The sequence below is a fragment of the Mobula birostris genome, chromosome 4 (assembly GCF_030028105.1).
Source record: "Mobula birostris isolate sMobBir1 chromosome 4, sMobBir1.hap1, whole genome shotgun sequence".
NCBI lineage: Eukaryota > Metazoa > Chordata > Chondrichthyes > Myliobatiformes > Myliobatidae > Mobula > Mobula birostris.
In genome coordinates, this window is record NC_092373.1 from 23663663 (window position 1) to 23735751 (window position 72089).

Genomic DNA, 72089 nt, shown 5'->3' on the forward strand with positions numbered 1-72089 from the left:
TCAGCGTTCAATCACAGGGACCACTGTGAAGGGATAATGGTGGGTAATATAATTTAGTTTAATGTTCTGAGCATATTTCCTTCTTTATGTGTGATCTCCAATAACCGAGTTACATGCTGCTTCCTTTCACATGCATGTGTTTATGGAGTAATTGATGCACAGTCTGCAGTCCAATAATACAAAATCCACACCTTACTCTATGCCATTTTAGCGCTGAACGTGCCTTCCAATTGATTTCTCTTTTACTGGAAGGTGACCCATCTGCTGAATTGCGGTAACTCCGAAATTCGGTGCCCTGTCCCGAGATCTTTGCGCTCTCGCGTTTCCGGGCATTGAAGCCACCTACTTCATTCCGCCCCCCCCCACCCCTCCCACCCCTCCCACCCCTCCCACCCCTCATGCCATTGACGGCGACAGACGTGAAGAAGAATGGAAGTCAGTGGCTTTGATCATGAAAGACGTAATCAAATTCTGACACTCTAACAGATGGAGCATATGTGTTTTCAATATGTTTTATTACATTAGATATGTTGTTTTCGTGTACAGAGTGGGGGGCTAGTCAATTTAAGGCTAACTATGTTTTTAAACCACCTGCTTTAAACTCTATTGTCATCGTCATATTCATTCAGTTAGCTTTCCATGTATGACTGTTTCTTTTGACAAATAATGCTTGAACACTCCAGAAATTATGTGTCTCGGTCCCCTGATGGAGTAATAAATAAGATATCTAGCTCTATTTCTATTGTTTTCATTTACAGGTTTTGGGATTCTTGCAAATCTAAGATTACGTATTGGAAATAATTTATCCTGGTAAACGTCATGCTACAAATACATAGCAGAGGTGGATATATTTGTGAATATATTTCATCACTTCAGCAGGTTCTTAATTATGTCTGCACTTCACTGCATTTGTGTATAGGACATTAAACTGGGCTTGACTCATTGACTTTATAGTGGTAATGCACAAGAAAGATACTGTAAATGGAGAGTGCACATTCTTTCTGTGACTGGTGGAGTAGGGGGTGCCTCCTCCACTTTTCTCCCACATCACAAGCATATGACAGTTTGTGTCATGTTAATTGGCCATTTCCACAGTTGAATCAGACAGGGAAAAGCAGTAGTTGATGGACATTCAGGGGAGGATAGGTTATGGGGTACAGGGATGGATGGGATTGCTTTGAAAGCAGTGAAGACTCAATTCCATTTCAAAAGAAAGTAAGAGAAGGTAAGTGTGTTTATTCATTATGAAGTATTAGTTCAAGAAAGGTCTCTGTTTTGCTATAATGTCCTTGACCTTCAAATCAGAGAGCCCTTTCAAGGGTTCAGCTGAAGCCAAAGAATTTGGTAACACGCAGAGTTGAAATTAGACAGCTCCTCAGAAAGCTGACAAACACTGTTAATGTCTAGATAGATCTGCTCCAATTTATTTCATTTTGATCATTTTCCTTAATGTAATCCAACAGAAACAACAATAATAACCTTTATCTTAATCTTCCTCCAACTGTTGTGTAGAGAAGCAGAAATGTCAAGTCTGCCAGATACTATATGCCAGTTTGCTCTCCTCATGCAAGCTCTGTTTACATAATCTACAGACCTGTGGCAAAGGAAGCATACTTTATGGAATAATATTAGATTAGATTAGATTAGATTCAACTTTATTGTCATTGTGCTGAGTACAGATACAAAGCCAATGAAATGCAGTTAGCATCTGACCAGAAATGCAAAGAGTAGGTTTACTTACAAAATAACTACAAATAAAAAAGTAAGTGCTACAGCACACAAATATAAAGGTACTGAGACAGTACAATATGGGTGCAATACTGCTTAGCACTGTGATGAGAGGTTCAGCAGTGTCACAGCCTCAGGGAAGAAGCTCTTCCTGTGCCTGCTGGTGTGGGAGCGGAGGCTCCTGTAGCGCCTACCGGATGGGAGGAGAGTAAAAAGTCCATGGTTAGGGTGAGATTCATCCTTGATCATGCTTTTTGCCCTGCCCAGGCAGTGTTTATGGTAGATGTTCTCAATGGTGGGCAATTGAGTGCTGATAATCTGCTGGGCAGTTTTCACCACACGCTGGAGTGCTTTGCGGTCCAATACGGAACAATTGCCATACCACACTGAGATACAGTTGGTGAGTATGCTCTGAATGGTACAGCGGTAAAAGTCCATCAGTACCCTGGGACAGAAGTGAACTTTCTTTATGCTCCGCAGGAAATAAAGGCACTGTTGTGCCTTTTTGGTCAGGATGGAGGAGTTCAGGGACCAGGTGAGATCCTCGGAAATGTGGACACCAAGGAATTTGAAGCCCGATACATGCTCCACTACAGCTCTGTTGATGTAGATGGGGACGTGGGTGTGGCTCCTAACATGCCTGAAGTTCACAATGATCTCCTTGGTCTTCTGGGTGTTAAGGGCCAGGTTGTTGTCGGCACACCACGCGGCCAGGTGCTGGACCTCATCTCTGTAGGCCGTCTCGTCACCTCCTCTGATCAGGCCAACCACTGTGGTGTAGTCTGCGAACTTGATTATGGAGTTAGAACCATGTACAGGAATGCAGTCATAGGTGAAAAGGGAGTACAGAAGAGGGCTCAGCACACAGCCTTCAGGCACACCAGTGTTCAGGGTGAGAGTGGAGGAGGAGTGGTTGTCTAATTTAACTGATTGGGGTCTGTCAGTCAGAAAGTCCAAGGTCCAATATTAATAAGCTTGTTTTGTAAATAGTAGATTTCATAAGTAGGCAATATGTTTCAATACTGTGTTCTACCATTATTGTCAAGAACTTAAAAACAAAATTTGGGCATAAGGCATCTGACTTTGAAAAAAGAACACCCAAACTACAATGGTGTCATTGAGGCTTTTCATCATCTCCTCTAAATGTTTATGAGGGGATTTCTCCTCATCTGACCATTGAAGCACCTTCACCCTCTTCGTGAAGCTCCCTAGATTAATTGCTGACAACAATTCTGTACCCCTACCTGTTGGTAACACTGTCGTGTCACAGTAAGAAACTATACCAGTCCCTCAAAAAGAGCCTGTTGTGATATAAATCAAACAAAATGGCCACCTCTCTGCTTACTGTCTTTGGATGTCAATTTCAACATGTGCAAGGCTACCATTTGTTAATTAAGGAAGCTGCATAATTGAAAATTATAAATATAGGCAGTTTTATAATGTTAGATTGATTTTAAATAATCATTGTCAAAATGGGAAAGTGTCTCAAATAATTATCAAAAGGTAAATTTTTCTTTCTATTCAAAAGCGTAATTTAATATTTCTGGTTAAATTTCACATCATTCCTTGTTTTACTCAAACAGTAACACAAAGAGGATACCACTCCTGAATTTTTAATTACTACCAAAGTTTTGACTCCCATTGTGTTAACATTGTTAACACGTACACTTTCTTCAATTCTTACATCTATAACTTAAATAAAATACTTCATAGTGATGCAACCATGGAGAAATAGTTACTTTTGTCCTTAATTCATCTCATTAAAACACTAACTTGAATGCAAAACATTTTGCTACACCTAAAATCAGTAAAGTTCACACAAGGCAGGGATCGCTGAAGTGCCAAACTGGTCAATGGCTTGAAGTATTCTACTGCCATCCAATGGTGAATTTTCAAACAGCATTATACAGAACCCAACACATGCACTAAGGATCTCTGCCTAAGAAACATTTTTGAAAATAACACTTCAAGCCCATTCAAGCTATTATCACAGCAAATGAACAAAAACATCATCGCTTAACATATTTTGTACACATTTGAAATATTTAATTTAGCACATTTTTTCATGTTACATAAATTAGTGTGAAAATAACTGAAGCAGATGCTGCCAACTGAGGTACCATACACAGCGCCCCTTCTCTTTAAGTAGGTCTCACTCTGTTCACATCCTATGAGATCAAATTCAATCAGATGTTACACAACTGTTAATGGCCAGATGTCCAACTCTTCACTCTCTCCAATTCACTCCCTTTGTGCTATATTAGCCTCATATAGCCACTGTTTCAATTCAGACACACAAACACATATAAAATGGTTACCCCTCCAGTTAGTCTACCATCAATATCCTTAATGAATTTTGTGCCACTTCACAATTTTATGTATAATTAGCACCACTGACCTACAAACAGCTGCTGTCTACTGTTTTTTTACATTGGTAAATGGTCTAAACAAAATAGGAATGGGAACCTTTTAGATAAGGGAGGAGAACAATTAAAATGTCAAGTTTTGCAACAAATAATTGATTGCATCTCATAATTAATCCAGTACACAATATTTATAATTATTCCAAGCCTGCTGGGAATAGTATGCAATTACAACTGAGGCACCTCAGCTTCTCTGTAGACTGTATTATATCTCTAAATCCATGCATTGACAATTTACAGCATTACACCAGCTCAATACCTTGGGTATTAATAATCACCACTGCTTTCGTTCTTCAAACCATAATTCCAGTTAGGCCTTTTCAGGGAAATTCTCAGGATCATAGGCTAGGTGTATGAATTAACCCCAGTGGTGAATAAGTTACAAGAGATAGGGGAAATTGTCCTTGCTTTCCAAGCAGAAGATGTTTTCCTTGATGGTTTTTTTCAGTTTATGCTAAGGATTGGGATTTATATTTTCTGGAGTGTTGCCTTTAGGAGATGATTGTGGAGCATCTGTCGGAACAGGCTTTACCTGTGCTTTGCTTTTGATTGATACCTGGAACTTTCTTTGAATAGGTTCCAGCAGGTGATCAGAGCATTGCTCTTATTCATGGTTGAATTTTTGAGGAGAACAAAGCCTTCCTTGAGATGACTGTCCTTCTCATTCAGCACTGTTAGTAAAGTCACTCCTATATCTACATCTTTAGGGAAATGTGTCTTATTTTATATTGACACATATTTAAAATATATAGACGTTTGTCACTTAAGTAAATTTGGAAATCACATGTATAGTTCTTTTGCAACTATGCCTGAGCCTCCTCAACTTGTCATTCCCACAGTAATTGACCCTATGATCTCACCTATTGTAAGACAAGGCACATCAATGTGTCTGAATGCCTAATGCACTCTAGTGAAAAGAATGAATTGCATTTTGTTGTCTCCTGCCCGATGCACGTGAATAAAATGGAACAATATAAACTAAAAATTTCACGCCTTGTTCTGTTATTCACAAATGGTTCTCCAAAGGAACCATTTTCATTGTCTCCTTTGAATCTTGGGAGAAGCCTGCGTGGTTCACTGATAAATATAGAACAACAGCATAAGAAGGGAATCAAATTGATAAATCAACCTTTCATCAAGCATGAATGGCTGATGATGAAATTTGATATAATGTCTTTTGAATCTTGATGAGTTAATGTTTTAACAAGGAAGAAAGGTTGAAATGATTTGTTCAGCTTGATATTTTTTTTCAAGTTCTAGAGAGCAATCATTGTAAAATGGAGATATATACCACCTGTGATTAATTTAGTGATTTTTCTTCACTAGATTTCTGACTCCCAGACCTCTGTGATACTCTGACTGTTTCAGACCCACACCACATATTTGATTAAAATAATTAGTCATACATTTGCTGTCAGCAATGTTTGTTAAAAATATTTACTTGGATTTGTTTTAGTGAGCCTGTGTTTTGAATTGACTGTGATCTGTCTGAGAAAGAAAATAGGTCCAGAATTAAGAGTTGTTTGACTTGTTACATCTTCTGACAGTTGTCATCTGTTGCAGCATTTATCTGTTTAATCTCAACTTGCAGTGCCTGTTTTTTTCAGAGCAATGTGAGAGTATTAGCAAAAGAAACCTTACCAGCAAGGTATGATATTCCCTTTAAGAAACTTTGCAGTCTCTTTGAGAGAGTACCTCATATCCTTAACACCCTAGATAAGCATTTTTCTCGGTAGGTGCTCCCTGATAAATATGTTGTTGCACTATGGATGATGCCCTTCATTCAGAAACATCCTGATATTTATCAGCATCAAAAAAAATATTGTGATTACCATATTGGGAGGGGAGCCCTATTGTTTCCCTAAGTATAGGCATTCATTAGTCTCATGAGACTTTGGAAGGTTTCCAGGACGCAGGCCTGGGTAAGGTTGTATGCAAGACCAGCAATTGCCCATGCTGCAAGTCTCCCCTCTCCACGCCACCGATGTTGTCCAAGGGAAGGGCATTAGGTCCCATACAGCTTGGCACCAGTGTCGTCGCAGAGCAATGTGTGGTTAAGTGCCTTGCTCAAGGACACAACACGCTGCCTCAGCCAGGGCTCAAGCTAGTGACCTTCAGATCACTAGACGAACGCCTTAACCACTTGGCCATGGTACTTGGTTCCCTAAGTACAACTTCACTAACTCATCTTGTTGTCAGATTAGTCAGTACTTGAGTAGAATATTTTATGACTCTGACTTTTCTAGGACGGTCGCATATCCTTTAAGTATTTCTCCAAAAGTGCGTTGTTAGTTCTTCATTAACCAGTATAAACGCGCTCACCCCTCCCAAATGTCTGCACACTGATTCACCCATTCCCAGCAGCCACCATTTTAATTAAGGAGCTGACCCAAACGTTAACATATCCATCAGAATGCGAGGTATGGGATGTGACTCAGGTCCAGAAATGAAATATGGTATCTGAAACAATTAGCTGCTGAGGGTGCTTCCACAGTGGCTACAATATATTGGGAAGAACCTGGAAAAGAATAGCACTTATGACAACTCTGATAAATAGGACAGCTGCAGATCGTATGTATTACCATACAATATAGTCAGGTTAACTAGATGTATTTATCATTTTCATGAAAGAGGCTGGGTAAAAAGTCAATGAACCCCTCTAACACAAGGAGACAAGTAAGGTAATTGCTGTCTAGGCTGCAAAATTAAGAATAGGCAGCCCGCTGCACCGCCAATCCCACCCATCCACTTGTAGATGTTCACTGTGTACCCCTTGCACAGATAAGAGTTAGTAATCATCTCTTTCAGAAGGGACCACATAGGTGTAAGAATTCTACTTGCACTGCAGGTAGTGAGAGGCAGGAAAAACTGGATATAATTTGGATAAAGAGCTGTTGGAACGCAAGTGAGAAACAGAGAATATGTAAACATAAGGAAATCTGCAGATGCTGGAAATTCAAGCAACGCACACAAAATGCTGTGGACAGCAGACCAGGCAGCATCTTCAGGAAAAAGTACAGTCGACGTTTCGGGCCAAGACCCTTCATCAGGACTGCAAATAGAATATGCATTAATTTTATATCTATTATAAATTCAATCCAAAGCTATTTTACATTCTTATATCCTATGTTCAATATATCCAGTAGTGATAAGATGTTTTAAGACATTCATTGTCATTCATGTGGTTCCCTGTGGTGATGGAGGGGCTACCCACCTTACTCAGCCTCTCCATATCCAGTAGCAGGGGGGCCCTGGACGGTGGTCCTTCCCCAACAGAGATCCATTGCACTAGCTGCACTGAGCATCAGTGCGTCCCCTCAGCATGCAGTCCTCCAGCACAGAATATGCCACTCACTTGTGAGCATCTCGCTGTGCTGGAAGACCAAGACGTTTCAGGTAGCCTAATGAGCGTCTTTCACTGAGTTAATTACCTTCCAGCAGCACTTTGTGTCTGTCTTGGTATGTGATCCTAGAAATAACCAAAGGGTCAGAGCGTCCACTAATGCAAAGTTGCTTAGGATAAACAAAGAATGTTACATACTTCTCCAAACCCAGCAAATCTACAATCTGCAAAGAGGTTGGTGAACATCTCCTCCCCACTGAGTGTACTTTGGGGATGATACTTTGACTGTACTGGAAGAATATTACTGGGAGGGCCCCCTCTTTCCACTAGTCTTGATGCTTGTTGGCAAGTTCTGGCAAAGTATAGGGCAAGTAATGATTATGGCAAGGTGACTATGTTGGAACCTCTTCCAACAATTCTGTTAGATCTGCCCTGAGGACGTAAGGCTTTGTTCTTTGCTCATTCTTCCAGGCCCACCCCCAGACAATTTTTCGACACAACCAAGCAGGAAGGAATACAACTTTTCTTTGTCGCACGTCTTTAGTGGAGCCATGGAAATTCAGCAAAGCAGCAGGCATTTTCTTCCTCTCACTTAGCTACAAATCAGATCATCAAACTTAAATGACATGTGCCAAAAAAAATCCTAGGCCTTAAATTTTCTAAAGTGAAGGAATTTTGGCCTTTTCCATAATCTGATGCTTGGTCAAAGTCAACTGCAGTTAGGTACACAGGAAATTCTCTTCATTTCAAAGAGATTTCAAAAGATGATCCTCGCAAAGGAAGTTGTTTTCAAACCAATGCTGATATTTATTCTTAAACTCGACTTTCCAGAATGGATTATTTCTTCATTGGAGTGCATGGTATATGCCATGTTTTCTATAATGCAGCAATGATGGCTCTTCAAAACTTGCTAAGATAATTTTAGGATATTTTGGGCGATCCTGATATTGTGAAAGGTACCATTTTGACTTCTTTTTCTCTTTTTCCTTCACATACTAAAGTCATAATGTTAATGTTATTGTTATGTTCAAGCTGAACTTCCCATGGATGTCCTTGAACATAGTCATCCCAATCATATTCTTGAGTTTGGAAGCCACAGGTAAACATTTACATTATTAACTTGTGATTGCTTATCAGCATAATCTGTAAAGTAATTCTATGTTAATAATAATGAAACAGCACAACACACCTAAATTTAATTTCATAAAAACCGTGTTAAATGTTACATGTTTTAATAGAAATATCACCCTGTTAATATCTTTGCTTTTGTTGTAGGCAATGGGATTGTTTTACCAACATATCAAAGCAACTTCTTGAAAATGTGTTAAGTATTGTTTGTCTTAATGTATCTTGCAGATAAGTGGACATAGAAAGCCAATACATAGTAATGACATGTAGATTAGTTCACTGTATTATTACACCTTTATACACCTATTCAATAAAGATTTTGCCAATATTTTGCTTCATCTTTAGCCACTCTTGTGCTTTATTTGTTTAACTGCAATACAGGTGCAAAACTATATTTTGCATTCTGTTTTCTTTTTATTATCTCAATGAACTGATATATGACATGACATTCTTGGATGGCATACAAACAATTTTTTCACAGTATCTTGGTACGTGTGACAATAACAAACCAATAAAGTATAAGTAGGCTCACATTGGATTGACTTCTACTTACTACTGAAAATCTCAACTCTCAGTTATCGTGTATTTAATTCCTTAGTGAAGAAAAAAAAAGCAATTCCCAAGGAATACAGGTTTTGAACATCTTCAAAGAAAACTCTATGGCATGATTCTACTCTTTCATGTTTATACTTCAAGACCAAATACCAATGTTTCTACAGTGCTGAAGAAATCAGTTTCCTCCTGTATACCATCAGGGTGTTTCTCTGAGAAACAAAACATAAGCCTGTTTTCAGAAATCAGCAGCGAACAGGCTCCCATTGAACAGTAGCAAATCATACCCACTATCAGGAGCAAACCCAAATCATGGTAATATTCACAGAATAAATTACAAAACACAAATTTGGGGCAGAGGCAGTGCATTCATTCTTTGCTCTATTTAATAAAAAACAATATTCTCTAATTCCTTTTGATTACCTGGTACCCTTTGACAGTTAACAGTTATTCTGTGCGAAGTATAACTTCCAAAGAATTACTATGGTAACTATGCAATTTATAAAGAGGCTTTCATCAGTCTTTTACTACCATTGAAAATTCCTTGTTAAATGTAGTCACTGTAGGAAATGCAGTAACCAATTTTCACATGAGGAGGCTCTAGAAACACTAATGGTGTAGATTTTATAGTCAGTGGCAAGCTCACAAGTGACCCATGAAGCGGTTAGTACTTGCCTCATGCAATTTTCCTAAGACCTAGTTGATGGAAGGAATCAGCCCCCTCCTCGGTGGTGAGGTGTTGCATGGCAGGCAAGCTACGTGGGTGTAAGTTTCAACACATTTGGAAGAGAAAAAGAGGAACAAGCCCTACCCTTGAAAATAATGGAAAAAGTCTGTCTAAGGCATACCCTGGGGATAACCTGCTGTCAAAATCACTTTGAACATTTCTGTTTAAAAATTTAAGAATGAGCTATAAAAATATGAATATTTTGAAAAGAAGGAAAATGAATCAATCTAACCAATAATCCACCGTTCTTGGAGTTCTGATTTTCTAGTGGAGATTATTCTGCACACTAAAAATAGCATAATTAAACTAAACTAAACTAAACCACTAAAGAATGTTAAAATCCAAATGTAAAATAATTTTAATCATGTTGCATTGACTGTAGACTGAATTACACAATTTGTCTGCTCTTCTTTAGATAGTGCCTCATTGACCTTCACTAAAGCCCAGCAGGGCCATAGTTGAATTTCTCATGTGAAAGGTGATGTTGAAGGTGAGAAGGCAGGTGAATGTGGTTGAAAGGCATGATAAAATAGCAGAGCAGACTTGATGGGCTGAATGGCCCGATTCTGCTCTTATGGCTTATGCTGACAAATCCAATAGTGTAGCACTGTCCTCCAACTCACTGCAGACTCTGTAATTATCCTTGCAAGTAACTGTTCCTGATCTCTGTTTACTTTTGCAAAATCCTTGAAGCCATTTAATCATTGTTTAATATCTAATGTTCTACAAGGGTTTGCATACTTAAAGGTTTTTACTTCATCTGTTTGACTTTTCCTGTAAGTGGAAAGCTCATAGCTCATAATATTAAATAAAACCTATACAAGACTTATAACCTAAAACTTTCAGTAAGATGGCAGCATGGTCAGATGCAGCATCCTCTCTGGGCCTAACCAAAGGTGAATTTGTCTCTCCTGAAACATTTTTTATGATCGCAAGTCACTGTTGGACATTAAGAACTTCAGGTACTGCAGGCCTACACCATCAGCGAGTTGCTGAATAGCAGAGGAGCTGAAGTTGATGTGAGCTATGTTGCTGCCTGCTACAGAAAGGCATTGGAGTCGGCGTGCGAAGGCAGTTTGCAGTCTGACAGCATGTGATTACCTTGGACATTTTCTTGTGATTGTAAGACCCTGTCGAACATGGTTAATATAGAATACTGAATGTCTGGTTCACAGATTTATTGGTGAGAATGACGAAAGGGGAGCTGCCTGGCCCTGTTTGTAGCACAGTCTAGGCTTCAAGCTGCGGGCTCGCCTGATGTAGTCACCCAGGAGAGGACATGCTGGAGGCACTGTGACACAGTGTCCTTGTTGGATTGGGAGCAGGCCCTCCTATCAGTGCTGCTTTCCAGTGTCTGTTTGGTGGAAGACAAGGGCGATTGCATGCATTTGTTTGCGGACGGCTGAGGGCTTGTTCTTGCAACAATCATCCATGCACCATCAATCTGCAGGACATGTCACTCAAACTTGGTTGGGCTATGCTATATATTTTTTGTGTGACTGTAAGTTTACTGCTATATTTATGTGCTATGTGTGCCTTGTGCTGTGTGTAACTGTTGGTGCTATGTTTTGTGCCTTGGCCCCAGTGGAATGCTGTTTCGTTTGGCTGTATTCATGGATATTCATGTATGATTCAATGATATCTGAACTGGAACTTAACTGAATATGATATACCTAACCCATGATATGGAATAGGGAAAATATATGAGGCTGTGTAGAGTAAATTGTTTAGCTTTAGAATATTTAGTAAGAAGCACATTTGGCTTCTAATTTTATTAGCAAATATATTCCAGTTGCAAGTGGTGGTAATTTGCTCGAACATCTTTTATGTTAAGTAATGATGGAGCTCCTAAATAAGACACAAAGCTCATTACAGCTGAACTGCTATAAATAATTCATAGGCTGATGATGTCATGTGGCATGAGATGAAACTAATCATTTACAGTCGACTATTCCACAACTGGTAGCGTGTTTCTTTAGATACTTGCAGGCCTCACATCACCAGTCAAGTTGAGGAGCTGAGTGCTTAGGATACCTTATATTCACTTGTTCAGAGAGGGCATTGCATGACTCAGTAGCCAGAATCCCAACCTCTCTGCAAAGAGCAAAATGGCATTCGCAAATGACACCATTTGGGAATGGATTGCACTAAAATGATACAGTGTGTGAAGTTTTAATGAAGTTTAAGGGAGCGAAACATCGGTGAATAGTCCCTGGCCGATGACCCTGAAGCTGACCTAAGGGTGCTGTTGGAGGTGTGACGGGCAGCAATGCTGAGCAGGAGACATCTTCCTGTAAATCTCAATGAATGCAAAGTTATACAGCATGAATGCAAGCAGGCATTTCCACTGAGGTTGAGTGAGACTAGAACTAGGGGTCACAGATTAAGGATGAGAGGTGAGATATTTAAGGAAAAGGAAAGGTACTTTGCATCCGGAGTTTCTCCGGTCAGCAGACGATTTCCCTCCACGCCTCTCTGACGTAATGGGGAACCGCGTACGAGGCAAGTACAGCAGCGGTTTGCCATTGCCTTCAGCCGGGTGAGTTTCCAAAGAGATCACCAGCTAGTAACACAGCACGGATGGGAAGCGTGCAGGGGAGCTGGCTGGATTCGAACTCGGGACCTTTCGTCCCGAAGTCTGGCACTGATGTCACTACGCCACCAGTCGGGTCAAAATACTTAAGAGGAGCATGAAACGGAACTTTATCCCCTTGGGGCTATGATAGCATGGCAGTTAGTGTGGCGCTATTACAACTTGGAGCGTTTCAGACTTCAAAAGTCAATTCCAGCATCCTCTGTAAGGAGCTTATTTGCCATCCCTGTGAATGCATAGGTTTCTCCCACAGTCCAAAGACGTACCAGTTAGTAGGTTAATTTGTCATTGTAAATTGTCCTGTGATTAGTCTGGGGTTAAATAGGTGGGTTGCTGGGTCGTCCAGCTCACTGGGCCGGAAGAACCTGTTCTTCGCTGTATCTCTAAATAAAATAAATATGACCTTCTCAGGCAGGTGGAGCTCGTCAGCCTTGGACGGCAGCCTGCCTAGGAGAAGGAAAACTCTGATTTTAAACCTCCGCTGCCTTGTAGCCATACCCACCCAAGGGAAAGGCTTTGGGAGTAAATCCTGAAGAAGAAATCCAGAGCCAGGGCCCCTAAGGCAGTTTAACAGTGTTTACAACTTCACTCTGGCAGCCTCTGTGACGACACTGATGCCAAGCTGTATCGGCACTTGCCCTTCCCTTGGACTACATCAGTGACGTGGAGAGGGGGGGATCCTGCTACATGGGCAACAGATGATTCTAACAATTGTCCCGCCCAGGCTTGCACCCTGGAGAGGACAAAGTCCACCAGAGGCACAAACCCAAGATCCCTGGGATCGACAGCTGCCTGCTACTAAGACTTCTTCACGCAGAGGGTAATGGGAGCATGGAATGATTTGTCAGAAGAAGTGGTGGATGGAGGTTTGATTTCAACGTTTCAGAGTAATTTTGATTGGTGCATGGATGGGTGAGGGGTATGGGGGGGCTATGGTTTGGGTGCAGGACAATGTGACTAGTCAGACTAATAGTTTGGCATTGACCAGATGGGCAAAAGGCCCTGTTTCTGTTCTATGACTGAGGAATGTGATGTTTTATAAATTAATAAGCATATGAAATTATGTCTTGCTTATGTCATCACTGAGTTTCATTGCAACGCCCAAACATTATGTCTCAGCTGAATCACTGCATGTTCCTGTACTCAGGTAGGAAACCAAATCACCTCAACAACTCCTTTGAACACAGGAAGAATGAAAGGAGTAAATAGTTTAAAAGACATTCTTGTTCAGTCTTGCATCTCATGATGAAAAACTTTTGCATGAAAAAGTAGTTTTTGGACTGTTGTAAACAATCATTAAGGCCTGCTATATTCTTTTGTTTTCGAATGCCAAATAAATACTGTCATGAACACTAGGCTCCATTCATCTATTCTCCTGGCATGCAAGGCCTACTTTGCTTCCCAGCCTGACCGATGACTTTTTAAAAGTTCTCACTTTCTGTGAGAATTTTAACGGTGGTTTCCAATGTCCCAAGTTTATTCCTACTCTTGAACAAATGCTCCATCACAAAGTTTCTTAAATTTTGAGCAACCTTGATGTATTTGTTCAATGTCTGGCAGCTGTGCCTTCAGCAATTTGTGTCCTGGGCACTGAATCTCTCTTCCTAAAGTTTTCTATCTCTCCTTTTTTAGTATGTGCTCAAAATGTACCACTTTGATGAAACTCTTCTTAATGATTCGAATATCTCCTCAAGCGTCCCAGTGTCAAATTTTGCTTAATGACGTTACTGTGGAGGACCTTTGCACATTTTGTGAGAGTTCCTGTATAGAGAAAATTGTTAAAGATTAATGTATTTTGCTTCATATGGTGTGGAATATTAATACTATGAGTAAAAGGGTGAATCTGAGATTTCCTTAAAGGGAGAAGCAACCTTCTACGTTAGGGCGTGACAAGTTACAGGAGCAAGGCAGGAGAATGGGGTTGAGGAGGAAATAGATCAACCATGATGATATTGCGGAGCAGACTTGATGCTGAATGACCTAATTTTGCACCTATGTCTTATTATTCAGGAAGTATTGAACCAATGTCATTCCAGAAAGTGGGATCCAGAAACTGGATTGTAGTATTTTCTAGGCAGAAAATACATGTAAACAGTTCAAATTTACAAAATAATCTCCTTTGGTTTCAAACAACTCATTTCAAGATAGGGGTAAAGGTTACCTTTATCTGCCACATGTACTTCAAAACATACAATGGTTAACTGACAATCTTACAATGAATTGGCTGCTGCGTAGAATGTTGGTGAGACAACACCTGGAGCATTGTGTGAAGTTCTGCTTGCAATGCTGTAGAAAGGATGTGATTAAGCAAGAAAAGATTCACAAGGATGTTGCTGAGACTGGAGAATGGATCAAGTGGAATTGTTTTTCTGGAGTGGATGAGGATTCTCAGTGTTACCATCAGGTAGGAGGTAGAGAACCTGAAGAGACACACTCAATGATTCAGGAACAGCTTCTTCCCCTCTGATTCTGAAATTGACATTGAACCTGTGAACACTACCTCACTTTTTAATACATATTATTTCTGTTTTTGCATGATTTTTAAATCTATTCAGTATATATATACTGCAATTGATTGATATAATTATTTTTTATTATTATTTTCTTCTACATTATGTATTGTACTGAACTGCTGCTGCTAAGTTAACAAATTTCATGGCAAATGCCAGTGATAATAATTTTGATTCTGACCTTATAGAGGTTTATAAAATCATGAAGGGCAGAGATAGGGTGGATAGTCTGATTCACACAGTAGGAGAGTCTAAAACTAGAAGACAGAAGGTGCGAATGGAAAGATATGAAGGGGATATGAGAGGAATATTTTTCACAAAGACGATGGTGGGCATATAGAACAAACTACTAAAGGAGATGGTAAGTTTAGAAGACATTTGGACAGGTTCATGGATAGGAAAAGTTTAGATGGATATGGGCTCAATGCAGACTTATAGGATTAGGTCAGGAAGACACTTTTGTTGGCATGGACCATTTAGACCTGAGAACCTGTTTCTATACTGTGTAACCCGATGACTCTGCCAAACAGATGGCCCTTAAAAAGCAGCCATCACAAGATGGTGGAAAATATTCAAAAGTAGAAGCAGGAGTATGCCATTTAATCCTCCTGCCTGCTCTGGTACTCAGTAAGACCATGGTTGATCTTTAATGAGATTCTCTCCTTCCTGTAGCAACCTCAAATCTCTCATTTCTCTTAATATCCAATACATCTATGAATACTAGAACATCTCAGCCCTCTTGGGAAGAGTACTGCCATGAATCATTACTTGCTGGGTGTAGAAATTCCTTCTCATATTATTTATGAATGACTGACCCTTTGTTTTGATCCTTGACTCAGGTTTCCAGATGCCTCTGCATGGGAAGGATTTTCCCTGTCAAAACCTGATAAGAGCATTGTAATTTTTGGAAGAAAAAATGTTTTAGACATAGAGTAAGGAAGACCTTTCTTGTCCTGTTCAGACAATTAAATGTGGGGGCACTGCCTCCCTGTCCTCCTTGACCCTCCCTGAATTACCTTTGGGGAAGTAGTTAATTGTCTCACAGCTCCAGACACTCCTGTTTCCTCCCTCCACGCCAAAGGCATTCAGGTTGTTAGGTTAATTGGCCACGGTAAATTAAACCAGTATGCACATGAGAGTAGTAGTGCCAATAGAATCTGGGGTGGAGGGTGATCATATTGATGGGGTTATGGAAAAAATAAAATGGGTTTAGAGTAGAAACGAGAAAACCTGCAGATGCTGGATTTTATGGAAAAGAGTACAGTCGGTGTTTCAGGCCGAGGCATTTTATATGTGTTGCTTGGGTTTACTTGCAAAGGGAGTCAGTGGACTGAAAGGCTTGTTTTCTGAAACTCCATGTCCCTATGATCTCTGTAAAACATGGTCCTGCTCATGGTATATTTAATTATGTGCAGTGTGTATTGACATCAGAACCAAACCCTTCCTTGAGCATAATCTCGTTATTGCATTTGATGTATGTTGAAATTGTTGCTGAGGCCAAACTTGGAGTACTGTGTGCAGTTCTGGTCACCTATTTACAGGAACAATAACAGTTGTATCATTTTTTAATGCATGCATTTCTAAATGACAATAAACGAGGACTGAGTGTCCTCATAATCTAATAAGATTGAAGGAGACAGAGAAAATTTACAAGGTGTTGTTGGGATTTGAAGACCTGAGTTAGAGAGAAAGGTTACATAAGTTAAGACTTTATTACCTGGAGTGTAGGAGAATGAGTGCGGGGGTGGTGTGAAATTGATAGAGGTATACAGAAGTAGTATAGATAGGGTTAATGCAACAAGGCTTTTCCATTGAGATTGGGTGAGACTAGGACTAGACGTCATAGGTAAGGGTTGCTGTTCCTTTCCACGCCTTGTGGCACATTGGCAGCATTTTTTGCCATTTCTGTACTACTTGTCTGTTTTTTATGAGGCCGAGTTACTAGATTGATGCTCAATCCAGCACGGATTGAAAGCATGCAATGTGTTGGCCAGATTCAAATCCTCAAAATCCAGTGCTGGTGCAACGACACCACCAGCCAGCATAGATAATAGTGCAAGGTGAAATATTTAAGGGAAACAAGGGTGAACTTCATCACTCAGAGGGTGGTGCAAGTGTAGTACAAGCTGCCAGCGAAAGTGGTGGATGCGGGTTCAATTGCAACATTTAAGAAAAGTATATGGATGGGAGAGGTACATTGGGGCTACGGTTCAGGTCCGGGTCCATGGGACTAGGCAGAATAATAGTTCAGTGTGACTAGATGGGCTGAGGGGCCTGTTATTATGCTGTAGTTCATTGCGTCTCCTTGACTCTACACACTTTCTTCCATTTCATTGCTAAACCAGAAGTAAGCCATATATATATTATTTCTTTTGAACCACCCTATGGGCAAAAGACTTCGTGATGAGCTTTCTTTTTAAATCTTTATTCATTTAATAGATTAACAGCATTTCCTGTCAAGCTGCCTTTGGTTAAGTATATTTTAAATTTGCTGGGTTTCAACCTGAAGTGTTTATAATAAAATCTAACAAAATCACTTAAGCAAAAGGTCAATGATTTTGTCGGATTAAATAGTTCAGCCAACCAAAAGCCAATAAGTGATAGAACCAGAAAATGTCATGCACCAGTGTGTAATATATATCATATTCTTTAGCCTGTATGTAACCCTTCCTTCCCCCACACATCTAAATTTATTCTAATAGCCAGAAAATTTCTATTTCAGATCTTATGTCAGGTAATTCCTTCACTAAATGAATATCCCTAAATAAATGCACACCCCTAATTAAATACTTGAATATATTAACTAAATTTAAGCTGTAATTAATTCTGCCTTTGGACCTTGCCAACTGTTGTGTTCATTATTGAGGGAGAGTGCAGAGCACGCCAGGATGCCAGCATTCAGATTACTCAAATGAACTTTATTGATAACCCAGCTTGTACAGTTTGTGAGCTCCTCCCATGTGGGAGTGGCTAACAGAGTGACATAGGAACAACACTATTACCTAACACTACACCAATGTCCTGCCATTCCAAGGGAACAGGACTTAGAAAGGGTAACCTATTAAAGATACATAACTATTATGGTATATAGTCTACTTTAATTCTAGCCCTTTCAGTTATGCCATTATTGTCATTTTAGCATTTCATTTGCACTGTTTGAGAATGCACTACATGCCGGAGGTGTTGCATTCTGGGAAGACAAATGATGGTAGGATTTCATAGTGAATGGTGGAGCCCGGGAGAGCGTCAATGAACAGAGGGACCTGGAGTACAAGTGCTTGAAAGTTGAGTCACAGTTAGACAGGGTGGTGAAGAAGAATGTTGGGATACTGGCCTTCATCTGTCGGGCATGAGTACAGATATTGAATGTTAAATGTGGGATAACTAGTTCTGAATTCATAATTCATTGTGGGTAAAAGTACTAGAACAGCAGAGGTCATGAAGTCACCAGATCATAAGTGCACACCTCACTAAAGTAAGAACAAAATAGACATGCTATTTCCGGACACCCGTGTTTTTCTTTTGATTAGTTTTGGAGTTACAAAACATAACGGTGACAACGAGGAGTTTTAAGTGAAACCCGTGACAACCACCTAACTGTTGAAGCACAGTACATTTTTTTCTCTTAAAGGGAAAAGAAATGTTCGAGTTAAAAAAATAGTGCAGCAACACCCTCGACTTAACAAAAGCAACAGAGCACGTGTTTTTTTTTCACAAAAGATAGAGAGGCGGTTCAGCTAAAAAAGGCAGAAATTGGACAAAATCACAGGTTCATAAACAGTGAATATTTGATGATAGTATTAATGAATAAAAAGCAAAATAAGAAATGGCTCGCTACTTCAGAAAGATAAACGTGTTCGATTGTACAACAGGTAACTCACAGGTAATGCGTACTGATCAAATTGAGCAGTATTTTGAAGTAGATGGAATAGCCAATGAGAAATGAGTGCCAGGTCTGCTGAGTGCTATTGGTGGAAAAAGTACAGTTTGCACAGAAGTTTAGCTGCTCCAATCAAACCAGCCAAAATGAGTTTTGCTGATATCATGAAATTATTGCATTAAGAACCAAAGCTATTGTTGATTGCAGAATGTTTTAGGTTTCATAATTGAAATTATAAGGAATAGAAGTCATTTCAGCTTTTGTGGCTGTATTGAAGAGATTGTCAGAGCACTGCCAGTTCAGTGATGGCACGGAGAGATTATTTAGTTTGTGGAATATTACAAGAAAGCATTCAAAAATGACTCCTAACTGAAACAAGCTGAGAGCAGTTGAAATTTCTGTATCAATGGAAACAACAGTCACAGACTTCAACAGGACCCCACCACTAAGTACATCTTTCCCTCTCCACCCCTCTCCGCTTTCCGCAGGGATTTGTCCCTTCGCGACTCCCTAATCCACACGTCCCTCCCCACGGATCTCCCACCCGGCACTTATCCCTGTAAGCGTAAATGCTACACTTGTTCCTACACCTCCTCTCTTGCCACCATTCAGGGCCCCAAACAGTCCTTCCAGGTGGGGCAACACTTCACTTGTGAGTCTATTGGGGTCATCTATTGCATCCGGTGTGGCCTTCCCTACATCGGTGAAACCCGACGCAGACTGGGGGACCGCTTCGCCAAGCACCTCCGCTCCGTCCGCCACAACAGACAGGATCTCCCAGTAGCCACCCACTTCAGCTCAGCTTCCCATTCCCTTTCAGATATGTCCATACATGGCCTCCTCTACTACCATGATGAGGCTAAACTCAGGTTGGAGGAGCAACACCTCATATACTGTCTAGGTAGTCTCCAGTCTCTTGGTATGAACACAGAATTCTCCAACTTCTGGTAATTCCCTCCCCTTCCCTTCCTCTATCCCTATTTCACTTTGCCCCCTCCCCCAGAAGCCTATCACCTCCCTCATGGTTCCGCCTCCTTCTACTACCCATTGTGTTTTCCCCTATTCCTTCTTCACCTTTCCTGCCTATTCCCTCCCTGCTTCCCCTCCCCCACCCCTTTATCTTTCCCCTTACTGGTTTTTCACCTGGAACCTACCAGCCTTCTCCTTCCCACCCTCACCCCACCTTCTTTATAGGGCCTCTGCCCCTTCCCTCTACAGTCCCGACGAAGGGTTCCAGTCCAAAACGTCGACTGAACATTTCCACGGATGCTGCCCGACCTGCTGAGTTCCTCCAGCGTGTTGTGAGTGTTGCTTTGACCCCAGCACCTGCGGAGTATTTTGTAGTACTCAACAGACATAGCTGAGTTGCAGTCAGGAATGAAAATATGAATGATATATTTTGTTACTGTTGCGGCAGGGGCACAAGTACACCAGACCAATGCAGGTTTAAAGATGATACTTGCAGAAAATGCAACAAATTAGGACATATACAAAGAGTTTGTCTGGCAGACAGAATGAAAGGACTGCACAGAGAAGAGAAAAAATAAAAGATTGCAGTTTCAAAAAGAGCACTAATCTGAAAGCTGTTTATGAAAAATTTGATAATAATGAGAATGACAAAGGACTGAGTAGCCTTGCAATTTACAATGTGAAAACTAGCAGGAGACAAGTGATATGGGTTACACCAGAAGTGAACGGCAAATTAACTAAAATGGAGTAGGACACAAGCTCAGCTATTTTAGTCATTCCACAAAATGAGTTTGAATGGCATTTCAAAGATACTGAGCTGATGTCTGCAGATGCCCAGCCAAGCGCTTATACTGTAGAAAAGATATCTCCTGTGGGAATGACATCTTTAACAGTAAAATACAACAACTGACAAGTCACATTGAGCTTGTATGTGGTAAAAACAGCATTGTGGGGACATAATTGCCTGAGGCCACTACAAATTCATTGGAGATCCATCTTCTATTTGCATGCCACATCCCTTGCAATACAGTCAACTGAAAATGATTTAAGGAACTTACTGGATCATGCCGCAGCACTGTTAAGGATGGCATTGGTAAACTCAAACACATCAAGAGTAAAATAGTGTTAAGTGGAAATATCACACCCAACTTTTACAAAGCCCATCCAGTTCCTTATACCATCCATGATAAAGTAGCCAGTGAGTTAGATCACATTCTTCGCAAGATTGAGTGGAGCCCATGGGCAATGCCAGTTGTTCAAGTAGCCAGAAAGAATGGGTCCTTCAGGATCTATAGTGATCTTAAGGTCACCATCCACCTAATACTGAAAGTAGATCACTACCCTTTGCCCAGGATAGAGGATATCTTTGCAAACCTTTCTGGAGGGAAACATTTCAGCAAAGTGGACTTGGCTGAGGCCTACAAACAGATGGAAATGGAAGAAGAGACCAAAATGTTTCTCTCCATAGGCACTCTCAAAGGGTTTTATCACTACAAAAGACCTATTTTGGAGTGGCATTTGCACCTGCACTCTGGCTGGAAGCTATGGGCCAGCTGCTGCAAAGCTGCCCAGGCACTCAGTATTACCTGGATGATAACATTGTTACCAGCAAGGATGACAAGGAACATCTCCAAAATCTCAAGACATTGTTAAAAAGATGAGAAAATTATGAGCTCAGAGCACAAAGCAACAAGTGTGAATTCTTTAAACCAAGCAACACTTACTCTAGTCACACCATTGATGCAGAAGAAAATGTGCTGAGAAAAGTCAAGCAGTGGTGAATGCCCCAAGGCCAAAGGACATGTCACAGTTCAGAATCAGGTTTATTATCACCGGCATGTGTCATGAAATTTGTGTATGTATGTACAGTACATAAGCTGAGATGCATTCAGTATTGCATTGGAATTTATAGCTAAGCAGGGAGGAATGATGTGTATTTAATATTCCAGTAATACTTGAGTAATATTGTTTGATTTACATAATTGTTTACACAATTCATTATGGGTTATATGTAAAAGTATGTGAATGGCCTTATTCCCAGTCTCCTATGCTTTTCTTTCAATTAGTTTTGAAGTTACAAAACATAAAATTTCTGAACCTGGTGATGTGGGTCCTGAAGATCCTGTATCATCTGCTTGATGGCAGCACTTAGAAGAGTACGTGGCCTGGGTGGTGGGGGTCCTTGATTATTGATCTAGCCTGCCCGCTCCGTGCAGATGTGCCCAATTCTGGGGATTGCTTTACCTGTAATGGACTGGCTGTACCCACTAATTTTGTCATATTTTCCATTCAAGGGCATGAGTGTTTCTATACATTCAGTCAATATACCCTCCATCAGACATCAAAAGAAGTTTTTCAAAATTATAGATGTCGTGCCAATGTTTGCAAATTTCTAAGGAAGTAAAGGCACTGCCATGGTGACTTTGTAATTGCTCTTATGCGCAGGGCCCAGGACAGGTCCTCTGAAATTATAATACTGAGGAATTCAAAGATGCTGATCCTCTCCACCTCTGCTCCCCGATGAGGAGCCCCAGTTTCCACCTCCTGAAGTCAATCTCCTTGGTCCAGCTGACATTGAGTGAGAGGTTGTTGATGTGGCTCCGCTCAGCCAGATTTTCAATCTCCCGCTTATATGCTGATTTGTCACCACCTTTGATTCTGCCAACAACAATAGTGTCATCAGCAAACTTAAATATGGTATTGGAGTTGTGCTAGGCCTCACAGTCAAAGGTATAAGGTGAGAAGAGCAGACGTCTATGTACACAGTCTTGTGGTGCAACTGTGCTGGAGATTGTAGAGGAAATGTTGTTGCCAATCCGAACTGACCGGGGTCTGCATGTGAGGAAGTCAAGGATCCAATTGCACAGGGAGATATTGAGGCCAAGGTCTTGAAGCTTATAGGTTAGTTTTCAGGGAATGATAGTGTTGAATGCCGGCTGTAGTCGATAGAGAGGATTCTGATGTTTGCATCTTTGCTGTCCAGATTTACCAGGGTTAAGTGAACAGCCAATGACATCTGCTGTGGGGCTGTTGTGCTGGTAGGCAAACTGGAATGAATCCAAGTCAATTCTCAGGCTGGAGTTGATACTTGTAGGAGGTGATATCATTCAAGCCCTGGCACAACCGTTGAGCATCCTTTAGTGATTCTAGTTTTGGTCCAGAATTTCCACTTCACACGTAAGATGGTTTTCTGGAGATCATTCCTGGGCCCTTTATATCTTACTTGGTCACCAGAACTGGAAGCCACTGATCTGGCCCTCAGCAGACTGCGGATCTCAAGCTTCATCTCTAGGACTTCTGATTGGGGAGGCTTTATCCCCAATACATTAATCTATGGAGACACACTCATCTATGATTCCTTTTTATAAAATCCATGGCAAATGTAGTGTATTCATTCAGTTCCTCTGATGAAGCCTTGCACATGGCCCAGTCCACCAACTTGAAGCAATCTTGTAGCTGCTCCTCTCTCTCCCGCAACTTCCTCTTTGTTGGCCTTATCTCGGAAATCTTTCCCTTTAGGCTTTACCTGTATGCCAAGTCATCAGATGTCCCGAAATCTGGTCTAGGCATGAAATGGTAGGCACTCCTAATCACAGTGTAGCAATGGTAAAATGTGTTGGGACCCCGGTGCTGCAAGTTATAAGCTGATGCTAATTCAGCAGAGATTTCTTCAAGTAAGCCTGATTGATTTGAAATGTGTTGGGGTGGGCTATTTCATGTTTGATAATGGCACCATTTAATATCTTGATTAACATCAGCTTTCAGCAGTATATAAACTGTGATCAGAATCACAAAATAGAACTCTCTTGGTTAGTAGACTAGTCAGCTCTTAATCGTTAGATATTCCAGGTTGGAGGAACAGAGTGTAACAAGATCAAGACCACTATGTCTGAACACCAGAAAGGGTTTATCATGAAACACAAACGCCACCTTTTGCCTTTTCTGATCAACAGTTTGATCTATCCTCTGTACCGAGAGGCCTTTCTTTGACATAAGATGGCTTCCAGCACAATTATTGGTTTAAATGACATCAGAGATTGATCTAGCTATGCCCAAGTGGACTTTAAATGCTGTGTAAGGTTTCACTGCGAATGTAATGGCCTCTCTGTAATGTTTCACTGCTAAGGCTGAGGTAATAGCAGCAATGTTTGGGTTGTGACTAGAGATAACGGGGACTTTGGAATGTATGTTAGCCAATGAGAGGAGTGTTGTTCTTTCTTGTGAGTCTGGAAGAGGGATTTTTGCTGTCTTTTTTTGGGGAGGGATGAAGAGAGAGGACACGAATGGAGAGAGTTAGTAGACCGCGGGACGGAGTGGACTGAGGGGCGAGAGTCTGAGGTTCCGAGGGTTGGCTGTGCTTGAAGGAGGACAACAGGAACGACACTGGACGACACTGCAAGCTCCAACGTTTGCGCATTAGATTGTCTCATGAAATGGGCCCTTCTTTTAGTTTCTTTACTAACCATATAGTAAAATTAAGAATTATAAAACTCAATCGTTTAATCGCATATTGTGTACTGTTTGTTATTTCATGGTACTGATTTGTAACAGGGAACACACGGCACAGCATCCACCCAAATGAGATTTCTTAAGTTTGGCCGAGCCGGGGGCTATTATCCCCTAGATTAAGCCGCTAGCCGAACAGAGGGTTATACTTGAGATTGAGTTGTTGTCAGGTATCTGTTACTTACTCCTTTTTGGGAATTATTTTAATCCACTGCATTTGGAGAAGATATTGCATGATGTCAGGTATTAATTGATAGTTGAATATAAAAATGCACCATTTTCCTCTTAAAATAAATCTACAACTTGTGTCACCAAGAGTTAGATTTGAGATTCATGTCCTTTATTTCTACATAATGAACTGCTAATCTCAAGTCTAAGACACTAAGAGTGATTACGGAAGTGAAGCCAAGGCATTATTTTTCACAAGGATTTATGAAAATTAGTTTTGTATCAGAGCAACAAAGGAGATGATCGCTGTCCTTATTTAATAAGAAACACATAAGAAATGGCTAATTATACTGATATCAGAAATAAACTTCAAAGGAAGTTGTCACTCAAGAAGAAAGTGTACACTTCAGTTTCTTTCTTCTACTTTTACAGCACTTGAAATCAAAAACCAGCAACTGAGACAGTTTGGAATACTTGTGTCAAACATCTTAAAACTTTTAAGACCCAGGTTGCCCAGAGGTGGCCTGTCCTAGGGTTGGGGGCCTTTCTGTGTCTGCGTATGCGAGGAGGAGGCTGGGAAAGGAGCTTTTTTTTCTGTTGTTGTCTTGCTTTGTTTTGTTGTTGTTGTTGTTTGTGTGTTTCTGCTGGACATTGCATGGTGGGCAGGCAACGTCAGTGCTGGAATATGTGTGCGGGATGCCCCCAGCACATCCTTGAGTGTGTTGGTTGTTTACACAAATAACACATTTCACTATATGTTTCAATGTATGGGTAATGACTGTATCTGAATCTGAATCTAAATTAAAAGTAATTGGAGCATTAAATTTTAGCACTATTATTCTACATTCCTCTTCCTGCCTTTTTTTAAAAAAGAGGATTTTTATTCAACACAACAGATGCATGAAAAATTCTGCTTTCATTCTCAATAACCAGAAACACTATATTCCATCTACACTGTTCTCTTTGCCATGTTTATATGCATTAGATACAGCATATGGCAAGCTGCCACTCTCTACAACCTTTAAAGTTTAGTAGTAAACTCAATATCAATTTTTTGTAGCAATTGTCATATTTTATCTGGTTGCCGTACAGGCAAGCTTTACTCAGTGATAAAGAATAGTTTTACCATTTTATTGCAGGCAGCACATGGATACAATTTCCCCCCATGGAGCCTAGTTTACAGCAAAACGGCTTATGTGGGCTACATTCTTCATTCATCAGTTTTACAACTCAAGAGGTCCCTCTCCTATAACTCAACTTCCGAGTGGCTTGCACAGGGAGTTGGAGAGGAACATCCGGGTTCAGGTGATGGTCATAAACCCGAGCTTCATTATTTCAGAGCCTGTCACGGATTCATTAGATGGAACTTAATTTTTTTGCAAGTCAATTCTCAATGCACGATGAAACCGCGTGCATTTTCATTTGAAGTTAATCTGCCTAATGCACTCTTATGTCAGTAACTGCTCTTCTCTAAACAAGAGAAAATGTGCAGCTGCTGGAAATCCAAGCAACACACACACACAATGCTGGAGGAACTCAGCTGGTCAGGCGGCAACTATGGAAAAAATTACAGTCGACGTTTCAGGCTGAAACCCTTTGGCAGGACTACTCTTCTCAAGTTTGTCTATAGTACTGTTCCTCTGAGCTACTCTTCCATTGCTAGTACTAAGTGAATCTGGTGCACTGCTCATTAAAATTGAAGCAACTCAGAGGAAAGTCCTGGATTTTTAGTTTTCCACTGATCTCGGTTAGTAGCATTGATTTGTGATTAGGATCAAAATTTCAATTTTTGCCCCAGAGTATCTTCAACAAATTACTCCACATTAAATACAGTTATTAGCAGGCTTCTGTCCTAGCTTAACAACAGTCTCTAATCCTGATCACAATCAGTTAGTTCATTCTATTTCCCAGAAAACTAATTAGAAAATAAGTTAATTTAAAAGGATTCATTTTGAGGCTAAAATGTTACCTTGTTTGTCGAACCTGTTGAATGAGATGATTTCTGGTGAAAGCCCAAAAATCACCAAAGTTTCTTTTCCAGCTTGTCCCCACTGGCCCTGTGAAACACCTTCTTGCCTAGTTCTAGCCTTTCTCTTGGCACGTCTGCCTGTTTATCATTTCTGTAAGCACAGGGAAGCCGTCTGTTATGAGACCCACTCTCTGGAAAGTTTTGTTGATGTCAGTTAGTGTAAATTCGCGTGGAGCAGGGGTTTGTTGTAATGACATTTTGTGGAAGATAAAGCTAGAATTATCTTCAGCGATGTGAGAGAGGTCCTAAAAGCTTGTTGCCCTGTGCCTAAAGATTTAAGGATTAGCTTTGTTCGTCACATGTACATTGAAATAGACTGAATAGCCAAAAGACCCAACCACTAACCACAGCCACTTACCCTTTCGCACACTGTACAATATGTGGATAATGGATCAGCTCCTACAGCCACCTGAGGACCCACCAGTAGACAACTGTTAGGAGAACACCACACTCGACTCGAGTGATCACACTACACGTTGAAGCATACAGTGAAATGTGTCGTTAGCGTCAAATCCAATCAGTAATGATTGTGTTAGGGGGCCTGCAAGGTCGCCCTGCTTCCAGCACCAACATAGCATACCCACAACTTACTAACCTTAACGCATACAGTACATTTTTGGAGTGTGGAAGGGAACTGGAGCATCCGGAGGAAACCCAAGAGGTCATGGGGGTGAGGGAACATACAAACTTGGGGGTGAGGGAACATGGGGGTGAGGGAACATGGGGGTGAGGGAACTTGGGGGTGAGGGAACATGGGGGTGAGGGAACATGGGGGTGAGGGAACATGGGGGTGAGGGAACATACAAACAAAGTAGCAGCAGGAACTGAGCTCCGGTCTTACAGCTGGCTGCTGCAAAGCTTTGTGTAAACCGCCTGGACCGTAAGTTCAGCAGTTGTGTTGCGGTGATGTAAAATATGTGCAAAATATTACATTCATTGTCCGGAGAGGATCAGTGGCTCTGATTGCATCTGTAAACTTTAATTCCTGGCACGGAGAAAACAGCAAAAGAGGCAAAATAAAGTTTGGAGCTGAAAAAGTATCCTTCATGTTGCTGGAACAGATCAAATCATCTGTAACCACTGAAATAATCTGAGGAGCAATTACTTCTGTAATGTAAGAAACATAAGCAATCAATTTACTGACAGCAGGCTCTGACAGGAGAAATTAAATAAATGACCAAATGACTTCCAATGACAATTTGTTGGAAATCCAGACGTGAAAGGGAAATCCTAAGCAGTTTAAAATAGTGCAGAGGAGGTTTTATTTCTACCTGAGAGGGCTTCAGCTCTTCAGTTAAATATTGGAAAATTTCAAGCTAATTCTTCCAAATAATAATGAAAACATATGCATTGAATCAATTGTAGTTCTGTAGCAATAATCAATTAGTAGTTGAGTGTATATGCTCCAGGTTCATTTGTTTAATAATTGTCTTTAAAAGTAGACTATCCCAGTCAATGTTCCCTCTATTTCTTTTTTACAGTCACATGGACCAACCATTGTTTTAAGCAGGATACTTTCACAGGGCCTGAAAACTGTGTGGCACATAAAATGTTTAAATTTTAACAAAATTCCAGCTGTGCGGCAACAAAGGCTATGTGCGCGGGAGCATTTTAGTTGCTGTAGCTTTGCACCGTGCAGTGTAGAGAGAACAGTGATTTCAGCAAACCACACTCCCCAAATTCTGTTTTATTGTAGATTGGTGAGCTAAAGATTTATTGACTTCTTCATTTGTTCTTGTTTTTACCTAATAAAAAAAGAGACCAAAAATGAAGTACAATTGCCATTTGAATTTAGTTCTCTTGGAATCATTCAGTCAATCAAAATAATGCATATCTGTGGGTTCCCCTAGGCTCTGTAATGATGCTATATCCAACAAAAATCTCAGTGGAATTCAGTCATGTTATGAATGCCATTCCCAAACTAAACCAGCTGCATCCCACCTAACTTTACATGGAGAACATTCTGTCCTTTCTTCACAGAATTAAAGCTCAACTAAAACAGTTCTTTCCTCAATTTCAGAGCCATTTACCATCTTTGTGCCTGATTTTTCCCTTCCCTCCCTCTGGGAAAGGACAGGATGTATTCAACTTTATTTCCCACCATAAATGGATAATGAAAACAACAGGAATTCTGCAGATGCTGGAAATTCAAGCAACACACATCAAAGTTGCTGGTGAACGCAGCAGGCCAGGCAGCACCTCTAGGAAGAGGTGCAGTCGACGTTTCAGGCCGAGACCCTTCGTCAGGACTAACTGAAGGAAGAGTGAGTAAGGGATTTGAAAGTTGGAGGGGGAGGGGGAGATCCAAAATGATAGGAGAAGACAGGAGGGGGAAGGATAGAGCCAAGAGCTGGACAGGTGACTGGCAAAAGGGGATACGAGAGGATCATGGGACAGGAGGTCCGGGAAGAAAGACAAGTGGGGGGGGGGACCCAGAGGATGGGCGAGAGGTAGATTCAGAGGGACATTCGTCCCCCCCATCCCTCCTCACTGATCCCCCTCCTGGCACTTATCTGTGTAAGCCAAACAAGTGCTACACATGCCCTTACACTTCCTCCCTTACCACCATTCAGGGCCCCAAACAGTCCTTCCAGGTGAGGCAACACTTCACCTGTGAGTTGACTGGGGTGATATACTGCGTCCGGTGCTCCCGATGTGGCCTTTTATATATTGGCGAGACCCGATGCAGGTTGGGAGACCGCTTTGCTGAACATCTACGCTCTGTCCGCCAGAGAAAGCAGGATCTCCCAGTGGCCACACATTTTAATTCCACATCCCATTCCCATTCTGACATGTCTATCCACGGCCTCCTCTACTGTAAAGAAGAAGCCACACTCAGGTTGGAGGAACAACACCTTATATTCCGTCTGGGTAGCCTCCAACCTGATGGCATGAACATCGACTTCTCTAACTTCCACTAGGCCCCACCTCCCCCTCGTACTCCATTTGTTACTTATTTTTATGCACACATTCTTTCTCCCACTCTCCTTTTTCTCCCTCTGTCCCTCTGAATTTACCTCTTGCCCATCCTCTGGGATCCCCCCCTCCCTTGTCTTTCTTCCCGGACTTCCTGTCCCATGATCCTCTCGTATCCCTTTTGCCTATCACCTGTCCAGCTCTTGGCTCCATCCCTCCCCCTCCTGTCTTCTCCTATCATTTTGGATCTCCCCCTCCCCCTCCAACTTTCAAATCCCTTACTCACTCTTCCTTCAGTTAGTCCTGACGAAGGGTCTCGGCCTGAAACGTCGACTGCACCTCTTCCTAGAGATGCTGCCTGGCCTGCTGCGTTCACCAGCAACTTTGAAATGGATAATGAAGCTGGTTTGAAAGAGTGTTGTAATTTCAAGAGTTTTAAGTGGACTACATAACTCAAAGTTCAAGGTACATTTATTATCAAAGTTTGTATACTATATACCACCTTGAGATTTGCCTCTCTCTTAACAGGCTGTCACAAATCAAAGAAACCCAAAAGAACCCATTAAAAAAGAAGACTCAAACTCTCAAAGTGCAGAAAAAAATTCATGCTTACAATAAAAGTCAACAACTAATATTCAGAACCAGAGTTCACAAGAGTGAGTCCATAGCCACAAAGCCAGTCATCGCTGCAGTCAAATTACTAAATTAAAATTATTAAGTTATTATACTGCAAATCACTAAAAGATTCTTTGACATTTGATTTTAGATATATTGTAGTTAACTTTTCAGACATTTCAGGATATAATAGATGTTTTATCAGCCAGTCTGCACCATAGAAGTCCGTTATTCCTATTTTGCTTCCAGTATTATTTTTTCTGACTATATTTAGATCAAATCAAGACTTGAAAGAGCTGCCATCCAGTTCCTGGTTATTTACCCGACTCTTAAGCACATTGAAAGCAGAAATACTTGTTGTTTTGCTCTCTGCCATAATTGACCCTTTATTATATTGAAAATGTTGATCAAATCAGTTCTTAAGGTTCTAAGCACTAGGGAATTCAACCCATCTACAGTAACCTTTCCTCAGAATTTGGACACATAATATGATTTTAGTAAATCTATGCTGCATTTTCTCCAAGGATAATGCTTTAACCTCATACTTTGCAATATATAAATTCATTTGCCAATTTGTTGTACATTCATTTAATCTATTAATATTTCTTTGTACTTTAAAACTTCTATTGATTCTGCTTGCAAATAAGTATTTGTATAATTAGCTAGTGTACCATGTTAAACTGTGCGCCAGGTTTGTTGTGACAGTGTAATGGTGAAGTTTAAAACTTGGCACACTCAGGCCTAGATCATTGATCTAGAGACATGAGTTTAAATCATAACAAGTTGCTTTGTCATCGGCAAACTTGGATACATAGCTCTGTACCCATCTACATATGGTATATTGTTAGATCACCAACCTGATCAGGTGTCTGTACTCTCAATGTATGAATCATGTTGTTGCCTGTTATTGCTACTTTCCAGCAAATTGTCTGGTCAAGAAAAAATTTGCATTCAAGTCTAGGATTTTCATCCTTAACTGTTTCTTCTGAAGGATATAGGGATTCTCTGATGTGAGGGATTCATATAAGTAAGACCTATTGGAACTTAGTTCAGCAAATCAGAAAAATTGGTCTTGCTATCTCTTTTATCATGCCTGTATCCTTAATGATCAGCTGAAAAATTGTAATTTTTATTACTATTTTTTTAATAATTATAAGACAAACACAGCCTGTTATAAAGTGAAAAATATCTGCTCCCCAAAGGCAAGAAGGAATGAGTAGTATTGCTACCCAGCTCCTATACATTATTTTTTACTCACTGGACATGGATATTGCTGGAGTTTCCAGTATTACTTATTATCTTCAGTAACTGCTGCTGAACCTAGGAGTGTGATGTCAACCTCATTGTTGTAGACATCTTGATAAGGACAGCAGACCTCCTTTCCAACAGGAACCATTTGGGTCTGAATGAGAACTGGCAACTTCATGGTCAGCTTTACTGATCATCATCTTCATTCTCTGCCATGTCTTATGACGTGAGCGATTATGGCCTTTGACCATGATTGTTCTTGGCAAATTTTTCTCCAGACGTGGTTTACAATTGGCTTCTTCTGGGCAGGGTCTTCATAAGACGAGTGACCCCAGCCATTATCAATACTCTTCAGAGATTGTCTGCCTGGCGTCAGTGGTTGCATAACCAAGACTTGTGATGTGCACCAATTGCTCATACGACCATCCACCACCTGCTCCCATGGCTTCTCATGACCCTGACTGGGGGGGGGGGGGGTGCTAAGCAGGTGCTACACCAAGGGTGACCTGCAGGCTAGCAGAGGGAAGGAGCACCTTATGCTTTTGGTTAAGACATATCTCCACACCAGCACCCAAACTTTACTGACGCTATCTTTGTAATTTCAATTTTATTACAATTTTAAATTCTCAGCTGACTTGTGCCATTCCTCATGTTTCTGCATCAATACCTGTGTTTGAGGGTACTAACCCATTAACTTAACCATTACATTATGACAACTAGTGCACTGCTTAATAAGGTACTACATTATAGATGAGGAGTGAGCACGTGGCCAAGTGGTTAAGGCATTGGACTAACTACCTGAAGGTCATGAGTTCGAGCCCCAGCCGAGGGAACGTGTTGTGTCCTTGAGCAAGGCACTTAATCACACATTGCTCTATGACGACGCTGGTGCCAAGCTGTATGGGTCCTAATGCCCTTCCCTTGGACAACGTTGGTGTTATGGAAAGGGCAGACTTGCAGCATGGGCAACTGCAGGTCTTCCATACAACCTTGCCCAGGCCTGCGCCCTGGAGAGTGAAGACTGTCCAGGTGCAGATCCATGGTCTCACAAGACTAACGGATGCCTTACAGATAGATAAGGAGGAGTTTCTTTAGCCATGGAATTCATTGCTGCAGATGGCTGTGAAGGCCAAGTCAATGGGTATATTTAAAGCAGAGGTTGTTAGGTTCTTGATTAGTAAGGGCGTCAAAGATTAAGGGGAGTCGCCAGGAGAACAGGGTTCAGAGGGATAATAAATCAAGCCTGATCGAATGACAGAGCAGACTCAATGGGCTGAGTGGCCTAATTCTGCTTTTATGTCTTCTAGGCTACATTATATAAATACTTCAGTATCTGTCTTCACAACATTGTTGACTGACATGGTAATGCCTGTTTTAGCAGACTATAGAAGCAATAGTAACATCATCCCGAAATGACTTGTGCATTGTGCAACACAGCGATAAACCCCGTGCTCACACATGTCCTTTCAATCAAGGGCACTGTGCCTGCTTCAGATTACCACAGACCTTTCTTCCCCCTCATCCCCCACCTCCCCATGAAGGATAAGGTCATGGGCTGGTCAGCTATTCATATCATAAAGTGTATCTTCCTCTAAACAGGATGTATATTATTGCTGGTTTCCCCCTCACACAATCAAGAAGCCCACTTAAAGAGAAAGGCCACGGAAGAGAGATGAATTTCACTACATTACTGCTACTCTCAGAGGCAGGCTTCTTCCTGCTCTGTTAAAACTGTTATTCATTAGCTGAAAACATCTTTACTGCTCTTGATGTAGAGCTATACAATACTTCCAGTAAAAATGTGAAAAAAGGCACCTTTGGGATGAAAATTTATTGCATCAGTCATAGCTGTAGCCTCTCTATAAATTCTTCAATTCATCAGAGTGAATAAGCAAATCTGTCCATTGTGAACAAACCTTAATCTATCCAGTGTTTTAAAAAAATTCTTTCTTTTTCCTGCATTCCAGTAACTACAGTATTCTCATATTAATAATGTAAAATTATGAGCAGGTACATCTTCAGAAATGTTGAACAGGTTTATAAAAGGGAGATGATAAAATCTGAAAATGAGGACATCATCTGCCGATTATCTATTTTATGTCAGTACCATATTTTAAAGTCTATTGAGATTTTCAAATCATCTTTTCTTGATCTTTAAGCCAAGGAATCGCATTTCCATATCATAGCACTGAATGGTCAAGATGTGAAGGAGCCATAGTCCAGAGAACAGTGGTTCAAATCCCACACAGCAGATTGAGGACAATGTCTGGAAACTATAAAAGTGGTATGAGTAAATGTTACATTGTTCATTACAAACTCATGGTGTTGACTGGCTGCTGAAACTGAAGTCAATGGGCATCAAGGGAAAGCACACCAATAGCCTCACCAATAGCCTCAGGAAAATGACTGTAAACCTAGAGGTCAATCTTTGCAAATCTCTACAGAGAACATCATTGCAAGAGTTCCGCAGGGCAGTGTTGCTGGTCCAGACATCTTTATCTGCTTCGGCATATGGTCAGAAGTGGAATACTTGTCAACAATCTGACAATGTTCATCTCCATCTGAGCTCTCAGATAATATCCAAGTCTGCATACAGCATGCAGGCGTGGGCTGATAAGTTGTGAGTAATATTTATGGCTCCCGCGAACGATCAGGCAAATGACTATCTCCAACATGTCAGAGTCGAACAACTAACCTGTGACATTCAATTACTTCATCATTGTTTGGTTTGCCACTCTTAACATCAAGGGGTCACCATTGATTAGAAACTCAACTGGACCAGACACATTAATACCTTGCTTACCACAACAGATCTGTGACTGGTTATGCCATGGCAAGTAAATGACCTCTGGTGCAAGTCTAAACCTTTCCAGTAACAAGGGCACCACTTCCACAAATTACAGGAGTGTGAAAGAGTGCCTTGGATTTAGCTGGATAAATGTAGCTCCAACAGCACAAACTACATAGGTCAAACAGTCCATTGATTGGCATCACATCAACTACCCTAAGCATTTGCTGCACCACCCACACAAACCGAGTGCACTGTGTACTGGCAACAAAATGCACAGAAGTTATTCATTGAGTCTTTTCTCATAACATCTCCCAAAACATTAAACTCTGCCATAAAGAAGCACAAGCACAGCAGACATATGGGAACATCACTCCCTCCTGACTTCAGATTCAGACTCAGCCTCCACCCGGACCTCAGCATATATGTACATCACAATGAAAACCCCAGTGAAATGTGCCATTTGCATTAACAAGCAACACAGCATAAGGATGTGCTGGGATCAGCCGGCAAATGTGTAGCATGCCCACAGTACTCGGCAGAACAACACAGAGCATGATAAGCAATGAAACAACCACAAAACAAGCTCTGTTCCTCCCTCCCAACACACATAGACAGTACCCCAGCTCCAGGCAAGTCCTCCTTTGGCTTCCAGCCTCCAGTGGACTTATAGACTACAGACATTGGACCTTGACTTCTCCAGTGGACTCACAGACGCTGGGTCTCATCTTCTCCAGTGGACTCAAAGACATTGGTCCTTACCTTCTCCAGGTGTACTCACCATGGATTCTGGGTTCCGTCCATCAAGCCTCGACTTCCGGACTTCCGAATGACTTTCAGGCTTCGATCTTCAGTATTGACCCCAGGACTTGCCAATGACGATGAATGAGAATCCTGGATGAGGACAGTGAATTCCAATCCATGAACCTCAGACTGTGCGATGGCCAGGACCTCAAACGCTAAACTCTCTGACGGGACCCCAAACGCTAGGCCTCGAACTCCGGTCTTAAAGACTTGCGTACCTACAGAGTTACCGTCACTTGTGCCTTGGAAATATATTGCCGTACATTCATTCTCACTGACTCCAGTCCTGGAGCTCCCTCTGTAATAACACTGTGAGACTACCTTCAGCAGAAAGACTGTGGCTTTTCAAGATGGTGACTCATACCTATTTTCTTACAAGTGATAAATGCTGGTCTTGCTGTTGATGCTTGAAAAATTAAGACGACAAAATTCTGACCCAAACTGATTCCAATTTCTATTCCAACTTGATTCTCCTTTATGATGGATTAACAATTTAGAAAACATAGAAAACCTACAGCACAATACAGGCCCTTCAGCCCACAAAGTTGTGCTGAATATGTCCTTACCTTAGAAATTACTAGGGTTACCCATAGCCCTCTATTTTTCTAAGCTCCATGTACCTATCCATCCCTTAGTCTTGCGAGACCATGGATCTGCACCTGGAAAATCTTCATTCTCCAGGGCGCAGGCCTGGGCAAGGTTGTTTGGAAGACCAGCAGTTGCCCATGCTGCAAGTCTCCCCTCTCCACGACACCAATGTTGTCCAAGGGAAGGGCATTAGGACCCATACAGCTTGGCACCAGTGTCACCGCAAAGCTACGTGTGATTAAGTGCCTTGCTCAAGGACACAACACGTTCCCTCAGCTGGGGCTCGAACTCATGACCTTCAGGTTGCTAGTCCAATGCCTTAACCACTTAGCCACGTACCTACCAAAAGTCTCTTAAAAAACCCTATCGTATCCGTCTCCACCACTGTTCCCGGCAGCCCATTCCACCCACTCACCATTCTCTGCATAAAAAACTTACCCCTGACATCTCCTTTTTACCTACTCCCAAGCACCTTAAACCTGTGCCCTCTTGTGGCAGCCATTTCAGCCCTGGGAAAAAGCCTCCGACTATCCACATGATCAATGCCTCTCATTTATTGAGTTAAAATCAGAGTTTCATTCAACTTATTGAGTTATATTAAGATCACTGAAAAGAATGTGGGCTACTAGGGAAAGACAATAAATATCCCCCTTCCAGTGATGCCCACCACTTGAGAAGGCAGACTTAGCTATAGAAATGCCAGTCATTTCTTACCCTTCCTTTCTTCCTGCATTCGCCTGAACAGACCTTCACATTTCTGCAACAGATACAAGTAACTTCAACTTCAAGAAGGGAGAGAGGCAGAAGAAAGGAAACTATAGGCCAGTTAGTCTGATCTCAGTGGTTGGAAATATGTTGCAGATGATTATTAAGGATGAGGTCTCAGGGTACTTGGAAGCCTTGGACAGCAACCCGCTTCGGAAGGGAAAACTCTGATTTTAAACCTCACTGCCTTGCGGCCATACCCACCCATGGGAAAGGCTTCGGGAATAAACCCCAAGAAAGAAATCCAGAGCCGGGGTCTCTAAGGCAGTTTGATGTTTACAACTTTGCTCTGGCAACCTCTGCGATGACACTGGCGCCAAGCCGTATCAGTGCTCGCCCTTCCCTTGGACTACACCTGTGATGTGGAAATGGGTCCCCGCTGCGTGGGCAACAGCTGGTTCTCCAAATCTTCCCTTCCAGGCTTGGACATTGTCCATCAGAGGTGCAAACCCATGATCCCCTAGCAGCGAGAGCTGCTTACTGCTAGTCAGCATAGTTTCCTCACAGAAAAATCTTCCCTGACAAATCAGTTGGAATTCTTTGAAGAATTAACAAGCAGGATAGACGAAGGAGAATCAGTCGATGTTGTGTACTTGTATTTTCAGAAGGTCTTTGACAAGGTGCCACACATCAGCTGCTTAACAAGCTACAATCAGAATCAGGTTTATTATCACTGGCATGTGACATTAAATTTTTTAACTTAGCAGCAGCAGTTCAATGCAATACATAATCTAGCAGAGAGAGAGAAAAAAAAGTAAAACATAATAATAAATAAACAAGTAAATCAATTATGTATATTGAATAGATTTTTTTTAAATGTGCAAAAACAGAGATACTGTATATTTAAAAAAGTGAGGTTGCGTCCTAAGCTTCAAAGTCCATTTAGGAATCGGATGGCAGAGGGGCAGAAGCTGTTCCTGAATCGCTGAGTGTGTGTCTTCAGGCTTCTGTATCTCCTACCTGATGGTAACAGTGAGAAAAGGGCATGCCCCGGGTGCTGGAGATCCTTAATAATGGACGCTGCCTTTCTGAGACACCGCTCCCTAAAGATGTCCTGGGTACTTTGTAGGCTAGTACCCATGATGGAACTGACTAGATTTACAACCTTCTGCAGCTTCTTTTGATCCTGTGCAGTAGCCCCTCCATACCAGACAGTGATGCAGCCTGTCAGAATGCTCTCCACGGTATATCTATAGAAGTTTTTGAGTGTATTTGTTGACATGCCAAATCTCTTCAAACTCCCAATAAAGTATTGCCGCCGTCTTGCCTTCTTTATGACCACACTAATATGTTGGGACCAGGTTAGATCCTCAGAGATCTTGACATCCAGAAACTTGAAGCTGCTCACTCTAGCCACTTCTGATCCCTCTGTTAGGATTGGTATGTGTTCCTTCATCTTACCTTTCCTGAAGTGCACAACCAGCTCTTTCATCTGACTGACATTGAGTGACAGGTTGTTGCTGTGGCACCACTCCACTAGTTGGCATATCTCACTCCTGTACGCCCTCTCGTCACCACCTGAGATTCTACCAACAATGGTTGTATTGTCAGCAGATTTGTGGATGGTATTTGAACTATGCCTAACCACACAGTCATGTGTATACAGAGAGTAGAGCAGTGAGCTAAGCACACACCCCTGAGGTACGCCAGTGTTGATCGTCAGCGAGGAGGAGATGTTATCACCAATCCGCACAGACTGTGGTCTTCCGGTTAGGAAGTTGAGGATCCAATTGCAGAGGGAGGTACAGAGGCTCAGGTTCTGCAACTTCTCAGTCTGGATTGTGGGAATGATGGTATTAAATGCTGAACTATAGTTGCAGATAGCATCCTGACGTAGGTGTTTGTGTTGTCTAGGTGGTCTAAAGCCGTGTGCAGAGCCATCGAGATTGCATCTGCCGTTGACCTATTGTGGCAATAGGCAAATTGCAATGTGTCCAGGTCCTTGCTGAGGCAGGAGCTCAGTCTAGTCATAACCAACCTCTCAAAGCATTTCATCACTGTTGATTTGAGTGCTACCAATTAGATTACTTTCTACAGTACATCTGTAGAAATTTGCGAATGTGTTTGTTCACATACCAGTTCTCCTCAAACTCCAATTGAAATATATCCGCTGTTGTGTCTTTATGGTTGCATCAGTGTTGGGCCCAGGATAGCTCCTCAGAGGTATTGATACTCAGGAATTTGAAACGTTCACCCTTTCCACTTCTGATCCCCTGATAAGGACTGGCCTGTGTTCCCTTGACCTCTCCTTCCTAACGTCCACAATCGGTTCCTTGGTCTTAACTGATGTTCAGTGCAAGGTTGTTATTGCGCCACCACTCAGCCAGCTGGTCGATCAATCTCCTGTGCTCCCTTAATTTAATTTAAAATTATTTTTCTCCTTATAACTTAGAGCAATTTTTATGAAGGTCCTTATATGGTCAGCCAGAAATGTAGACTGCTTATTCCCCTCCATAAACGCTGACCAATCTGCCGAGTTCCTCCAGCATTTTGCGTGTGTTACTATGGATTTTCAGCGTCTTCAGAATCTCATGTGTTTGTAATTTTTTTATGTATTGTGCACTGTACCGCTGCCACAAAATGCTCAATTTTATGACATGCGTCAGTGATTAGTCTGCCAAGCAGATGACGAAGGAATCGGAACCAGAACCAGCTTTAATATCACTGGCATATGTTGTAAAATTTGTCAACTTTACGGCAGCAGTACAATGAAATACATAATAAATAAATATAGAGAACAATAAAATTGAATTACAGTAGGTTTATATATGTATATTAAATAGTTATAGCAAAAAATAACAGAAATAAAGAGATAGTGAGATAATGTTCATAGGTTCAATGTCCATTTAGGAATCGGATGGCAGAGGAGAAGAAGCTGTTCCTGAATCACTGAGTGTGTACCTTCAGGCTTCTGTACCTCCTACCTGACAGTAACAATGAGAAGAGGGCATGTCCTGGGTGATGGGGGTCCTTAATGATGGACGCCTCCTTTCTAAGGCACCACTAGTTGAAGATGTCTTGGATACTACAGAGGCTTGTACGCTTGGTGAAGCTGACTAATTTTACAAGTTTCTGCAACTTACTTTGATCTTGTGCAATGCCCCCCCCTCCCATACCAGACAGTGATGTAGCCAGTCAGAATGCTCTCTTTCACGGCACACTTGTTGAAGTTTTCAAGTGTTTTCGTTGACAAACCAGATCTCCACAATCTCCTAATAGCAGCTGTTTTGCCTTCTTTATAGCTGCATCAATTAGGTCCTCAGAGATATTGACACCCAGGTACTTGAAATTGCTCACTCTCTACATTTCTGATCTGTCTGTGAGGATTGATTCGTGTTCCCTCATCTTAGCTTTCTGAAGTCCACAATCGGGTCACACTGAGCACAGGCCCCCTCCCCCCCCCCAGGGCTGTGTGCTCAGTCCATTGCTGTTCACTCTGCTGACCCACGACTATGCTGCAACACACAGCTCGGACCATATCATCAAGTTCGCCAATGACACGACCGTGGTGGGTCTCGACGGCAAGAACGATGAGTCAGCATACAGAGAGGAGGTGCAGCGGCTAACGGACTGGTGCAGAGCCAACAACCTGTCCCTGAATGTGAACAAAACATAAGAGATAGTTGTTGACTTCAGGAGGACACGGAATGACCACTCTCCACTGAACATCGACGGCTCCTCCGTAGAGATCGTTAAGAGCACCAAATTTCTCGGTGTTTACCTGGCGGAGAATCTCACCTGGTCCCTCAACACCAGCTCCATAGCAAAGAAAGCCCAGCAGCGTCTCTACTTTCTGCAAAGGCTGAGAAAAGTCCATCTCCCACCCCACCATCCTCACCACATTCTGCAGAGGTTGTATTGAGAGCATCCTGAGCAACTGCATCACTGCCTGGTTCGGGAATTGCACCGTCTCGGATCGCAAGACCCTGCAGCGGATAATGAGGTCAGCTGAGAAGATCATCGGGATCTCTCTTCCCCACATTAGAGACGTTTACACCACACGCTGCATCCGTAAAGCAGACAGCATTATGAAGGACCTCACACACCCTTCATACAAACTCTTCTCCCTCCTGCCATCTGGGAAAAGGCACCGAAGTATTTGGGCTCTCACGACCAGACTATGTAACAGTTTCTTCCCCCAAGTCATCAGACTCCTCAATACCCAGAGCCTGGACTGACACCAACCTACTACCCTCTACTGTGCTTATTGTCTTGTTCATTATTTATTGTAATGCCTGCACGGTTTTGTGCACTTTATGCAGTCCTGGGTAGGTCTGTAGTCTAATGTAGTTTTTTGTGTTGTTTTACATAGTTCAGTGTAGTTTTTGCATTGTTTATGTAGCACCATGGTCCTGAAAAACGTTTCGTTGTCTCGTTTTTACTGTGTTCTGTACCAGCAGTTATGGTCGAAATGACAATAAAAAGTGACTTGACTTGACTTGGTCTTGCTGATGTTCAGTGCAAGGTTGTTGCTGCGATACCACTCAACTAACTGGTATGTATGTGGAGGTAGTGAGCAGTCCGATGGTGGGGTGGGGGACCAGGAGAATCAGAGGTGACCGGAGGAAAGAAGTGAGGGCGGTGCTCTGTGGTGGTAGGACAGGGCTGGAGTTGGAGGTGACAACGGTTTGTGGAGTGTGGAGCGGGTGATGTTGAAAGTGGCTCTCAGGCGTAGGGGAAGGAGGCTGTGACACCTCCCTGAGGCGTGTGGATGTGTCAGGTGGGGTCGGAAGGTTGTCATCGAATCGTTCGTATCCAGTGAACAGACTGGCCACCTCGCACAGAAGAAGTTGGTGCACTAAAGGTGGTAATATGCAGCTCCCGATCTCACACCATAACTAACCTCGAATCGTAGTCATAGTCATAGTCATGCCTTATTGATCCTGGGGGAAATTGGTTAATGTGATTAATGCTGGGACTACCTCACACCTGAAGTGTGCCCTCAGGTGGCAGTGCATGTGTTGTGAGCAGGTCGCAAACGGACTATGGGAAGAATGAGATTGGAATTGTTTTTTTTTATTGTCAATTTCATTTTTAATGCCGAAACATAATTCCCTTGCATACTGTACATACCAATCAGTTCATTCCATGATGCTTTGGGGAGGCACAGGGTAGTACAATAGCAGTGCAGGGTGGGGTGTGGCAGCTGCAGAGAGGGTACATTGCAGGTGAACAGTATGGTGCAGGATCGTGGCCACGTAGATTGCTGGGTTGCATCCAACTTCATGTGCCAGAGAACTATTTAATGACCTTGTATCAGTGAGGCAGAAAGTGGTCCTTGAGCCTAGTGGTACATACATACCCTGACTGAGTACAAGTGAAGAGGAAACGTCCAGGGTGGATGGAATCTTTCATTATAAAAGAATGGGAGGGGTTAATCTCCTTGAAACTGACTGAATATTGAAAGTCCTAGATAGAGTGGAAGTGGGGAGAATATGTTAAGTGAGGATCAGAGAGCACAGCCTCAGAATATCAGGATGTCCCTTTAGAACAGAGATGAAGAGGAATTTCTTTAGCCAGATGGTGGTGATTCTGTGGAATTCATTGCCACAGATGGCTTGGAGGCCAAGTTATTGGGTATATTTAAAGCGGAGGTTGATAGTTTCTTGATTAGTAAGTTCGGCAAAATTTACAGGGAGAAGGCAAGAGAATGGAGATGCAACGGATAATCAATCAGCCATGATGGAATGACAGAGCAGACTCAATGGGCCAATTCTGCTCCTACGACTTATTGTCTTATGGTCTTATAATAAACCCGATTCTGATTTACCTTCACCTGGAGACTGAACAAAAACAGGCAGAGAACACTGATCTCAGCTTTTACCTGCACAACTGAGAATTGACAGTAAAGGAGCAAACCTTTTGGAGAGAGTGGTTGCTTTCTGGAATGCAGAATCTTTGAGGACAGTGGAGGCAGGTGCTCTCATAAAATTGGAGAAAAATCGCAGAGCACTTGAATTGGCCAGGCAATAGAAGACAACAATCCAAGTGTTGGTAAGTGGGAATGTAATTGGGAGCTGGGCCAAAGGGCCAGTATCTGTGTACTAAAACCATCTGACTCTATGACGCAGTAGCCACACACGTCCAAGGCTAGACAATGAGAGAGTATTAAACTCCGTGTCGGCTCAAGGGAATGGAATGGGATGGGGGGAGGGGCAAAAAATGAAAAGGAAACTGCAGATGCTGGAAATCCAAAACAAATACAAAATATTCTGTTCACACTCAGCAGGTCAGACCTGCTTCAGACGAGTGACAGTTTCACCAGCACAGCGTGACACTGTTGCTGAGGCCCCCTGCAAAAGACTCATATACCATTGTGTCAGAGGACAGCTCATGCGTCGAGGAGACATGGGCGACGCAATGCCAACCTTGCGTGGGCCTTGCCACGTGAAGAGCAGGGCCACAACAAATGAGGTAAGCAGCAGAGGTGTTAGCTACAGGGAGAAACACATCTGTCAGGCAGGAATTGTGTGCCCTACAGAGTGCTGGACCTAGAGAGACCAGCTGGCATTGTTTTGAGCAGTTCAATCAAGCGAGACACCCAAAAAAACAATTCCCTCCAGTCCTGAGCCACCTCAGATTGAAAGGCACTTCCGATTGGGGGCTGGGGAGTGAAGCCGCATTTGCAAAAGATTTTGGTTATTGGCTTAGCCGAGCTCCCTGAGGTGGGGGACAGGATTTTCACCCGCTGCAGCAGACAAAAGCTTGTGAACTAACAAGCAGACCGTCCCTCTGGGTCTCATTAGTTCACAAGGTTAACGCCACTGCTCCTTAAGGGATGTTCCAGTCAATTAGTGATTAAACCATCAGGTGTGACATTTTGTTCGGAGAAATGTTAAAAATATAGTCAATACTGTTAGGAGTATGCTGAAGAGTTTAAAATGACATTTTCTAGGGACACGACATTTGACTTCAGGTTGTTAATTATGTAGCATGCAGTAAAAGACTGAATGTCAATATACCGTATGGTACTGCTGGTTTCCTGTCAAATTCTCTGTCAGATTACACAGGAGAGCCACATGATTAATGCAGGCTCATTACATTTGTTAATGTAAAGCTAATTTTAATATTGAATTGAAATGTTGCTGGAAAATGAACTTGGGTCAGGCAAGCCTGCAGCACCAGCATGGTCCTGACGGATTACAGGAAAGTCTCGTGCTCATCGGCGAAATCGCTAAATACCGACTGCGAGGGCAAGTCATTTCCAGTCCACTGTGTGGAGGGTATCAAGCAAGCACTAGCAAGTTATTAAATACTGATCTTCAGTGGGGTGGAATTATCATTTGTGTCCAGCTGATCTCAAAGCCTGGAATGCCCCTCTCATTTGCTTTCCATCATCGTCATCACCATCATGTGCCAAGTCGTAAGGCATGGGCATAAACGGTCTCCATGACCGTGACTGTTTTTGGCAAATTTTTCTATTGAAGTGATTTGCCATTTCCTTCTTCTGGGCAGTGTCTTTCTAATACGGGTAACTCCAGCCATTATAAGTACTCTTCAGAGATTGTCTGCCTGGTATCTGTGGTCACATAACCAGGAATTGTGATATGCACCAGCCGCTGATACGACCATCCACAACCTGCTCCCATGGCTTCACGTGACCCTGATTGGGGGAGGGGGTGCTAAGCAGGTGCTACACTTTGTCCAAGGGTGAGCGTCAGACTAGCGAAGGGAAGGAGCATCTTATACCTCCTTCGGTAGGGAGGAATCTCCACCCCGCCACCCACATTTGCTGCTACACCTTTGAATTTGTGTTGAAATCGTGATCTATTGTAGCCAATTTCCCTTTTTTACTCTCTCTCTCTTTTCTCTCTCTGTCCCTTTCACAATAACTCCTTGCCTGCTTTCCATCTTCCTCCGGTGCTCCCCTCCCTCATTCTTTCTCCCTAGGCCTCCTGTCCCATGATCCTCTCATTATCCCTTTTGCCAATCAACTGTCCAGCTCTTGGCTCCATCCCTCCCCCTCCTGTCTTCTCCTATCACTTCGGATCTCCCCGTCCCCCTCCCATTTTCAAATCTCTTACTAGCTCTTCCTTCAGTTAGTCCTGACGAAGGGTCTCAGCCCGAAACGTCAACTGTACTTCTTCCTATAGACGCTGCCTGGCCTGCTGCATTCCACCAGCATTTTGCGTGTGTTGCTCACTTGCTTGTGTTTGGCCCACGTCCCGTGTACCTGCCCAAGGATCTTTTAAATGTTGTTATTGTACCAAAACTCTGCACAATCTTGAGGACACGATCAAGTAATGTAAATTTTTGACTAACAGCAAAGCCACACCATCTGTTTAGGCTGTCAAATATTTTGAATGCTTCTCGATTTCCCTGAAATTCAACAATCTTAAAGTTTAAGAAGTAAAACACACAATTCTGCAAAAAAACCTGTAAAAATTACACTATAAATGAGTGAAAATATCATTGGAGGTGCAAGTAAGTTCTAGAGAAGTAACATAGAACATTTATTCTAAGCTTAGTGAACGCCCTCTGCAGCAGAGTCCATTGACAGGAGTGTGTCACTAAGTTCAGCATTCAGAAGTATTTACATCAAAGTCTCCATCCCACTGGCACTCAAAGTTGACTGCAGAACTACTTTCAAAGGTTCACTTACTATCAAAGTGTACAACTCTGAAATTCTTCTTCTCCAGAGAGGCACGAAACTCAGAGAGCAAGGAGTGGCAGCATGACCATCAAAGCCCAAATCCCTCCTCCCTGCATAAAAAAAACAAACAAAAATGGAACAGGCGCGTCGGCCCCAAATCCCCATCCCCTGCACACTAAAAAAACGAGAAAGATGGGGCGAAAAACACAGAATAAAAAGAAATGTAAGACTGAAAAAAGTCTATAGTCCAAGTCCATATCCAAAGCGCAGAAAAGCTGGATAACATTTTCCAGGCACAGTGTCAGACTCTCCCCTCTCCAGCAGCAAAGCGATCCCACCAGCGATAAAAAGACAGGCGGCCGGCGCTCACTTTCCACATTCGCCTCGAAGTTTCCATCTCCCTTCTCGCTTTAATCTGTGAACAATGGAAGCTTTAATCGGCAAAGTGGAGTCGAACATCGGCTCACGCCGCATCCCGCAATCTTCTTGCCACAAAGTTCATACACGCTGCCTCTGTCTCCCGCAAGCCTCTCAGAGACAGCAGAGCGCAGTAACACCCCAAAAGATCTCCAATCTCCAAATCACATCCAGAATCACAGTCAAGATGAAAAACAGATGTAAAAGAAGTGAAATATATGGTTTCATGATCTATCCAGAAGATGTCGACTGAAGGAGCATTGTACTCGTGTGCCATCTTGATCTGAGGTTTGTAATAACCTCAGATTGACAGAAAACCGATATTCACTTTTTGACATGAGGGCTCACTGCCATAGTCAGCATTGAATGTTTATTCATAACTGTCCCTAAACTATGATAATATACTGAGTACTAGCCGAATATGTGATATGCAAAGCAGGGTAGTATAATATAGAGAGCCCATGGAGCAGGCCCCTCCCTTCACCAGGCTGATGAATCCAAAGGAACGACCGAGACTGATACAGATTGCCACCGATGGCATCATGGGAGTTGCCAATCAGCATTAAACTTAACATTGGACAGCCTTAGGGAGTCCAGCTCCAGACTTTTTCTTTGGGTTTTCTCCCAAAGCCTTTCCCGTGAATGGGTATAGCCGCAAGGCAGCACACAGAGGTTTGAGATCAGAATTTTCCTTCTCCTAAGTGAGCTACCAAGCGCAGGTAATGAGCCCTATCTTTCCAGAGCAACTGGTTTTAAGGTGCCGGTAACCTGCCTTTGCCCCTTCTCCTGTCAGTAGAAATAGCTCTACTGGGCTTAGTAGCTGACCTACAAGTGAAGACCAGAGGCTATTTGAGATGCACGCCATTGGGAACATTTAGTAGGTAGTGGGAGCTGATCACTGCTACCTCCCCCCCCCCCCCATTGGTTCGTTAAGCTATAACAACCTTAACGAACCAATGATGATGTACGCTAATGATGTCAATGATGATAAACTCTGCTATCTTCATCAGAGATGAAGATGCCAGAGTTTGCTATTTAAAAAATCGGCTATAATTGATTCCTGTATCCAGCTGGAAGCCCGAGAAGAGCTCAAAAGCCTTGGCTGTTGCTGTCTAATAGAAGCAGCTGCATGAGCACTCATTCACACCCCATCCCCACATGATGAGCTCAACCAGGTCTGGCTGTTTGAGTCTTCAGCACAGGATCTCAAGTACAAGAGTAATCAGTGCCTTATCATCTTCTCCAAGACAATTAGCAATGACTGTGAAAGACTGATATGTCAATGATCCCATTGGGGAATATGAATAAAAATAAACCCAAATCTCCATTGCCCATGAATTCCCATGTTAGTTTTGGTTTGTTCTTGGGTCGCACAGTGATGCAGCTGAGAAAGCTGCAACCCCATGGAGTCAGAGACCCATGTTCAACCCTGTGTGTGAAGGAGGCACATTCTTCCCAAGACCACATGTGTTTTATCACACACACTAAAGATGAGCAGCCTGGTAGCCTAGTAGGGGCACTGTAAGTTGCTCCTAATGTGCAAGTGAGTGATGAGTTCCAGGGGGGGAGTGAAGAGAATGAACATAGAACAGTACCTGCCCTTCAGCCCATCATATTGTGCCAACCTTTTAATCTACTCCAAGATCAATTTGATAAAAATGGGGAGAATAAAATATGGAATGAATATTGGTCGTGTCTTTGGTGAGTATGGTTGGCACAGGACAGGTGGGCTGAAGGCCTATTTTCACGTTGTTTGAATCTTGTGAGTATGATATCAGATTTTACCAACAACCTCAATTTGCCAAATACACTCACTCAAGACTGACAAATCAGCCTTGTGTAAATAGATAGATAGATAGATAGATATACTTTATTAATCCCAAGGGAAATTGGGTTTTGTTACAGCTGCACCAACCAAGAATAGAGCATAAATATAGCAATACAAAAACTACAAACAATTAAAAAACAATATGCAAACTATGCCAGATGGAAATAAGTCCAGGACCAGCCTATTGGCTCAGGGTGCCTGACCCTCCATGGGAGGAGCTGCAAAGTCCGATGGCCACAGGCAGGAACAACCTCCCATGGCGCCCGGTGTTGTATCTCGGTGGAATATGGCTGGAGTCTAACAGCAAAAAGTTCAATATCCGGTCTACAACACGTTCCTCGATCGTAATATGACCAGGATTGCACCATCCGTTGTTAACCAGAACAGCAAGCCTCCAACTCCTTTACGCTTACCACTCTCAGTGCACTTCTGGTCAGCCTGAACGGTCTGAAAGCCCTCCATGGAAAAGTTTTGATCGGGTATGTCCTCGTGTAGCCCCGTTTCAGTAAAACACAGCACACTGCTCTCCCGAAATGTTCTCTGACTCCAGGCTAGCACCGTCAACTCATCCATTTTATTACCCACCAAACTCCTCTTCTCCATAAGTCTCTGTTGTCTCGACCCGGTCCTCTTTCCTCGCCTTTGTGATCCCCCTCTGCATCCTCTGTGTGTTTTCCTCCAGATTTCAGCAGGGGTGTCCGCTGCTCTGTTTGCTAAACCGGCCGGCATAAGCACAATCAGCTGGGCCCTGGAATAGACAATGCTACCATACTGCTGCCCCACTGATGAGACGTGTCCGAATGTAACTATTTCCAGCACTAAAAACCCAAATAGAACTCTCTCCACCAGCATGTTAGAGAGGGTGCAGCTTCAACATGTTACCGTGAAAAAAAAACAACAAATAACGCATCATTCCAGTCTTCCAGTGAACCTCTACCACCCTGTAACTACTATGCAACAATTTCTTGCTGACAATAACAATTTGCAAAAAATTGCTCCCCTGTTCTCCTGATCCTGTAGGTTGACTTTCAGCAAGATAAAATGCTTTGGAATGCTATGAGGGATAATGGGCTGGTTAACAGGTTGACTAGCCATTAATAGGCTATTGTAAAGTGGCAGGGGTGGGATTATAGCAGTATCCTCTTGAAGATGGATAACCAATTAAAGTTCATGGCCAAGTGCTCATGGATAATTAAGAACTAATTACTGGTGTGTTTTAAAACAGCCTTAAAGCACCTTTGAATACTGGGTCCACATTCTCAATGGCAGATGTCAAAATTTACATGGAACTCTGTTTCATTCAGAAATTGGCTGACTTTTGTCTGGGTCCAGAGGGAATAGAGATCTCAGTTATTATGTGCATCAGCGTAATTAACTTTGCAGGAATGGAAGTTGACCTGACCACCACTTCAGTGTTGGAAAGGATGGGCTTCAAGTTCCCTTTACAACTTTGAACTTCCCATTTCAAAAGTGGAGAAACAATTTCTATGAGCACCATTTTAATTCAGCTGGTGTCAACTATCTCTGAAATTACGTTTTGTGTGTTCTAATGCTTTAATTTGATCCCTTCATACTGATGGAACACTATGATCATGTTAAAGAGGTGAACACCTAAACTTGCTCCACAGAGTCATTGAGCCATACAGCCCTTCAGCCCAAGTGGTTCATGCTGACCCAGATTCCCATATAAACTAATCCCATATATTCATGTTTGGGCCATATTCCTCTAAACCTTTCCTATCCATGTACCTGTCTAAGCACCTTTTAAATTTTGTTATTGTAGCTGTCTTAACCATTTCTTTTTCAGGTTCGTTCATTTACTGACCGTCCTCTGGTTGGTACAGTTGTCTCTCAGGTTTCTATTAAATCCCTCTTTTTTTCACTGTAACCTCACGCCCTCTAGTTCTTGATTCCCCAGTCCTGGGCAAAAGACTGTGTGCATTCACCTGATCTATGTCCCCCATGATGTTATATATCTCTATAAGATCACCCCTCATTCTTTTATGCTCCTCTGAAGGATGTCCCAAACAGCTCAACCTCTCCTCACCTCAGTCCCCCGAAACTTGACAAAATCCTGGTAAATCTCCTCTGCATTCTTCCCAGCTTAATGCCATCCATCCAAAGGCTGGACAACCAAAAACAACCACAATATTCTCTAGTGGTAAACAGGTTCTTTGTTTACCATGTCCAACATAATTAGACATCTAGGAAGTGCCTTGTTCCTTGCACAGAACACTCTGATGACAGATTGATGACCAACTGGTAGCTAAATGGTTGCAGGGGAATTCTCCTCACCTTGGTGAAGTTTTCATTGCTTTCAGTCCAATACTCCAGCAGTTAGCACACTTGGAAAGGAACTAGATGTGGGTACCTGGGCTGCCAGCCTGACAAAAGTGGATTTCTTTCTCATGCAAATTAGTTCTTAGTGCTGCAGTTATTAATCCAAATTTTCTCTTAAAAATTACATACAGCATTTTGTAGTATACACATATTTTCCATGTACATCTGCTTTTTGACCGGATCAGAGTAATTTTACTCTTTTTTTGAAGCAATAGGGATGAAGATTAGAATCAAAAACTGTTAAAAATTAACTGAACAATAAAAACATAGCCAAAATTATCTGTAAACCTAAAATAATAAAATAATTTAAATAAATAAATGCATTATAGTAAAATGCAATGAATTGTAGGCAATAATTACAAGATATTCATTTTTCTCTTTCTTACACTGGTTCTCTCTCAGCTGCTTCTATCAGGTCAAGTGAATATACTCACCCTTCCTGTGTCAGCTCTAACCTGTTTCAAGTTCATGGGCAGGGTACCCCAGAATAACTACTGGGGGACTCAGTGAGTTCATCATCTGCCACTGGGCTTTGTCGTGAGATTGGTAATGAAGCTTGACAAACAACTCTGGGACTTTCCCATTCATTGCTTGGAGGAGGAGAGGATTTTAAAAAAAAATGTCCTAGTAGGGCATGGTGTGGGGGTACAAATATTAGCAGCATGCAGATTTGACACTGCAAGCATTCCCTATCAATGTTATCCCAATATTTCAGACTAATGACTTTTCATCATAAATCCTTACCTTTCATCTGATTTTTTTCATCAGCTTATCATCCTCTCTCATTTCCTTTCTTCTCCAGACTCTCTCTTTCTCTCTAACCCACTCTCTCTTTATCACTCATATTCTCTCACTCCACTCTCTCCTTCTCTCTCAGTCTTTCACTCTTTCTCCATTCAGAAGGGGAAAAAATAAAATTCACGCAGCAGATAATAGGGAAATGTGTTTTGTTGATTTTTCAATGGCCTTTGCAGGACCGGAATAAGCTCTTTTAAGCCCCCTCTCTCTCTTTCCTCCCTCAAGCCCCCTCTCTCTCTTTCCTCTCTCATTCTCTTTCCCTCTCTCTCTCTTTCCCCCTCTCTCTCTTTCCCTCTCTCTCTCTCTTTCCCTCGCTCTCTCTTTCTCTCTCTCTCTCTCTCTCTTTCTCTAAGTCCCAATCATTCCCTCTCTATTTCTCCCACTGCAGTCTGTCTCACGTTTTATGTAATGCATCCTGGCAATATTCCGGTCCTGCAAAGGCCATTGAGAAATCAACAAAACACATTTCTCTATTATCTGCTGCGTGAACTTTATTTTTTTCCCCTTCTGAAATACATGCATTAAAAAAGCTGCTCTGTTCACATGACATTATCTGGGAAACAGCAGGGTGGGAAAAGCTAAAAGTTTCCTTTGTACCAGCCACCGGTATTAGTTGCTTGTCCTTTGATGCGAGTTAATACTAATGGTGCATATTACAGTGCCACTCGGAGCTTAGTGAGTGAAGGAGCAATAGCATCTAATACACCACAAAGGATGAAAAGACTACTGGCTTAATGTATTTTTCTTTAGAGAAACATGTAACTACTGAATTAATGCATTAAATAAGGCCATCTTTTTTTATACCAAGAAAGGACTGCATCATTTTGGAACAGCACAATGCACATTTCATTCCTTTCACTGCAATTATGCTAAAATACCTCATGCAGAGTAGGGATTAGACCTGATGGACAATCAGAGACAATGGCCAATCCCACCTTTTATGATAAAAAGGTGTGGAATGATCCTGGCTCTGAAGCTGAAATTATTACACTTACCTGCAGGAGGCCAATACAACCAGCCTAGAAGTCAAGACAGAAATGGTGAAATGTGGAAACTGCTTAGTCACTATTAGGTACTTGTCTTTGACATCTTTGTAATACCTTTTGATTCAGAGGCAAAGGCCGTAATGCAAATGCTCTTCCTGACAAGTAATACTTAGTGTTTATCAGCTGAATGTGGAAGCGATGACACCTGGCAGTATAAAAGTCCCAGTGGGAGGCTACCACTAGGCCAACCAGCAGGACGTGGGCTGCTTCAGGATGTGAGATGACAAGAGCGAAGATTAAAGGGACAAAAACTTGTGCCTAGAACAAAAGGACGATATTCACCGATGCTACGTTTCATAATATGGAAAGCCTTTCGCACTAATGGAAGGGGCACACACAGCTCTGCTTTTTACCATATGACTATATTTTATATGTAACACATCAGATCAATATTCATTGGTTTCATGTTTATGGACACAGGAAAAATATTGTTCATGTTCCCTTTATTTTTAAATATGAGATAGTGTTATATGAAGGGTGATCAATAAGTTTGTGGCCTAAGGTACAGCACATTTATTTTTCAACATAGTCCCCTCCTATATTCACACACTTAGTCCAGTGGTCGTGGAGCACATGGATCTTGGACCTCCAGAAAGTGTCCACAGATGGGGTGATTGATAAGTTTGTGGCCTAAGGTAGAAGATGAGTTATACAGCTCTCTTTACATTCACATGCAGTTCAACTCTTTGAGTAATTATGCAGAAAGTTTGAAGTTAATAACTCAATAAGTTCATTAACTTATCATGCAAAGTAAAAAGATTTAGTTAATTTAAATTTGAACAGGCATGAATGACATCTTCTAAGTCATTTTTTAGCCTTACCCAACAATAAATATACGTCTTGCCATTACCTATGTCACATTTGACTAAAAACATATATATAGCTTGTCCTGCTGTATTTTCATGCAGGTGACTTTTGCTATTGTGAAATGATAATTTAGCTAGTAATTTGTGACGAAGAAATGTTACTGCAAATAAATGGAAGTTATATTTGTTGATGTTATATTGTGCTTAGAGCGAACTTTAATAGATCACTTGTTTAATTCCAGTCACAAACAAGAGAAAATCTACGGATGCTAGAAATCCAAGCAACATGCAAGAAATGCTGGAGGAACTCAGCAGGCAAGATTGCATCTGTGGAAGAGTACAGTCAACATTTTGGGTTGAGACCCTTTGGCAGGGTGAGGAGTAGAGTTAAAAGGTGGGTGTAGGGGAGGGAGAAATATAAGGTGATAAGTGAAACTGGGAGGGGGAGGGGTGAAGTAAAGAACTAGGAAATTTCCAGTAATGGCACCTCCCCCCCTTCACCATTCCCCATTCCCATTTCCCTCTCTTGCCTTATCTCCTTGTCTGCCCATTTCTTCCCTTTTCTTTCTTCCATGATCTTCTATCCTCACTTATCAGACTCCCTCTTCTCCAGCCCTGTATCTCTTTCACCAATTAACTTCCCAGCTCTTTACTTCACCACTCCCCTCCCACCAGTTTCACCTCTCACCTTGTTGCTCCCTCCCCTCCCCCCCACCTTTTAACTCTACTCCTCATCTTTTTTTCTCCAGTCCTGTTGAAGGGTCTTGGCCCGAAACGTCGACTGTACTCTTCCCCACAGATGCTGCCTGGCCTGCTGAGTTCCTCCAGCATTTGCGTGTGTTGCTTGTTTAATTCCATGTAAGATACTCTTGAATTTATCTACAGTCTGTACGTGCATCTTGTGGCTCATGAGCAATTAAAATACTTCCTTCTGGATAAAATTGTAACATTAACAATTTCTTCACTGTCTTCACTAAAATAAACTCCAAATGATTTCTGATTAAGTTAGTCAAAAGGAATGCTGAAGCCAATAACAGCCAATGTAAAGAGGATTAACTTGATCAGAATCACAAGCCTAAACACTTCTGTAATTTCCTTGATTTTTCCAGTCCTGATGCTCAGTCCGTAGGAACTCAGTCTTCTGTCAAATAGAAATTTGATGGAATTATCTCCTACTTGGGGAAGGGCAAATGAGAAATGCATCATTGGAAAGTACTCAGGATACTCAAGACAAAGCAAGCTTATCGGGTAAGATGCTAGTTTAATAATCGGAGACCTGGGCCATTGATTTAAGGGCATGAGTTCAAATCACACCAAGACAACCATGGAGTTTAAATTCAAATAACTAAGTAAATCTAGGTTAAGAAAGTAAAGCAACAGTGATATAGAAGTAGAGATTGTGTCACAGCCTGATACAATAACACACAGGAACACAACAGGATGCTGAATTTATCAGTCACACCCTGCTCCATCACAAGCATCGCCTTCCACCTATAGGAGGCACTGACCAAGAAGGTAGCACCATCCGAGTAATGGCTTCACCTTGCTGCTACTGCCAGGGCAGGAAGTAGAGAAGCTTAGTCATAGTCATTGTCATAGTCATACTTTATTGATCCCGGGGGAAATTGGTTTTCGTTAAAGTTGCACCATAAATAATTAAATACTAATAAAACCATAAATAATTAAATAGTAATATGTAAATTATGCCAGGAAATAAGTCCAGGACCAGCCGATTTCCTACACAGTCAGGCTACCTTTCTGCTCCCTAGTTCTCAGGTTGAGACTTTTCATTCCAGGACATCCAAGAGTTCCTCTTTTTTTTCAGAAAAATTGGGGATTTCCCTACCGCTGCTATCAATGCAACCCTCACCGGCGATCTCCTCTATTTTCTGCACAACTACCCTCACTCCATTCAGAAGAATGAGGGGTGACATAATTGAAACCTATCGAATGGTGAAAGGCCTTAATAGAATGGACATGGAGAGGATGTTTCCTATGGTGGAAGAGTCAAAGACCAGAGGACACAGCCTCAGAATAAAGGGGCGTCCCTTTAGAATAGAGATGAGGAGGAATGTTTTTAGCCAGAGAGTGGTGAATCTGTGGAACTCTTTGCCACGGGCAGCTGCAGAGGCTAAGTCTTTTTGTATATTTAAGGTAGAGATAGATAGATTCTTGACTGGACAGGGCATGAATGGATACAGAGAGAAGGCAGAAAATTGGGACTGAAAGGAAAATTGGATCAGACATGATGGAATGGTGGAGCTGATACGATAGGCCAAATGGCCTAATTCTGCTCCTATGTCTTATGGTCTTACCTTTCCCCTTCCTTTTCCTTATGACCTGCCCAGCACCCATACCTTTCTCTCTCTGAGTCACCATCTCTTTCTCTTTATTCCACAGTCCACGCTGCTCTCCTATTAGATTCCATCTTTATCAGCCTTTTTCTTTTTCCACCTATCACTTTCCACATCTTTCCCACTTTCCTGTAATCCTGTCCCTAATCACCTTCCTCCTTCATCTAGATTCACCTACCCCCCTCCCCCTCCCCCCCCCCCCCGTGCCAGCTCATGCCTCTCCCACACCCTGCAACCTTTTGTTCTGGCTTCTGCCCCCTCCCACTTCTTTTCCAGTCCTGGTGAAAGGTCTCAGTTGGAAATATTGACTGATCATTTCCCTTTTTAGATCTGACCCGCTGATTTCCTCCAGCAATGGAAAGTATAGACCAACTCTTGCACTACCATGGAGACAATACTCTCTAATTGTCTTTTATTTGCACTCAAGGACTTAATTATGCACCATTTTTTATGTATTTCTTCACTGCATTGTATAAGTTATATTCTGTGCATCGCCTGAACCTACAGAATGTACGATGCTGCTGCAAGGAAGCTTTTTATTGTGCAGATATCACACCATACTTACGCACGTGATAATAAATTTGATTTCACTCAAGTTGTTAATTGCAAAATTTCACTTAGTTTTGTAATTCTTTAACAAAGAAAGTCTGTCATCCTTAATTGGTGTGGCCCATGTAACGCTCCAGATCCCCCTGAAACTTCTAACTCCCCCCACCTTAAAATGACCTAACAATCACTCCATTCGCTGATAACTGAGGATGGATCAGTCAGGTGAGGTCTTGAATCATTGAGTGAATAAATGAACCATAGGTAAGATGGTAAGGACCAATGCCCTTGATGTACCCCAAGTGGAGATGGTGTAAAGCATAGATCATGTTTGTAAGCAGCCCACATGATCCAACATGATCATAAACAATATCTGGAGCAATTTCATGTCGGGCTGTACTTAGCTCCTCCTGTTCGATCTTCTTTAGAAGGATTTCTCAGTCCATATTTCTGGGATGTCAACAAATGCTATAGCAAATTTTTACACACGTACCATGGAGAACATTCTGACTGGATGCATCACTGCCTGGTATGGAGGCTGCGGAGTGCGGTATCACAGGCACAACCTTGCCCACCATCAGGGACATCTTCAAAAGGTGGTGTGTTGCCTCAGAAGGGTGACATCCGTCATTAAGGATTCTCATCATCTGGGACAAGTCCTCCTCTCATAGGTACAGGAGACTAAAGACCCACACTCAATGTTTCTTCATAACTTTCAATGTCCACATCTCAACTTTGCCTCATGTATGTTAAAGCATCATTGATTTACATTGTTTTTCTGAACAATTGTAAACCATGTCATTTAACAGAAAACCCACATATCACCGGCATGTGTCGTGGTATTTGTTAACTTTGCAGCCGCAGTGCAATGCAATTCATAATCATACAGAAAAAACTGTGAATTTAATGCAAATTAAATAAGTAGTGCAAAAAAAATCTTTTAAAGTAGTGATGTAGTGGTCATGGGTTCAATGTCCATTCAGAAATTTGATGGCAGGTGGGAAGAAGCTGCTCCTGAATCGATGAGTGTGTGCTTCCTTCCTGCTGGGATCAATGAGAAAAGGGATGTCCTGGGTGGTAGGGGTCTTTAATGATGGACACCATCTTTTTGAGGCACTGCTCCTTGAAGATGTCCTGGATACTATGGAGGCTAGTACAATGATGGATCTGACTAAGTTTACAACGCACTGCAGCTTGTTTCGATATTGTGCAGTAGCACCCCCTCCTCCATCCCCCTTACCAGACATTGTTGCAGCCTGTTAGAATGCTCTCCATGGTATACCCATTCTGATTTGGCAAATGGAAATGGAAGGTGGTTGAGATGTATGACATGCCTAAGGTGTCACATCACCCATCTTACATAACAACCACAATCAAAATTACTCTAAAGATATCAAAATACCTTTGCAGAGTGCAAAATTGCCCATGAGGCTTGAAATTGAATTCAGGCAATGTTTTTTTCTTGGCTGTTACTTCAAATTTCTGTATTTCTTATTTCAGATTCACAGTACTATTCACAAAGCAATTGAATGCTGATGCTTTTTGAGAAATAAAATTTGAAGAGCAGATGAGATAAATGTGAAACAGGTATAAAACATTTTAGTTTAAAATTAAACCATGGGTAATTTGATGAACGATATATTTGACCACGCAGTTTGAGTAATTGTAGCAATTTCCATCAAAGGAATTTTCAACTAAATCCTTGTTTTGGGCAGTACTGAATAGCGTTATAGTTATTAATTGAAGTCATTTCGGAGACTAAAGGTATTTAGGCAATTGTGTTCTAAGAAATATTAATAAAAGATGGTTCCTAGGTAACCATATTGATTTTGGAGTTCAAAAGTACAAAGGGTCAATCAAAGTGATAGAAACAATGGAGCTTTTCACAGTGGGCTCCATGCTGACATCTTTAAGTCACGTGCAGAGTTCATTAACTGTGTGGTTGCATGGGGCAAGAAGGGAGGCTGGAAGCTCTGATTGAGTCAGAGGGCAGGAATCATGGTAACGTGTCAGAACCCCAGCAGACTGCATAGCAGGGAAGCCAATGTTAGGAAAGGCAGCTGTCCTAAACTAGCACACCAGGAATAACCTGGGATTAGGTCAAGTTCAGCTAATTGTATTGACGTTTGTTAAAAGTAAGTGCTGACTGCAAGTCTCTTTCTATAGCAGTTAGTGTTGTTGCTTATGTGACAGGTGATAGAATATTGCTTTGCATTTAATCCTCTGTATAAGTGTGTGTGTGTGTGTGCACGCGCGCGCACGTGAGCAGTATGCAGGCATGTATGTGTTGTGCACATATGTGCATTGTGTGTATGTGTGTGTGTGTGTGCATGCATGTGTCCATGTGTGAAGTTAGTCGCTGATGTTAAAATAGATGTAAATAAATTTGATGCTGGCAAAATTGCTAAATGTAGGTAAATTGCTCAGCAAAGTTATTTCATGTTGCAAATGTAAGTCTCCATTCAATTCACCAGAAATGTACAGCATATTGCATGTTAAAACTTGCATTAACTCCTTAACAACCTGCTTTGTTGTAACAAGTCTTAACATATTCAGCATGTCATTGACAGGGGTCTGCAGGAGGGAGACACAAAGATTGGCAAGTTCTGGGGGCGAAGGTGGGAGAACAAGCAAAGCATGAATGATAAATCACCAAAAAAACTTCAGAGAGCATAAAGCGTCTTGTGCAATTTATGGTCTACACGCGTCCATGAGAGGATCACTTTATGTTTTATGCCTATTTTTATCAGACATAATATGGACAAAGCTCTGACAAGTCTGGCAGTGGACAACCAGCATCCAACCACCACAGATATTTGGGCCATAACCTTGTGGGTGTACATCACAGATATTTGCAATGATTAACCATAGTTTAACAAAATAAAAGAACGGAAGGCCTGCATTAATGATGTGTATTTTAGGGACCCCAGTCATCCCAAAGCATTTAATAAATTAAAACCATTTGGTGATGTAATCTCTGTTATAAGGGCAGCCAATTTACACATAGCAAGTCCCAATGTGATATCGCACAAACAATCTCTTTCAGCTGTGTTGATTGATGGATAAATATTGGCCAGAACTTCAGGTGTAACTTTTCTCCTCTTCTGCCTTGGGATCTCTAACATCCACCTGAGAGATGATTGATTTGAATCCTGATCAAAGACAGCACATCCTGACAGTACAGTATTTGATCAGTATGGTTCTAAAGTGCTGTACCAGCCTAATTCTTTTTGCTTGTCAAATCTTGAGTTGATTGCACCCCTTAATCACGGCAGCTGGAGTCGAGAGTGGATCCAACTAAGCTCAGCAAATTTCTGAAATGCAGTCCACATCCTAACAGGAGTACGCGAATACCTGGGGTTAACAAGGTGTACAGTGTGTTCGCCGTCAATAGTTGGAAGAACAAGTTCAAAAGCATCAAGGTAATAATGTAGCTCTATCAAACCCTGGTTAGACCACACATAGAATATTGTGTTTGTTTCTGGTTACTTCACTATAGGAAGGATGTGGAAGCTTTAAAAGAGGGTGCAGAGGAGATTTACCAGGATGATGCCTGGATTTGAAAGCATATTTTATGAGGATAGGTTGAGCAAGCTACGGTTTACTCTTCAAGCCAAGTCACTTTTTATTGTCATTTCAACCACAACTGCTGGTACAGAACATAGTTAAAATGAGACAGCGCTTTCCAGGACCATGGTGCTACATGAAACAATACAAAAACTACACTGAACTACGTAAGAAAAAACACAAAAACTACACTAGACTACAGACCTATCCAGGACTGCATAAAGTGCACAAAACAGTGCTGGCACCACAATAAATAATAACAAATAATAAACAAGACAGTAGGCACAGTAGAGGGCATAGTAGGTTGGTGTCAAGCCAGGCTCTGGGTATTGAGGAGTCTGATGGCTTGGGGCTGAAGGAGGCTGAGAGGTGACTCGATAGAGGTGTATATGATGATAAGAGGCATAGACTGAGTGGATAGCCAGAGACTTTTTCACATTGTGGAAATTGATAATACAAGGAAATATAATACAAGGGGATGTCAGAGCTACACTGTATATACAGAGAGTGGAGAGTGAGTGCAGTGTCCTACCAGGCTTGGTGGTAGAGGCAGATACATTAGGGCATTGAAGAAACTGTTTGATAGGCACATGGATGATGGAAAGATGAAGGATGTGTCAGAGGGAAGGGTTAAAGTGATCTTAGAGCAGATTAAAATGTTGCCACTTTATAGGCTGAAGGGTCTGTACTGTGCTGTAGTGATCTATATTCTACAATAAAGTCTGTATGTGTGTGTATGTGTGGAAGTCTAGAGCAAGCTATTTTTAAAACCAACACTCAGACATATCTGAGCAACAAAACTGCATCCGAACCTAATTTAAAAGAATAAAACTATAATGAAGAATGAATTAGATGCTGTTCTCATCCGATGGGGAGAGAGCACATGAAGTTTCCTTAAGTTATTTTCTTCAGTGCAATTGACCACACAGCAAGTAAAATAATTCAGTTATTTATTAAATGATGTTGATTGAAAGAAAATGCATCAATTATTACATTTTTAAAACTATAATAATAATTAGCATTTAATGGGTAAGGAGATAGATTGTATATCAGTAGAAATATGTAAGTTGATGGTAAATCTGAAAGTGGGTCCACAATACAAATGTTTGAGGAGCTTCTGCTTTAGAAGGTTTCGACAATGGAATAGATTGTGATTGCACCAAGGGCAAGCTTTGTGGAACGTCCACCGTTTTCCCTACTTCTAAAGCTCTGCCACTCCCAGCATCCTGCTGGCCTTGTTATATTATCCTAACTAGTTGCATCATGGTCTGGTACAGCAATCTGAACGTGCAGGGAGATAAAAGCTGCAGAGTAGTGGACTCAGCCCAATACTTCACAGACACATCCCTCCCACCTGTCATTAGTATGGAGACACTGCCTCAAGAAGGCAGCATACATCAGCAAAGATCCCCACCATCTTGCATATGCTCCATCATCAAAGATCCCCACCATATGGACAATGCTATCTTCTCTTTGTCACCAACAGGCAAGAGATAGAGAAGACTGCGTTACCACACCACCAGGTTCAGGAATAGCTACCTCCTTTTGTTTCCATTGAGAGTGGGGGAGATTCAAACAAGAGGACATGAGTTGAGAGTTAAGGGGCAAAAGTTTAGGGGGAACACAAGGGGGAACTTGTTTACTCAGAGAGTGGTAGCTGTGTGGAACGAGCTTCCAGTAGAAGTGGTAGAGGCAGGTTCGATTTTGTCATTTAAAAAAAATTTCTTTAGGTATATGGACAGGAAAGGAATGGAGGCTTATTGGCTGAGTGCAGGTAGATGGGACTAGGTGAGAGTAAGCGTTCGGCATGGAATTGAAGGGCAGAGGTGGCCTGTTTCCCTGCTGTAATTGTTATATGGTTATCACTAGAGTTTAGCAGTGCTATGACCATTTTGATCAATTTGAATTAAAATTGGTAAGTATTTTTGTTTTAATTACGTTCTATCTTGGAAAAAAAATCTGTACAAATTATGTTTCACTTTTTGCTTTTCTTATGAATGTTGCTTATATGATGCTATATGCCTGTGATGGTGCTGCAGGTAAGTTTTACATTGCATCTGTGCATACACATGGTGGCCACTTTATTAGGTACACATGACTGTTTAATGCAAATATCTAATCAGCCAATCATGAGGCACCAACTCAGTGCATAAAAGCATGTAGACATGGTCAAGATGTGCAACTGTTGTTCAGACCAAACATCAGAAAGGGGAAGAAATGTGATCTTAGTGAATTTGAGCGTGGAATGATTGTTGATGCCAGACAGGGTGATTTAAGTAACTCAGAAACTGTTGATCTCCAAGGATTTTCACACTCAGCAGTCTCTCAAATTTTCAGAGAGTGGTGTGAAAACAATGAACATCCAGTGAGTGGCACTTCTACAGACAAAATGCCCTGTTAATGAGAGAGGTCAGAGGAGAATGGCCAGACTGATTCAACCTGACAGGAAGGTGACAGTAACTCAAATAACCACTCGTTACAACAACAATTTTCAGGAGAGCATCTCTGAACACACAACACATTGAATCCTGAAGTGGTTGGGCTACAGCAGTAAAAGACCTTAATAAAGTGGCAACTGAGTATACATGCACTTGTGCGTATGACAACAAACTTGACTTTAATTTTTGGCTTTGATGATGGTTATTCCACAACATGGACAGGCCCATAAACAGTAACCAAGTGTTTTTTCTTATATATTTCCTGAAGTCATGGTGTGTTTGGTTTCATAGTACAATACAAACCACATTAGCTAACAAGTAGTGCTTTATTAAAGTTACAACTGACTGAATGCGACAATCAAATATATGCTCTTCACTCATCACAAATCCAAACCCATTAATTGGAACGCCACCGAGCTGCTGCTGTGAAATAAAGAGTATCACAGTGAGTAACAAAAATTCATTTCAAAATGTTATTAAAATAAACCATAGAACTTCCAATAGCAGCAATGCACAAATGTACCAAGTCGTACTTTTTCTAGGAGTTTGCACTCAATGTCAAAGTGTGCCAAATTGGTCAATGAAGGGATGAAATCCTTGGGATTTTTTCCACCTTATTAATTTTGGATATTAGAGACCTGTTAACCAACTGTTTGCTAACCCAGAGCAGTTCCCACAATAAAAAAGTCTCATTAGTATTTTCAAAGTAAGCAAGATTAGGTTAAAATATTGAATAAACCTTTGTTAATTCATGCACTTTTTAAAATCAGTCAAAAACTGAAATTTATTCAATGGCTAGCAACTGAAATGGGCCAATTTAATTTTCTGGCAGATCCAGGAAGTGGCATTAACAACTGGGGGGGGGGGGTAACTTATTGTGCAGTTGCCTGTATCGAGCAATCTAGTTGTAAACAGTTGCAATTTATCTAGAACTAGAGGTCATAGGTTCAGAGTGAAAGGAGAAATATTTAAGGAAGAAACATTCTGAGGGGGACTTCTTCACTCAGAGGATAGTGAGAGCATAGGATGAGCTGCCAGCAGAAGTGGAGAATATAGGTAAATGGGGCAGCATGGTAATGTAGTTAGCATGACACTTTACAGTACAGGTTCAATCCCCACTGTTGCCTGTAAGTAGTTTGTACATTCTCCCCATGACACGTGTGGTTCCGTCCAAGTGCTCCAGTTTCCTTTCCCTCAGTCCAAAGCCGCACTAGGGTTAATTGATCATTGTAAATTTTCCCATGATTAGGCTAGGATTAATCAGGGGATTGCAGGGTTGCATGGTTTGAAGGGCCAGAAGGCAATGTTCTGAGCTGCATCTCAAATAATATAAATAAATATGGGCGAGTACATGGATGGGAGAGGTACGGAGGGCTATGGAGCAGGTTCAGGTCAATGGGACTAGGCAGAATAACAGTACTAGAGGTGAAGGGCCGGTTTCTGTGCTGTAGTGCTCTATGACAAAGTGATTCTCGACTTCCAATCAGAGTCGTTGATTTATTTTAGCTTTCAATATTTTCAGTAAATGGAGGACTTCGTTTGATTTGCCCATGTTTCAGAAATGAATGAAAAAAGGTATCTCTATTAATAGATCAAGCATGGGCTATCTCAAGAAAAAAAGTAACTTTACATCAAATGTAATGGTTCTTCATGGAAATTGCACTATAATAACAACTGTTCCTGGGGGCAGCACTTCAAATCCATTTGGATACATGAGATTGGCAAACTAATGGCATTGGCTATGAGTTGATAGTCTTAGACAAATGAGACATGCTTTAGACAGTAAAACCCCCATAATCCAGTGCAGTCTACATTTTCAGTGTCCAGATATTAATAATTACGTTTAACAGACAATGAGATATTATTCATTACTAGTATCCCAACACTTTTTTGATTTACTTTATTGGATGTTACACAAGCTCTAAAAAATATTCCTACTAAGCTTAGTAAGTTTAAAGAGAGAATGGATTACTCTAACATAGTACATATAAAGAGATAGTGGGAATGGGCCCTTGGCAAGTCAGAGTTGAAGGGGGACAATGTGTCCAGTTACCACAAGGGCTCGGTGGGAGACAACCACAGTATAAGGTTCTTCAACGACTGGAAACGGATGGATATGTTTTGCTGAGGTAGCCTCTCAATTATTGGAGTTGTGTATAACGCCAGGGGGCCACATGAGTGACAACACTCCTAATGGTTTTAGAAAATGTAATTGAGCACTACGTAACACATTGTCGATGAATGTCAGAATGAAAAAGCAATGCACAGTTTATTCTTGTAAATAGTATTTTTTATTATGAATAAAGTTTATATTGATTTAAAAATTGTGATAAGGTTCTTCCAGAATGCTAGTGGGGTTAAGTTGCAAAGGTGGGTTAATGGGTGCTGATAGATATTGATAATATAAACAGAGGCATAATGTGTGGTAATTAGCAGGGCTGTGAGACATGCCCAGCAGGACAGGCTGTGCTAATGAATCGAGAAAAACTGAGGAAATATCACAGGTGGATGGCTTACTGCAGAAGTAGCCAGTTCTGCTACAGATAAAGGCTATTTTTCTGAAAATGGAGAATCTGGAAGACGGCTATGTGCCCAGTTAGAAGGTGAAGTACTACTCTTCACATATGACTTATACCTGCAATTGTATTGCAGGAGTCTGTAAACAGATAGGTCTGTAAGACCATAAGGCCTATGAGTAGAATTAGGCCATTTGGCCCATTAAGTCTGCTCCACCATTCCATCATGGCTGATTTATTTTTGTACTCAACTATATAATCTCTACCTTCTCTGCATAATATTTGACACTCTGATTTATTATAGACCTATCAACCTCCAATAACTTAGCCTGCAAACTGTCTGTGATAAAGAATTCCACAGATTCACCACCTTCATCTTTTTTTTTCCTTATCTCTGTTCTAAAGGGGCAATCCTAATTCTAAGGCTGTGTCCTCTGGTCTTGGACACACTCACCATAGGAAACATCCTCTGCCTATTGATGCTATGCAGACTTTTCAATATTCGATAGGTTTCAATGTGCTCTCCCCTCTTCTAAATTTCAGCAAGTACAGGCCCAGAACCATCAAATGCTCTTCAAATGTTAACCCTTTCATTCCTGCGATCATTTTCATGAACATCCTCTGGACTGTCTTCACTGGCAGGATATTCTCTCTTAAATAAGGCATCCAAAATTGCTCACATCACTCCAAGTGTGGTTTAACCGGCAATTTATAAAGACTCAGAATCACGTCCTTGCTCTCATATTCTAGTCCTCTCAAAATGAATGCCAAAATTGCTTTTGCTTTCCTTACCACCAACTCAGCCCACAAGTTAACCTTTAGGAAATGCTGCATGAGACTCCCAAGTCCTCTGCACCTCAGATTTTAGAATTTTCTCCTCATTTACAAAATAGTCCATCTCCTTAGCCTTCTGCCAAAATGCATGACCACGCACTTCCCTCTTATCTTCTGTCTGCCATTTCTTTGTCCATTCTCCCAATCTATCTAAGTTCTTCTGCAGACACTCTGCTTCCCCAACACTACTTGCCCTTTCAGCTTGCTTCATATCATCCACAAAATTGGCCTCAAAGCCAGCAATCCCTTCATCCAAATCATTGACATCCAGAAGGAAAAAAGTGGTCCCAACACCCACCCCTCTGATACGCATTAGCCAGCAGCAGCCAACCAGAAAAGGGCCTCTTTATTTTCATTCTTTGCCTCCTGCCAATCAGTCAATCTTCAACCCATTCTAGTACCTTTCTTCTAATATCATGTGATCTTACCTTGTTATGCAGCCTCATGTGCAGCAAATTGCCAAAGGCCTACTGAAAATCCAAGTAAACAACATCCACTGACTCTCTTTTGTCTACCTTGCTTGTTATTTCCTCAAAGAATTCCAACAGATTTGTTAGACAAGATTTCCCCTTTAGAAAACCATGTTGACTTTAGCCTGCTTTATTATGTGCCTCCAAGTACCCTGAATAATAGACTCCAATATCTTTCAACTACTGAAGTCAGCTAACTGGCCTATAATTTTCTCTCTTCTGCCTCCCTCCCTTCTTAAAGATTGGAGTGATGTTTGCAATTTTCGCATCCTCAAGAACCATTCCAAAATCTAGTGATCCTTGAAAATCATTACTAATGCTTCCACAGTCTCTTCAGCTACCCCTTTCAGAACCCTGTGGTGTAGTTCCTCTGGACCAGGTAACTTATGCAGCTTCAGACCTTTTAGATTCCCTAGCACCTTCTCTTTAGTAGTCGCAACTACACTCACTTTTGCACCCTGACACTCTTGCATTTCTGGCATTCTGCTAGTGATTTCCACTGTAAAGACTGAAGCAAAATGCTTGTTATGTTCCTCCATCATATCTTTGTCCCTGTTACTACCTCCCGAACAACATTTTCTAATGGTCCAATATCCAATCTCTTTTACTCTTTATACATCTGAGCAAACTTTGGTATTGTTTTGTATATTATTGACTAGATTAATTCATATTTCATCTTTTCTCTCTTTATGGCTTCTTAGATGCCTCCTGTTGGTTTATAAAAGCTTCCCAAACCCCTAACTTCCCACTAGTTTTTGCTACAGTGTATTATATGCCCTCTCTTTTGCTTTTATGACCACAGAGGGAGTCGGTAGGAGAACTAATTTAGCAAACTCCAGGACACTTGCGGCAGTCTGTGCAACCTTAAACAGATGTTACACTAAGATGTCACCCAATCTGAGTTTGGTTTATCCGATGTAAAGAAGGCTACATTGTGAGCACCGCAGAAGATTTTAAGAAGTATGAGGGAACTGCTGCCTCACTTGGAATGACTGTGTTCATGAATGGTGGAAAGGATAGAGATCAAAGAACAGGTGTATCTCCTGTGGTTGTGGAGGAAGAAGCCTTGCCATATTTGAGATTGCAAAACGAACTAAATAATTGCAGAGAGAATGGTCTTTTCAGAATGATGAGCTGGAGGCATCATATTGTGTCAAGGCATGTTTTTTCCAGAGTCAGTTATCAATGACACTTCTTTTTTACCAGCAAGTTAACTTTATAATTCATGACACTGAACAAGTAATAGGGGATCCAAATCTGATATCTGGAAAACATTACTTGTTATTACTGAGCACTATTTGATATGTTCATTATTTTCGTTGTTGTTACAATTCAGATCTCCCATAGTTCATTCTCAAGATTTCTGTGGGCAAGCCTGCATTTTAGATGAACTAAAACATTAAGTTGTTCATGGGTAGATTGAATGGATTTGTAGCTGTAGAACTAACAGTGAACTGTTTACTTCTATTACCCAGTGGAAAGATCTATCAAAATGTCCTGAACAATTTTATCCATCAACTAACCTCACCAAACAGATTAATTGCCCACTAGCATTTGGTTTCAGAGAGCAGATGGTTTACATGCAGGTGCAGCAAACAATTAGGAAGGCAAATAATTTTCCAGCCTTTACTGCAAAGAGTATGAAGGAAATTAATGCAATTTTGCAGAGCTTTGGCCATGTCACCCATGCAGTAGGATGTCCACTTTTGATCCATGAACCTGAAGGATGATATAATTGCATTGGGAGCACTTGTAAGACGGGCTCACCAGATTAGTTGTTGGAATTGGAATCGTTTTATAATTGTCACATGTACCAGGATACAGTGAAAAGTTTGTCTTGCCTTCTGATCATACAGATCGGATTAATCATTTGTTCATCATGTGCCGTGTCGTATGATGGAGGCGATCTTGGTCTTTCCTTGGCCATGATTATTACAGAGTACAACAAGTTACTAATAGTACAAGGTACAGCAATAACAGTACAGAATAAGGTGTAACACACACAAAATACTGGAGGAGCTCCACAGGTCAGGATCATCTATGGAAAGGGATAGAGTCAACATTTCAGGCCAAGACCACTCATCAGGGCACTGTTGAAAAAAAAGTACAGCGCAGGGGAACGATTTAATAATTTTACAGCAGCAAGGTAGAAACTGTTCTTGAACCTGGTGTTACATGCTTTCAGGCTTTTGTATCTTCTACTTAATGGAAGATTCTGGGTGGGGTGAGGTGGGGTGTTGATTTTCCTGGCTGCTTAACTGAACCAGGAACAAATATAGACAGTGTCCGTTGAGGAGAGGCTGGTAACCGTGATATGCTGAGCTATGTCCACAGTTCCTTGTGGTCACATGCAGAGCAGTTGTCATACAAAGCTATCATGCAACAAGATTTTTTACTGAGGGGGGGATCTCATTGAAACCTGTCGAATATTGAAAGGCCTATATAGAGCACACATAGAGAAGATACTTTGAATAGTGGGGGAGTCTATGACCAGAGAGCACAACATCAGAATACAAGGATATCACTTTAAACTAGATGAGAAACAATTTCTTTAGCCAGAGGGTGGTGAATATGTGAAATTCATTGCCACAGACAGCTATGGAGACTAAGTCATCAGGTATATTTAAAGCAAAAGTTCTTGATTAGTAAGGGCATCGAATGTTCCAGGGAGAAGGCAGGAGAATGGGGTTGAGAGGGATAATAAATTAGTCATGATCAAATGATAGAGCAGAGTAAATGGGCCAAATGGTGTAATTCTGCTCCTATGTCATGGCATTATGGAACAGGGACAATGTTGCTTCCAGGGAGATATTCAAATGAACACAAGTTCAATACAGTTTGGAAGATCTCCACTACCCTATAGTCCCTGAGTTCACCTTTGACCACCATTGATTTTAATGTTTACCTTCCAGATCAGATTTCGAATTAAAAAATGCACCGTTTCTTCATAAATGAAATAATATGAAAGCTGAATGAGCTAAGATACTGCACGCACAGATCCCAGAATATTGAACAAGCAATCAAAGCCAAAATCAAGTTTATTATCAGAGTACATTCTTTTTCTGCAGGCATACTTGGCAATCTATAGAGTAGCAACTGTAAACAAAATCAATGGAAAACAAACTGTGCCAATATAAATAAATAACAACCATGAAATAACAACATAAAAGAGTCATAGAAACATAGGAAAAAAACATAGTCCTTAATTGAGTGTAGCTATCCCCTTTTGTTCAAGAGCCTGATGGTTGAGGGTAGTAACTGTTCTTGAACCTGGTGGCCTGAGTCCTGAGGCACTTGTACCTTCTACCTAATGGCAGCAGTGATGAATGGTAAGGACCTTTGATAATGAATGCTGCTTTTCTACGGTAACGTTTCACGTAGATGTGCTCAATGGTTGTAAGGGTTTTACCCGTGATGTACTGGACTGAATCCACTACCTTTTGGAAGATTTCCATTCAGTGGCATTGGTGTTCCCATACCAGGTTGTAACGTAGCCAGTCAGTACACTTTCCACCACACACCTGTAGAAGTTGCCAAGGCTTTGGATGACATTCTGAATCTCTGCAGACTCCTGAAGTAAAGGTGCTGTTGTGCTTTCTTCACTATAATATTTATATGATGGGTCCAGGACAGGTCTTCTAAGATAGGAATGTAAAGTTACTGATCCTTTCCACCTCTGATTCTCCGATGATTACTGGCTCATAGACCTCTGTTTTCACTCTCCGGAAGTCTACAATCAAACCCAATCTGAAATTTAATCATCTAGATTTGTGCTCTACTGGACAAGAGACCTGACCTATTGACCTCAGGCCCTCATTACCTGAAACTCCCGAGGCTCAGATCACCTCACCCAAGGTCCCAGTGTACCCTACAACATGGCTTACTCCCCCTCCACAAATATTGACCAGAAGAGAGCCTGAAGCTCACCCCCACCACGGTCCCTGATCCCACCAATGCACCATCAACCCTTGATAAACAAAGAGCAGTTTGCGCTTTACCAGCCCATTCCTCTCACTCCGCAAACATTGAATGGCAAATTGAAGGCCTCCAACTCGCTTCACCTTTTAATTGTCCCCCACTTTAATCACCATCCATCCATTATTGAAGGCCTCCAACTCACTTCATCAAGATCTAACCCGCTACCACTTTAATCCCCTTTCAATCAATGATCCACACAATTTCTCATTTCTATGCCCCTACACAGCCCCTCTCTATAAATCATGGTCTTCCAGGTTTCTCATGGCTCTATCCTCATTCAGTACATGAAATAAAGACTTTATCAAGTGTAAGCCTGACTTGGATGTGCTCATGGTTCCAGACTTGTGCATTATTGAACGTGGAAGTGATTTCCCTATTAAAAGGGTCACTGCTTCCTATCAAGCAGCTGTCCCATGCAACTCGGTGGGTGCAAATCAATTTCCAGACTAAAAATTGCGAACTGTTCACAGTCCAGTTAAAGGTGCTCTTGATACAAGGTGTCAGCATTAGCCGGGGTTGCCTGATGCTAACAGTGTCTTTGCCAGCAACTTCTGAAAAGAACGTTGTTATATTTTCCCCCACAGCCATCTTGTCTTGCAATGGTGAAAATATTGGTGTTCTGCACTTTCTTCATTCAACAAAAAGGCAGGAGGAAATCTTGGGAGACATCAATAATGAACAATGGACAACATTGCAGGACATACGTACCAACAACAACAATAGCTTTTGATTTTCTGGGGCTTAACATGAAATATTATAATGTAGATCTTGAGAACTGTAAGCCAGTTTTTAAATGAGTGCAGTATTATTATTTGTAACAGTGCACACTATCTCTATTCCGAGATGCAACACTGAGCGTCATAGGAAGTCATTCCTGCCTGTGGTCATCAAACTTTACAACTCCTCCCTTGGAGGGTCAGATACCCTGAGCTAATAGGCTAGTCCTGGACTTATTTCCTGGCATAATTTACATATTGCTATTTAATTATTTATGGTTTTATTACTATTTAATTATTTATGGTGCAACTGTAACGAAAACCAATTTCCCCCGGGATCAATAAAGTATGACTATGACTATACTAGTCTTGGTCACAGTTACTAGAATATGCCTCAGATTTATTTATCACCTGTACATGGAGACATACAATAAAAATTGTTGTTTGTGATAACAACCAACACACCCAATGATGTGCTGGGGACAACCTGCAAGTGTTGCTGCACAATCCGGCACCAACAGTGCTTGGCAGAACAACACAGAGCACATCAAAGCAAAAAGCAACAGCCAACAAAGCAATCAGAGCAAAACAAACCCCCTTATCCATCCCAACCACCTACACGCACAGACAGTCCTCCAGCTCCAGGACAGGCCTTCAAACATCAACCACCTCTGGGAGAAGGCTCAGGAGCTTGAAGACTCGTACGGCCAGATTTGGAAAAAAGCTTCTTTCCAACTGTGATAAGACTGCTGAACGGATCCTGACCCGGATCTGGGCCGTACCCTCCAAATATCCAGACCTGCCTCTTGTTTTTTTTTTGCACTACCTTACTTTCCCTTTTCTATTTTCTATTTATGATTTATAATTTAAATTTATAATATTTGTAATTCAGGGAGCGCGAAGCGCAGAGTCAAATATCGCTCTGATGATTGTACGCTCTAGTATCAATTGTTTGGCGACAATAAAGTAAACAGCCTACTATTAAAACTACTTATTTCCACTGTAAAGGGTACATCAGTAGATAAGACACTGCATTCAACAAACTTACAGTATACCTCACACTTAACTTCCTGACCAATTTATAACTTAAAGGATTGCAGTATTAAGCGATGGGGCAAATTCAACACAGCTTTTTAGGCCAGCGATTACGCTTACTACACAGCATACATCGTGAACAAAGGACATTGATTTTCTCTCCAAACTTTAATTCGTGACTATGTATTAACTACAGGAGATTTTAGCAAAGGTTATTACCAACACAATATTTAAAATCCACCGGGGTGAGCAGGAATGAAAACTCAGCTCTTTAAGGTATGTGATTACAGAGGAAACTTGGTGGGAGGAGGTGCTGGTGGGTAGTGTCAACTTCCTGAATTGATAAATGGATCAGATTTTAAAAATAAATATCTATCTTTTTATTTCTCCACATCATTCCCCCCTGACCTCGGAAAAGCATGACAATTACATAAATCATTTGTAACAAGCCTTATTGCAAAACATCTGACTAGCTGGAATGTGACAAGATGAAGAGGATTTGGGGAGTTTCAGAATAAAAGAAACAACAAAAGGGAAAAGGCTCTGTCAGTCTGTGGTAACAGTAAGGTGAAGAGTTTGTTATTGGAAACACATTCTTTTGTAGTTATTCACAGAGGCACCATGAATCAGCACAGTAATGCAGTGTGCTAAGCACATTAGTATAACTTTCCTTAATCTATACTCCACAGGCAGTCAGACATTTGGCTACGATAAATGTTAAGAGTAGAACAGTGCAAACAAGCAGCAGAAAATCATAAAAATTTCATTGTACAATGTAAGCCTTTTACGGTAATGTTTTCAAAGCTCACAGTCCCTGTAAGGTATATATATTTTTCTTAAGATGGTTTTGATATTTTTTAAAGGGGCACTTCGGCAGTGCCCTTTAGAAAGTTCTTGCAACAAGTGTGTGTGTTATGATGGGAATGCTAACATAATGGGGCTATTATGTCGCACAGGTTGTTTTAATAACATGAAGTCAGATCAAACATAGTCAAAGGGAAATACTTGCTGAAGGAGCTTTTAAGAGCACCCACATAAAGAACTGGCCAACAGTGCAGCCTTTCAAAGTTAGTGCAAGGGCAACAGTGTGGTTTCCCCAAGTAGCAGTACAGTCCCTTAGCAAACTGGGGTTAACAGAAAGACTTTGCCCCAAACTTAGCTTATTCTCAGACATGACTTTAATAATGAGGAAGACTTGTTGTTTTAGCATGAAGTGTATCAAGCTGATTAACATTGTTCGTAAAAGTGTAACGTTGCAGGAAGCACAAAACAAGATGGTTTCATTTACTACACAGACAAAATGCTGGAGGAACGCAGCAGGTCAGGCAGCATCTATGGAAATGAACAAACCGTCAATGTTTTGGGACAAGACTCTTCTTCAGGACTGGAAAGGAAGCGGGAAGACCAGAATAAAAAGGTCATGGGTGGGGAAGGAGCGTAGTTAGAAGGTGATAGGTGAAGCTAGGTGGGTAGGAAAGGTAGAGAGTTGGAGAGGAAGGAACCTGATCAGAGAGCAGAGTGGACCAT